Below are 72,089 nucleotides of genomic sequence, written 5' to 3'. Positions count from 1 at the left end.
GCTTAACTGTTAATGTTTTCAACATTAATGTGGAAAATGCTAACAAAAACACTCTCTAACTGCTAGCACACATGCTAATAATGTTAGCATCAGCTTCCTACATCACTTTTGTGAAGTATTTACAAAGTGCTAATTGTAAAAATATCAATGGTGCCGTTCTAGTTTCTAGGTGCTCTTAGTGCTCTGTAATAGTGATTATAGTGATTCTCTTCTCACCTGATGGATAGTTTAAGACTGTTGGAGAGAGACTGTGAGATCCACACAGAGAACTTTGCTCAAAAAGAGAAAACAGAGAAAAACTCATGACCTGCAATGGAAACATTCACATCATCTAAACTCATCCACTTTTCTCTCTTTGGGGAGTTTAGTTAACCACAAACTTCTTTTTAAGAGCTGTGGTTTTTGAGTTCTTGTTCTAGATAAAGAGGAGTTCAGTCCTCCAAACTAGAACACAGTCACAGCCTCACCTGAGGGCTGTGTAAGCTAAGCTGAGTTCATTTCAGCTGAAGGAGCTCTTATGGTTTAAGCTCAGCAGCGTCTCTTAAATCTAAAAGCCTTTAATTAGTAATTAACTCCACCTGCTGCTGGTGATGAGGAAGGAAAGTGCAGAACTGCGCCATCTGCTGGTATTGAGGAGGGACAGTGCAGAACTGCGCCATCTGCTGGTGATGAGGAGGGACAGTGTAGAACTGCACCACCTGCTGGTGATGAGAAGAGACAGTGTAGAACTGTGCCATCTGCTAGTGGCCTTCAAAAACAGTTTAGAATCGTCAGAGAAGATTTCAGGTCACCAGGACATTCAATAACACTTATTAACTTATTCATTTTTTCATTAATTATTTAATTAAAAACTAAAGGATGGAATGACAAAATATTGAGTGTATCTCAGTCAAAATATTATAATCTTTAGAAACTGATTTAGAAACAAAGGTGATCTTTAAATTCTGGCCCTCCTACATTGTTGGTCCACAACAGTCACACCAGAATTGGCCCACAAATATAAACTCAAGGCAAAGCTGCTTTCAACTCCACAGCATCTGGCCCTATTTTGGCCTCAATGCCTAACATCTGCCCAGTGGTCAACCAGCACTCGCATGTGAAAGCCGTTGTGTTTCTGTTGGCTCCTGATGGTTTTGTATTGTGTTTTGTCTTTTTTAATGAGTTGATATCACAATGTAAAGGACCCTAATGGCTTAACGGTTTCCAATAGAGACCACAAGTTTCCTGTAGAACACCTTTACATCCCAATATGATACCATCAAATTAACTTAGAATCAGACATTGGTCACCTGTTAAGCCATTAGGATCCTTTACATTGTGATATTGACCCATTAAAAGAGCCAAAACACGTCACAAAACCATCAGGATCCAACAGAAACACAATGTTTTCCATGGTTTTTTTCAGCAGGGATGGGGCTGATGCCGCATGTTATGCTGTACCATGTGTCATATGCAGCACCTCCAGTTCTGGAAAAATGTTCCAATGCCATTAATGATTCTCAGAGTTTGGAAGTAGCGCTCACCCTTACAAGCACTGTCCGTATCTTAAGTGTGAACTGCTAACTGATTATTCAAATAGAATCTTTCTGACATGTTTTTATATATTTATTATTATGCATAGCTCTTACCCATCAGGAAAAATTAAAAATATGACAGCAGTGAAATTTGAAGATTATCTTGCAAATGTTCTTATTTTATCAGTCTGTGGAGTGAGAAAAGACGAATAGCCGTTCTTCACATTTCAGAAATGAGTTGCAAATTGTGCAAAAACTGATGAAATGTTGTAAATACGTTTGTTTTCTTTCTCTCTACCAGCTCTTATCATGTTAACTCTGTGATGCTATCAGGAAACTGGGTCTGGATTTTGGCCTCTGGATCTTCATTCCATGCTGAAAAGTTTCTGGTTGTTGGTCTGAGTTCAGTCTGAAAGATCAGTCTGAAGCGTCATTCAGCTGGATTTTCTGCAGCACAAATAACCTTCCCAGAATGCAAGACACCAAGAATGTCATGGACTTATTCATCTTGCACACGAGCTTTGCATATATTTGCATATTAATGAGAAATCAGCCAATCAGAGAAGCCAATTAAATAAAAATTAAAATGAGTCTTTATAAGGCTTGTGATGTGAACGGTGTTCTCGATGACGGTGAAGGTGAGAAAACCCCTTAAAAACAGGTATTTCTTATGATTGAGAAGCCTAGTTCCATAGAGTAAATACCAGCATCGCAACAGGGACGTTTTTTTTTCAAAGTGCTTTTCAAAATGTTTCCACAAGTGCCTTTATGTCCTGTTTTGCTGGCTGTGGCCGCCGACCCGGGCCACCACCCCAAGGCTCAGGGCTGGCCATGGCCGCCGACCCGGGCCTTTGCCCCCAGGATCAGGGCTGGCCGTGGCCACCGTGTCCACATTCTCTGTAAGGCCTAAAGCATCTTCTGATTCCCGAAGAATCAGTGAAGTGCTCTGACCCCACCCATGGTAGGCAGAGAATGAGGCAGAGTAAATTTGGGCTGGCACATTGGCTCCACCCCTCCCACTGCTGAAGTGGCGGTCCTTGAGACCAGGCAGTATTTGCCTAGCCTGCCACCTCTATCGCATTGGAAGGGGAGCAAAGCATTTAGCACAACCTAAATGTATAAAAGTAAAAGCAGTTATGGACAGTAACTGCTTCAAGACTAGTTGTCAAATTGATGGTGGGTTCTGAGATCCACATATGGTAATATGCTAATTTCCTGAGTTACCATAAATGAGAAACTTGAGGCTCCAAGTTAAGACTAAACAACAAAGCAGTTTACTCTCCATTTGACACTGTGGTCAGAAATTTGTAATTACTAGACAATTTTCACATTTAGAATAACAATTTTTTATTAGAGGTTTGCACAGCATCTTTTGATACCCTCTTGTTTAGTTCTGGACAAGAGAGACTTCAAGTGTATTTTTTTTTTTCCACTTTACAAAGAACAAGCTTCTTCTTATGAACAGCAGCTTATGAACAGGACTGGCTCTCAAATTGATGGTAACTTCTAGTCATTTCTTGACACGGCAATATGGTAATTATGCAAATCTTTTGAGTTACCATGAATGAGAAGCCTAAGGCACCGAGCTACGTTTGACCAACCAAGCAGCACCCTCTCTTTGACATTATAATTTAAATTCAGAAGTGTAAATCATTTTCTTGTTGGTTTAAAGTCAAACATACAAAACTGTTCTTCTCATGACACAGCCTGTAACACTCACAGATAACAAGCTCTAGACTGTTTTACACAGATGTGTTTTTTTCTATTTTATAGTTTTTAAGTACTTTAGTACCAGTCTTCACGTTGATGGTAAACATTTCTGAGACACGTTATCTGCAAGACCACCACTTTCATACCCCCCAAAAAAGCCTAGAAAAGTCCTAACAGCTTTCTCCAAATGCAGAATAAGAACATGAAGAGTGCAGTTTCAATTTTAAGGCTGTAAGCATTTTTTAACTAGCCTTCAATAATATGGTAAGAGCTAACACAGCTGTGTCCGATTCAGCCTATCAGGCACTTCTGAAGAAGCTAATTAGCTGGAGTGGGTGTGGCTCATTACAGGAATCTCCACCCCTCTGATTACTGACCTGTTTCACCTGCTAACACACAAAGGTCCTGTTCTGAGGCACCAGTGAAGCCTTGAGTGTGAACTTTCTCCAGTGTTGAATCACATGATCCACCCAGTTTCCATAGTCAGGTTTCTGGACCTTTCACAGTCACCAGTGCTGCAGATGCAGTGGGATTCAGGATGGTGTCCAGATGATAATGTGCTTGATTTATCACAGCATTCACTTAATCAGTCAGATCTTGACAAGTTGAAGTAATTCTGATTTAGTTTCATTCAGCGTAAACAATGTAAGATTGGTGTTTGATATATTTTCACACGAGACTTTTCACAAACATTCTTTGAATTTGTAACAGTGTATTAACTTTTTGTCCAAACTTCATGACATTTAGCGGCCATTCTGTCGACAGAACGGAGGTCTCCTCTCATATTTTAATGTTCTTTAATAAAATATTTTGTCCCTGTACGTCTGTAATCAGATTAACTTGGACACTGTTCTCTCACTGTGTGTGAAATGCTGTCACTCTGTGTTGAGCTGCTAGTGAGCAACGAGGGGTGAAAGTGGAGGCATGAGACCCCCCAAAACAATTCACATTTGTTAAGCTTAAACAGGCTGCACTTTCTTCATGTCAAATAATAACACGTATACAACTGCCAAAATCAGCCATAATCCTCACTGGTTAGACTGATATATGTAAATGAGGTCTGTTCTTATTGGCTGACCTGCACTGGCTAAACTGTCATAGGCTGAATGATAGGGGCTAAAATTGTTTCAGAAAAGCAGTGATTTCAAAACAGGGTGTAGTTTACTTTCCATGTATGGATCTCAGAGTGAATGGCACATTTCTAAAATATAATAATGTTTACATATTACATCAAATATATTTATTAAAAAGTGAGGAAAATCAGTTTTCCATGATATAGCATATTGATTTTCAACCTTACAAATATAAATACACCCTTTGCAGTTGAATTATTTGTCAAATTATGCACATTGATTTTAGAAAATGTAGTTACCCATACACAGCTGAATCAGCATTTTGTGATTGAAATTTGAATAGTTTGATTTTTGCTGCACTTCTTCAGACTAAACAACCATTGTTAATACATGGGATTCATGTTTTTTTTTATTTACAAAAGCAGAAAATGAAAAACTGTAACACGGATATAGAATATTTTTATTTAAAGATCCGTAAGGTGGTGTGTTCATTAGTGAGAACCCACTTTTTTAAGAGTTCAGAGTTTTTCCTCTTGCAGCATCCGTCTCCACAGTGACTTCTCAATTTGACTGGTCATCCTGGTGAAACAAGCCAATCACATTCCAAAAACCTGTGAAAAAAAGTTCTAGCATGGCTGTAAAAAACAAAAAACAAATATGTCCTGTATCTAACAATAATCCCTCTCTTCTGTGGGAAGGAATAATTACAGTCCTTTACTGACTAAACTGAGCTGGCAAACTTTTTTTAGATCTTTGTGGCCATTTAACCCTTCGCAAATGTTGTATGGACAAACACCATGACATAACATTAGAGTGAACAACGACACAGCAAGCAATGTAACTAGCGTTAGCTAGGTTGTGGGTTAGCAAGCCGTCATTACACTTGCCTATTTTTAAGCTATCCAGTTACTTTCACAGACAAATGAGACAAAACAATACTGACTTTTTGGTTCTATGAAACTGTAAAATCAAGGTAATGTTAAGCAAATGCAATGAAGAAACAGAGCAGCCCCCTCCTCCTTTTTCATGCCTTTGACTCTCGATGAAGCTCAAGTCAGTTTTTTTTTTCCCCCTTAAATGGTGCGGCAGTTACATTCCAGCACCTCAGCTACTCGTTCAAGTTTTCCCATTCCACCTTAAATTGTGCAGCAGTTGCATCCTGGCACCTCTGTTTCTTGTTTGAATTTTCCTGTTTCACCTTAAATGGTGCAGCAGTTACATTCAGGTGCCTCAAGCAGAATTGAACCGCTGCACAGTTTAAAGCCAAACAGGAAAATCAGAATTGAAAACCCACTTCAGCCTCATCAACTTTTTGATATCTCCCCACTGCTGAAACGCCCCACTGTCAACTTTTGGAGGTCTCCCCACCATTGAAATGCCTCATAGTTCAGTCTTTTCACATGTTTTCAGCTAATATTTTTGAAATGTATGAAGTGTTTAGAAAGATTTTACACAGACTTTAAAGAAGAATCATTGTATTCATCTGGTTTTATAGCATTTTCTAAATGTGTCCCTACTGGTCCATCCTCTATTCCAATTTATCAAGCTAACAGAAAAGAAAAAACATGCGTACTATTCAAGTATCATGGCAATACATTTTTACCATATATATCACTGACTTTTAGATTAATGTATAGCGCTGAACAGCATTCGCTGCAATGTCAACACAAAGCTGTTATTGACAATGAAGGAAAATGAAAAAATATATTAGCACTTGGAGGTGGATATAGTTTACTGCTAAACATTTTTTAAATATAAACATACTCAGTTCAAAATTTTAATGAAGTTACAATAACAGCAGGTATGTATAAAGTCCTGAAAGTGATACCATATTGGATGGATATTGCTTCAGTGCTGCAGTGCACATTGCCTAAGGTTGCCGTCACCTACCCAAAACAAGTTTTTAATTAAAGTGAACGCTTACATCAGTACACATCCTCCATCAGCTTAACAGGCCAAAGGTCATCTGACAACAGAACAACCACAATGGCACCAAGCAGGACAAGAGGAGCTGTTAGAGAAATAAATGAAAAGACAGAGATAAATGATCAGTTGAAAGTATAGAGTCTCTCACATGTTTACATACAGCACGCCTTCTTACTGCAATACATTAACCTGATTATTAGCTGCTGTTAAGCTAAAGACAGTAATTGGGCAATAGTACACAGATATCCTTACACAACACAGCAATAAAGCATTTAAACTCTGTGGAGATGGTTATGGTACGTCAATGAGTGCATTTACATGCACTAAGTAATCTGATCATAATCAGCTTTCTGCAGTTATCTGATTATTCAAATGGCCATGTAAACTGCACACTGTGATTTCTTAGATCAGAGTAAGGTCTAGAAATCTGATTAAAAAATCTGATAAAGAGGCTGGATTTTAGCTCAGTAATCAGATTTCTCAGTGCATGTGAACTCTCACTCTGATTTCTTTCGGAGCTCTCAGTCTGCGCATGTGCGAAACAGACCGCGATACTTACCTTTAGCTGAGGTGGACTGCAGTGCATTGTTGCCTGTAGAAGATGAGCCGCCAGAATTGTTGTTGTTGTTGTTGTTGGTAGTGTTGGTGGTGGTGGTGTTGTTGGTGTTGTTGGTGCTGTTGGTGCTGTTGGTGCTGTTGGTGTTGTTGGTGCTGTTGGTGCTGTTGGTGTTGTTGGTGCTGTTGGTGTTGTTGGTGTTGTTGGTGCTGTTGGTGTTGTTGGTGCTGTTGGTGCTGTTGGTGTTGTTGGTGTTGTTGGTGCTGTTGGTGTTGTTGGTGTTTTTGGTGGTGGTGGTGGTGGTGGTGGTGCTGGTGCCGGTGGTGGTGGTGGTGGTGCCGGTGGTGGTGGTGGTGCCGGTGGTGGTGGTGGTGCCGGTGGTGGTGGTGGTGGTGCTGGTGCCGGTGCTGGTGGTGGTGGTGGTGGTGGTGGTGCTGGTGCCGGTGCTGGTGGTGGTGGTGGTGGTGGTGCTACCTACTGTTTAAGAACGTCTCAGTCAACAGTGACATGAGTGCAAACGTCCATGTCCATTTCATGAAAATGTGTTGTGGGCGATTAGCAGCATGAAAAAGTTGTATTTTGTTGAAAATGCTTACTCTGAAGTACATTAAAGTGTATCTAATCTGGTTCTAATGTTCTCACCTAAAGAGCTGGTTGAAGGTGGTGCAGTGTAGAGTTCTGAGCTGTTGGTGGGAAATTTGATCACCGGAGTCCCCAGTGTTCCTAAAAAAAGGAAAATAAAAGATTTTTACATTGTGTGGTTTCAAACACATGCACAAAAACATTTATAACTTTCTAGAGGAAAGAGAAAGTATATATATCAGCATAGATTTTTTTTCCAGCAGTAAATTTGATTAATTTCCAATGATTGGATAATTTTTAACAATAATCATAAAATGTGCATACATTGTTGCTAAAGAGCTGGCAGTTTACAAAAAAAAAAGAAAATTTACATTTTACTGCTTCGCCAAATTGACATTTTATGTCAGGCATGCACACAGATAGATGCACAGACAGGGGATTTGAGTCACTCTGCATGGCCATGAATTTTCCGTTCCACCTTAAATGGTGCAAAAGTTACATTTCGGCACCTGACTGCTGCACTATTTAAGGTGGAACGACAAATCCATTCAGATGAAAAGTAACCGACTGTATAGCAGTCTCAGTCAGACAGCTCTCCACGTTATTTCACTTTGTGTCTCAAGTCTTTCAGAGTCTTGAGGCAGAAGTCAGAGTCAAAGTCCGAGCCACTGGTGTTAAACTTGAAGACGAGCCACAAGTCTTTCTTGATTTTCTAGAGTCGAGTCTCAAGTCATCAAATTTGTGACTCGAGTCGAAGCCAAAGTCATATGAGTCCACACCTCAGGTCGAAAGCACTTCTACACATCTACTTTAGATTTCTCTTTGTTACTGATTTAATACCATTCATTTTGGACGTAATATCGAATGAGCAGATATAGGGATACTAAGATACTTAAACATAAAGTTTAGATTATGTTAGACGCAGACCTGATAGCTTATTGTAAATTAACTTTGCGCAATTAATATGCTGCTAACGCGAGTAATTTATTTTACTCTGTAACTCATTGCAGTTGCACTCACCATTGGTGAAGTTCCCACTGATGAGGAAAATGTTAGAACTGTTCAGCTGGGAGTTGTTCACAATTGACAAATTCAGACCGCTCACTGTGAACACGCACTGGATGGTAGAACCATTCACAGAACCCCCAACTAATGCTTCAGAGGACTGCAAAAGAAAAAAGCTCACTGTTATAACACTGCTGAAACATGCATGCAAATATTACAGACAACAAAAGAGGCAGAAAAAAAACAAGCTTTCCAAAGTCATAAGAAAAAACAGAAAAAGTCTGTTTCTAGGCCTGGGGATATTAAGGATTGCAGTAAAATGGTTTTAAAAATGATGTAGAATAGTTTTGGAGTATTTACGCCACATGGTATGAAAATACAAATTCTTATTATGCGTTCATATGGTCCTCATTAACTCATGAATTTTCCGTATTTACCACAAAGCCTGAAAAAGTGATAAGAATTAGGCAAGTTTATCTCAAGATAATTTTCTTGGGATCATCTTCTTTTTTGACACATATGTTATTCTCTATACATTTTGTATGCATCCACCAGAAAGCTATAGATGCTCTTGAATAAAAACCAATACCTTGCATATATTTCTGTAACCTTTACCCCGAAACAGTCTGTTAGGTTGTAAAACACATCTCAAATATTACTCTGATATAACAGTATCTGTTAGCGAGTACTGAAACAACGTCTCTTAAGTGCTATATAGCGGTCAGTTTCCATTAGAATAGGTCCAATCATGGATACACAACTTCCAGCACCCCAGAAAAAAGGACATGGGATCAAAATAGTGAGTGGAATGCTGACTGAATGGCGTATTAGTGCCATCTACAGGGCGGAGTGGGTAATGCACTTTCCCTGTATATATCTGGAGAATTATCTCAAGATAGAATAGCAGGTCATTTTGCAGGCAGGAGGTTTTTTTTTACCATGATAGAAAAACCCATGTCATTTTTTCCCCTTGTCCTTTTGGGAACCCCATAACTATGTTATTATTTGAGTGCATAACATGATGCAATTAGTGCTGCAAAGCAAACTAAGCACCCATCTTACACTGGGCACCTAAATAAAGAAGTTGACTCGCATTATTCTTCTTGGTAAATTTACTTTGTTAACTTTTAAACTTTACTTTTATTAAAGAATTTTAAAACTGGTTTCTGAAAAGTCATATAAACGTTTTGTCTTTGAGAGAACCTGAAAGCTCCTACAGTCAAGGTGCAATAATTTTACTTACTGAGTTAACCAGAGTTAGTTTGGAACTGTTGTTTAGAGTTGCGTGGATGAGCTTGAGAACTCCATTGTCACTGGCACAAGCATAGACATCGCTGTTATTACCCTAAAAGCAACAACACATTATAGTAAAATGGTTTTAAAAATGACGCAGAATAGTTTTGTATCTAATTACAAACCATGCTGAATTGGGATGAGTCAAAGACCCAAACACAAATAACAGCACCAGAAACTCAATTAGAAACATGCATGTGTTCTAAAGTCTTCTGATGCTAATATGGGTTTAGTTTACTGACGAATATTGATATGAACAAAGGCAGGAGTTGTGTTTTTTTCCATTCTATAATCTACAAATGAACTAGTTTCTGCAATCATACCATCTGGTTATTAACTGAAAAGGCCACACCGATGTAGCCGCTGGATTGTCCACTAAGCTCAAAGGTGATATTGGTTGAGTTGAGCGGCAACCCTGCCGAGAAAAAAAAGCAGGAACCGGACACTGCAGGATCACATTTGTCTGGTGTGGACAAGCAAGTCTTGTTCTGGTTACATCCCTGGTATGAGATACTTATCTGTCAAACACAAGATGACAACAAAAATTATAGTCATAGATCAAACATCCTGCAGTTTGGAATCGTATCAGCTTAAAGCGGGGTTTCTTCAACTTACTGCCTATAGCGCAGTTACAATTACTCCATGTCCCAACACACCTTATCCAGCTCATTAAGGGCAGAATAATTAGCAGACAAGCTGAATCAGGTGTTTTAGGGCACAGTTGAAACCCTGCATGGCAGAGGGAAATAAAATAATTTAAAAACTACAGTTTATACTTACATTTGAGACAGCAGCAGTGGTCTCAGCTCCCAACAGGATGAAAGCAATTGCAACAGGCATGAAGGGAAATATCCACTTAGCCTCCATTTCTAAAGGAAAATGAGACATTTTTCAAGTTGGCATCTCATTTACAGCATACAGTCTCATATTGCTAATGATCAGAGGTGGCCCTAAAGCCACACTTAGGTAAAATGCATTGTTATTTCTGTAAAATACTTTCCAAAGCTTGAGAAGAAGTAAAAATGTAGCAGGTCAAAAAGCTGTTAAATAGCTCAATTGATCAGATGAACATCTTAGTACATTCAGATAATCTAAGGTAAAATGCTAAAGTTCCAAAGTGAGAGTTGTGAGCAATGACAAAGCAGCGCAGATGTTGGTAAATAACAATGAAACTAAACACAAAAGAGAAACATCTGAACCCCTAAGGTGACAGAGTGATTATTATTTTAATAATAATTCAAATTACTTGAGACCACAAATTACTATCTTGAGGCCACAAATTATTATATGGAGGCTACAAATTGCTCTACCGAAGCCACAGATTACCACATTGAGGCCACGAGGTAGTGTAAACTCAGTATATTAATTTGTGGCCATACCTTAATAAAAAATAATCAGGTCACTTTAGGAGCTCTGTAAGTAAATGAATGTTAACTAAAAAGTACTTTAATTACAAATATACCTAAATGGGTATTCCACTGATTTTTCAGAATGTCTGTATAATTAAACAATTATGCTGTCATCATTTAGAGCAGATTAAAATTATGAGATTTGTTTATCTATTTTGTTTTAAATGTTTTGTTTTTAACTAGCAGCACACAAATAGGAATTAACTACTAGGCAGCACGGAGAACTGACCATTTGTTTTTCAGTCTTCGGTTTTCTTTTAGGTAAAGAAGTGTACCTAAAGAAAGTTTACCTGAATAAGTTGTCATCACTTGCCTTCTGTTCTCTGAACTCGACTCGAAGAGACTTTAAACACCACTTTTTACTCTCTGTTCTAGAGAAACTTTAAGAGTCAGAATTGTCCACAGTGGTGGTGATAGGAACCAGACGTCTGAAGCATTTCTTACTTCAGAAAGATCTCTCAAAAAATCCAAAAATGATTACAAATATGTTGCTTGATGTCTGAGGCATTGTATTATGAACGTTTTGAGATAAGATATTGGCCTAAAAAGTATTTCTTTATATAAATATATTCATGGTAGTGGGGTACATGCAGAGAGTTGTAGGGCAAAAAAGTATTTGTTTGGTGTTAAATTTACCATTATTCTACCATTATCAGCATTGCATATAAAATCTTAGAAGACATGTTGGTCCACTGGTGGTTTGTGGATAGTAAACAAAATGACCATATTTGTGTTGATTCCTATCACCACCACTGTAGTCATGTCAAGTGGTCTACAAATTTATTTATGTGAGAATAAATAAACCAGACGATTAACATACAGAACAATAAATACCCATGACGTGAGGGTCCTATGGCAGCATTCAGAGATTAAGATTTAAAGGACTAAAGTGCAGGCGTGCAGTGATGTTTAAGTGGTGTGTGATCAGTCTACATCGGTGTGTTCAGTAGTGTCTAGTGTAAAGAAATCAGAGTGGGTAAGTTTCCTTAGAACAGACCATTTCACATCGAGAATGAGCTTATTTACACCTCAACAACTGTACTGTGCAGAAAATCTGAGAAATGGGTGGAAGTAGAATCTACATCCTTCAAAATCACTACTAAGTCACTACCCACCTCTGCTAATAAACATCTAATGCTGTTCACTCTAATTAGGAAAATGAAGCAGTAGCAGTTAACCACACTTTATCACAACAGACTTCTATAACACATAAGGTACAAAGAAAAGCTCTCACCGTAGCTGAGATGCACTGCACAGCTCTTTGTCATCAGCTTCCTCTTGAGGATGTGGCACGTTTACCGTCAGTTCAAGAGCATCAGTCCTGAGAGGCGGAGGCAGGCATAACGGAAGTATCCCAAATATTATTCATGCAAAAGTAACCAGAAGAGGAGAAAACTCTGCCTGAACTGAAGCGGACATAAAGAAGTTGTTTTGTGACTTTTATAAGAGCATTCAGAGCCATTCCAGCAACAATAATAATACAGTTGTGAAGATAATCTCTTTACTAAGTTTACTATTTGATCCTACTAAGTAGTCTTATTTAGATAAGCCTACATACTAGGATGCATAACAACACACAATACATGACAATAGCCTCAAACTTCATCCATGGCACTTGATACTAAAGGTTTCATAGAACACAATTCAGGTCCAACAATAGCTTATTCACAGGGGAGCATTAATGACTTTTTCTTCCATGATTCATGTAGCCACTGCAATGGAGCGCTTAACTGGTCGGACAAGTTTCCTACAGTGTACTTCACCTCACATCCACGTTTAGAGTATCAAAAGATCACAACATCCTTGATCCTCTATTTGCGAACACAAACAAATATTAACTGAAAGAGCTTTCAGCTGCACCTTGGTAGAACTAACATGAAGATAATTATCAAGGAAACAAAACAGGCAAATAAAAAAGAAAAGGAACCCCTAAAATAAATATAGACACTTGTCTAGTCCTTTATTTGCTTTGTTCATCCAAGTTGTACTGCCTTTGTGTGCCTTTTGATAAAAGTATTAAAATGTAATACAAGTATGGGAGCATGCCCAATCACCTGGGATACCATACCAATGGCCTAGCAAGACCTTAACAACCAATTGGGATAACAGGAACTGCCCAGCAACACCTTAGCAACTACTTGAGATACCATACCCATGGGCCTAGCAAGATGTTAACAACCAACTGGGATAAAGGCAATTGCCCATCAACACCTTAGCAACCACCTGGAATACCATAATCCATGGCCTAGCAAGACCTTAACAACCAACTGGGATAAGAGCAACTGCCCATCATGGATACTCCACCTGGATACCACAGCAATGGCTTATCATATTTTTGGTTGGTGGTCTATTCTCAGTCCAGCAGTGACACTGAAGCATTCAGCACTGCTTTGTCTGATCCACTCGCACCAGCGCAACACACACTAACACACCACCACCAAATCAGTGTCACTGCACTGCTGAGAATGACCCACCACCCAAATAGCACCTGCTCTGTGGGGGTCCTGACCATTGAAGAACAGGGTAACAAAGTATGCAGAGAATTTTGTTTTCTCCTCCCTGTTTATTCCAATAAGACAACACCTATAAACGTTCTAAACATGTTACAACACCATGGCTGCGTAATCGGAGAATGCAGGTGATAGACTGGCCTGCCCATCTCCTATTGAAAACCTGTGGAACATTACGAAATGCAAAATACAACAATGAAGGCCTCATGGTTGTGCAGCTGAAGACTTGTTTAACAGAAGAATTCTGCTTTCAAAAACAGATGAGTTTGTGTTTTCAGTCCCCAATTAACATAATAAAGTTCATAATGTAAAACACAAATGTCATGTTCTTGTACTGTTTTGAATTTGTGAAAGCCTTTGTAAAAAGCCCACTGAAGTCTATTTCTAACAGCGTTGACTGTGAACCTTATTTCCCTCTTCTCTGGCTCTTTTCTAAACGAAGATATGCCCATGTCCTAACTCACCCTAATTCTTCCCTCTCCTGCTCTTAGAAATACTGAAAGCAAAAGTTTACTCTGAATGTCACTCTTGGACATTTGCCTAAACAGACATACAGCCACTGGTACATTTACCTTGTAGGTGTTCCTGACAGGCACGTAAACCTCATATACAAAAATAATGTAATGTGATCTGATTCTGAGAGCGTCACACCGAGAAGCCAGTTGTCTGACATTTCCAAAGTTGGGAATAGGGCTGGGTACTGTTGAAAATGCTTTGATTGAATTTATCAAAAAAACAGAAAGTTAGGGACATTAATGAAGTTAAATGCAGCACAATTCACCATTTGCAGATCACAGGAAAGTTTCAGGCTTTACCAGATATGTACGCACTATTTAGATGAATTAATTTCAATTTAATTCAATTCATAATTTTCTTGCAATTTACAGACATTGTCACAAAGCGGCTTTACAGAAAAACCAGGACCAAGACTCAAATGAGCGTCGTCAAGGGCGATGGTGGCAAGAAAAATCTCCCTAAGGTTGCAAGAGGTAGAACCATTAGGGGAACCAAGATTCAAAAGGCAAAACCATCCACCTTTGCATAGCAAAATAATAACACAACAAAGGCAGTATGAATAAAGAAAAAAAGATTTGACCGTGAATGTAAAATACTAAATATAGAATAAAGAAAAGAAATGAGTCTGTTATTAGACAAAAGTATTTAGATTAACCAAAGAGTTTCAGTCACTGTGGTTAGAAGCCTGTCATAATGAGAAATTATGAATATGGCAAGATCACAGTATGTGTGACGCAGGTAAACAGTGTCTGTGGTTCAACAATGCAGGCAACGTCACCAGGAGGATGAGATGGGCATGCAGATAAGGTTTTCTGCTAGGACTAGGCAATAAAATGATAACAATAGGTATTGCAATACAACTTTCCTCCATAAAAATATAAGAAATGTTTGATAAATGTTCGATATAACAGACGATTCTCACACTTCCACGTTCTAGCGACAACCCTGGTGGTGTTTTCTACTGCAAGGAAAGCGACACTACTCTGCTGTCGCCACGAGAGGGCACACTTCCGAGTTTTTTTGACATGAATGGGGGGGGTTGCCAAATATACTTCAGCAATGTCTTAAACGTTGAGTTATACATTCTGTTTGTGTGGAGCGATCTGCAATCTGTTGTCCTGTGACAGAGTGTGAGTGACGAGATAAGTGGTGTGACTGTACTGTTCTACAGTGAACTCACCTCTTTCCTAATATCTTTACAAGCTTTAGCAGCGTTAAATCACGCCTGCTCCACACAACTACAGCACTCAAAAAGTCAAAAGTCACTGATGCTAGCTTCAGTGGCAACAAACTGTTTGGTTTAACAATTCCTCTTAAATTTTTGGGTAATGTGGTCTTACACAAATTAATCTGAGATTTCACACATCTCCTTTTCTGTCTTCAGTTTGAGAAATGAGAAACAATTGCCAACAGTCTCTTGGAAAATGGGGCGAGTGTTTAGATTTGCAAATTTGCTACATCATACTGTAATTTTTTTTTCGCAGGAATGCCGGCCATAGTTACAGTTGCTAAGCTATGTGGTACCAACTGGGTGAGCCAGTTTGCTACAGTGCCGTCCAGAGGCAGACTAGTGTTGCACCTATAGTTAGTTAAGAATACCCAAAACAGAGGCTGATGGTGGATGAAGAAGCTAAACAATGGCCTTGCCCTGAATTTGTATCTGGGCATCTGTTTTTCATCTAACAGACAACATAACATTATAATACGTTTATTTTCAGGAACCACAGAGAATTTGGATTTTGAGACATTCAGGTGGTCAAAGACGTTAATTGGGAATCCCAGACCACCCGGGACACCCTGCATTTCGCAAGCAGGACTTGCTATTATGGTCTAACAAAAAGAAAAGGCCGGAAGTTAGAAAAGACATGAGAGCTACCTGAGACCCTAGCACTCCACTGTCAAACCTAGAAAACTAGTCACCAAAGGATTGACTAAACAGGTAGGTTTTTATCCTGCACGCTTAAAAAGATGGTTCTTCAAGAGTTCTTTAGTAATGACAATAAACAATACAGAACTATGAACACTTAAAGGACCATCTGAATGTTTAAAGGGTTCTTTGCATCATGACAGAGTTCTTCAGATTGTTGGAAAGTGTGTTGAATATGATTCTATATAGCACCAAAAAGGGTTCTTCTAATGTTACAAAAAATAGATGTTGTAAAAATAGAAGAACCCTTATCAAAAATAGGCTATATATGCTACACAGAAGCCATTTCAAAAAGGCTGTGCATAAATCCATATGCAATACATTCTCTTTCAATCAGAAAAACTATTTCATCATGCAAAGAGCCCCTTAAGCATGCAGATGATTTTTTGAGTGTTCATGGTTCTTTGCAAAAGAACTCTTGAAGAACTATCTTTTTTAAATGTGTAGACTTAAAAAATGAGGCTGTCTTGAGTCTCGAACACTAACTAGAAGGTTATTCCAGAGCTCTACCCCCTGCTGTAGCTTTACTAATTCTAGGTACTAATAGTAAGCTAGCAACTTTGTGATCTAAGTAGGCGTGATGGTTCATAATCAAAGATTACTCATGTACTGAGGGTCGAGGCCGTCTAGAGTTTTATTTGTTGGTATCGGATTTTTTTTTTAAACAACATGAAATTTGAGTAGCGGCCAATGAATAATTAATAAACCAAACCGAGCCCCTGTGCACAAAGCGAGCGCTATAGAGACATGGTTTGATGAGTTTGGTGTGGAGGAATTCAACCCCACCGAACGCCTTTGGGGTGAACTGAAACATCAACTGTGAGCCAGGTCTTCTCGTCCAACATCAGTGTCTGACCTCACAAATGCTCTTTAGACTGAATGAACACAAATTCCCACAGACACACTCCAAAACCTTGTCGGAAGAAGGCACGATGTCCAACAAGCTCATATAAGTGTCATGATCAGGTTTCTACGTATCTACATACTTTTGTCCATATGGTGCACATGTAATATTAATGGAAAACATTTTCTACATTTGCTTTGTTTTAGTAAGCTACATCGTACTACGACTAGAACTAGCCTTCTGCAGAACTGGAAAATTTTCTGTTTAAAAAAAAAACAAATTACAATCATAAGAATATGCACAACATGCATTATAAGTTAACTGGTACGTAGTTTAACCTGTAAATTGTGAATGCACATCATGCTTTCCACTAAAGCACAGTGATAATGTGAAACTGTATAAAAGAGAAAAATGCACTGTCCTTTCTGAAGGAAAACAACCACGTAGTCACATTTAAGTTCTAAATATATTCCAGACTAATCGTTTCAGAATATCGCTAACCATGGAGAGAGTCACATGTCCAAAGACTGCGTACCAAACCACTTCAGTAGCAAAGGTGCAGAAAAAAGCACATTTGCTGAACATGGCAGTTGTTACTTTCTGGATGTTTTGCTAATGTCACTTAACTGTTCCGGCCATATATTGATTCTTTACTGTACCGCTATTTTTAAAATCTTTCTTTCATATATATGCTAATGAATGTATCAGGAAACAACGGTGGCGAATGCAAATTACTGTGGCTTAAGCTGAGAATATCAAACTGTAGTAGGGAGAAAGAACTCAGAGAACTTGCTCTGCACTGGAAGCACAGACTTTCCTAGCTGAAGAAAAATTTCTGCACAGTCAAATTTACGAAATCTCAACATATTCCAGACCTGTCATTTTTACATCACACGCTCAAGAACAGTGAGTATACCTGTACGTTTCAAAATATCCATCCTATTTTTAACGCATACAGACAATGAGCTTGTTGTTCTTTTTACAAATTATAGACATGAAAGATAGAGATGGCATTGTACAACCATCTCATTAAATCCCTGGAAGAAAGAGGTATCACTGACCTCCCAGAACATCTGGGAAAGGAGGAAAGGAGTCAGTTTAGAAGACAATTCTTGAGAGATAATCCAGAAACCTTGTATAAGGATCAGAGGGCAGCCAGAGTTAGAGGGACGATTAAGACTGATCTGCTCTTTTACTCACAGAGCCATAATGCCTGGCATTCAACTCTGTGTGAAATATTCCTTCATCCCGAAAAAAGAGAAATCCAGGATGCCAAGCAAATTAAAGTCTATGACAGACCAGGTGCGGAAAAAGCAATTTCAACCATCAATGTTTACTACAGTGGCACAATCATGGTGCAGGGGATTGATGAAGATCTACAGGAGTTTGACAGGCATTTCCTCAACATAAAGGCACTCGTGGGGCAACAGAAAAACTAAGGAGAGAATTACTGTCCAGTTATCAACTTCTAAATCACTCCAGCAGAGAAAAGCCATGAAACCGTCTTTCTTCAGCTCATAGTGTGGTGTTAATTAGAGATAAATGAATTATAAGAGATGTGAGATATATAGGAGAAAAAAAAGTTCTTATTTTTAATGCAAGTTAATGTAGAAATTATTTATTCCAAGTAATTTTTGACCATTTCTATCGTATACAATGTCAGTTGCAATGTCAACAGCAGTTGGCAATTTCAAATTATTTCAAAAAATTAAAAATGACAAACATAGTTTTGTCCAGACAGCAAAGGTATATATATTGCATGCAGGTGACCGAGGCTACGTTCATTCATTATACCATTATATGCATTATCTACATATCTACAGGTAACATATGAGTAATGCTTTCTGGTGTGTACTGATAATTTGATTTTGATGTGGTTATAAAAGCTTTTGTTGTTTGTCACAGTACTGTACCTACTCTATAGACCATAATCTCAGTATGATTCTTCAATTTTCTCTCTCTTTCTGTGCCACACATATATACACAAATTATGTTAAAAGCTTTTTTAATCTGGGCAGTAAGCATTCATTTGCTAGTAGAATATATTCAAATAATACCAATACAACAAATCAGTGATTTTATGTTAGTCAAGGTCAATTTTAGCTTAGTATTATTTGTACTTACCATGCAATACCTGATTTGGCTAATCAATACTTTATTAAATTTAGGAGTGCTGTGGTCGAATTTTAAAAAATCCATGCAAATCCTGGGAGCATCAAGTAACTAAACTTTGTTCTTCCAACCAGCTCACGAGAAATCAACGTAAAAAATTGAATAAACAGTTTTAAAAAAACTTTTTACCGCATTAATGATTGTTAGTATTCATTCAAGCAAACATGCTTACTGCCAGATCAATAATTAAGCTAATATGTTATATATGTATAATATACATATATAAACATATAAATACATATACATAGACCTATACATATTTTTATGTTGATGTATTCTTTGTGATCTATGTTGTTGGGAGTGGGCTGTTATATTATGATTAATAATCCCTTTATTAGATAAATAAAAATGGGTTTTGCATAATGCCAAATACTATGGTATTTAATGATCATTACGTGTAATTATTTTGTAATAATGTTGTATAAATTTTAACAAAAAAAGTGTATAATCATTTTATATGTCAATAAAATGCTAAAGATCATTTTCTAAAGTGAAACTAAAAATAGTGAAGGAGTGAGACAGCATTGTTTTGCTATGATGTGAGGCAAAAGAAACTCTGGAGAGTTAAAGCTCTCATGTGCAGAGCTCACATTCTGCAGGCACTGTCCACCTTTATACTCCTACAGTATATCCTGATCATGAATAGAAAAGTGAACTCCTCCCTGATCTGAACACTCACAGTTTCATGATCAGGCTTCCTCAGTGACTGCCTCGGGCTGTAATATCTGACGTGACTTGATCCGTGGGGCTGTTCTTTTCCTGAATAGAGAGTTTCAGATTCCATTATTACACAGAGACAATTGCAGTGTCACAACGTACAACAGACTGCAAAGTTATTATTAATCTACTGGATGTTGTTCATGAAAAAGTATCTGTACAGTCAGCTTCATAATTATTGGGACTATTGATAAAGATGCGTAAATAAAATCTCTGTGGTAACGGCTTCTTGAGGTAAACTTAGTCTAAGAAAACCAAAACCCTGATCAAAATATATTTTTAAACAAAACCATGTGTCACTATTATTTGCATCCCTAGAAATTCTTATAAACAAAATGTAACTAAAGCACACTTTTATTTATATTTTACTTTTTTCTGTTTACTTTCACTGAGTGTTCAGAAACTCTTAAGCAATCCTCCATGATAAATTTAAATATGAAGTGGCACAGAGGCCAAATTCTCTTTGAAGATTACAGAATACATAAAACAAATGTGACAAAAGTGTGCTGAACTTCATAAATCAGGCAGCAGCCATAAAAATACCCACACGCTTAAAAATCGCCCATGTCCACTCTAATTTTAAGCATTTAAAACAACCAGAACTGTAGTTAACCTGCCTGGAAGAGGATGCAAGCGAGGAGAATGGTTAAAGAGGCAAACATTTCTCCAAGGATCATGTTAAGATATAAGATGATAACAAGTCTCCAAAACTTCAATTAGACACCAGCCCCATGCTGAGCCAGAAGAAAGCTTTTTCTTTTATCTAACCACAAACCTAAGGATCAGTGATGGTTTCGGGCTGTTCTTCATACAAAGTCTTTGGGAACCTTGTTTAGATACATGGTATCATGGAAATCTGGCTGCCCATGCTGGAAACAGTAATAGGACAAAAGGGACAACGATCCAAAACATACATCCGAATTCACACAAAACTGCATCCCTGACCCCAGAATCCAGCTTTTGACAGACGTAGGGAGTCCAAAAGAGAAGGCCTAGGACCCTTAGGGATCTGGACTGGACAGATTTTGTGTGGAGGAGCCTACTCTGTGTTCTCCAAATCAGAATTTTGAACCAAGCTCCTCTCTTTGGCTATCATCAAAACAAAGTTTGACTTACAGTGCAGGAAGCACATGACCAGCACGAGAAGTCCAGAACTGCGACAATTTACAAATTACTGTCAAGTTCATATTGTATTGCACACGTTCAAGACGATCACAGCAGTCTGGAGTCCAGTTTACTCAAGTTCATTATGTTACAAACTAGAGATGCAGCGATACTGAATTTCCGGGGCCAAAAAGGATGACTGATAATCTACACCTTACTGTGGCTGATATCGATATCATAAACCAATATTATTATTATTTTCACGTAATGAATTATTTTAATGTTTCACATTATTTAGCACACATTCTTATCTAAAGCCATTCTCAACAGCATGTGAAAAATATCACAATTGCTTAAAAAATAAGGAAACAGGGATATGGAATTAATCGTAGAACAGTGTTCAAGACCATCATACCTAACGATTTCGCTAACCCGAACACCTGCATTTTGAATGAATGTGTCATATCAAACCGTTTTTTTCATTTGTCACTAAACAATATATGTTCATGTATCCCTATCAAAAAGGTATTTTACAGTGGCTGTTCTTTATTTATGAGTCTACTTTGCAGCTGTTGCTACAGAGACATTTCAAAAACGAAATGAAACAGTGGCTAAAATGAAAACTGAATCTCCCTCAGTGACATACTGAAACTTTCTTTCGTTCTTGCAAACATTATTGCAAAATATACTGTTCATCCTGCAGTCTGTATAAACCATAGCTGTGTCCCAATTCAGGGGCTGCATCCTTTCGAAGGACACGCCTTCGTAGGATGCAGCCCCTGAAGTGGGACACAGCTAATGGTTTAAACAGACTGCCCTACGGTGGATTTCCTGTTTGCGTCACAGCGCCGCTGTTCGGCTTACTGTTGCGTCACGAAATGCTGCTTCTGTCAAGTTCTTTAAAGTTCTTTAAAGATGGAGCCAGAAACTATGATTTTAGTTTTCTTATAGTCGCCCGCAGTCTTACAAATCTCTCTGTCTGCTCCCCGCTTCCTAAAACAAAACAAAATGTTAGCGCAAGTTTAGCTTCAGACCACATTGGCTAAATATGTATTGTTAGATATTCGACTCAGTTTAGTCCCAATACTTACATTTAAAGTGTCTCCTCTTCCGGCGCCACCATGTTCTCGAATGCTCGCCGGCACGCAATGAACCTCGGGATATGTTGGTCCACAAAGGATCCACCCGTTGGATCCTTCATCATGGAAAATAAGGACACATTTTCTGGCCACACATGAAGAAGCCTTCAAGCCTAGTCGCACCGCTGTGGCACAGCTTTCAAATGACAACATCTCCGAAGGATGCAGCCCCTAAATTGGGACACAGCTAATATTTTGGAAATTAAGCTGTGAAAATGGCCTGTTTTGAACTAATGCCACAAAAATAAGGCATTTACATGTAGCTACCCATTCACAATGAAGTTATAAGGAGTGTTTCACCCCTAAACTAAACAAAATATACTGCAATGTATTTATATTCAAAACATTTCATCTTGATGAATAGACTGCGGTACCACACTGGTATCAAATTTTAAAAGCACAGTATAAAATACCTTGATGGTTTAGATCAAAAGTGATGGTTTGTGGTGTGGAGTCTTCTGGACTGGGTTGCCTCGCACGCTACACCCTCTACAGACAATATTACGTCACTATTTACACAAGCAGTCTAACAACTGTTTCCACACATGCATGACCAGGTTTCACACGAACACTGATGTACTGAGATGTTAACAGTGATACTCACTGTAATGGGTTATGAACATTGAATGCACTACAGTTTTCTGGCAATTTATTTTATTTTTTGCCCCAAAAAATTCAGAAATAGTGTTAAACACTGCGTATGTGGAGAGCATACAGAGCTTTCTGTTTTATTCAGTGGGAGTATTTTCTAAGTATCTCATTTAAGAGGAAATATAAGACATTCTAATCTGACAACACAAATGAAAACTGTCCATTGATTTTATTGATGGCCGTTAAGGGTGGGCAATATGGCAAAAACAGAACATTGTGATACTTAACAGTATACATACAAATGCATAACAGTATGACGTTAAAAATTTATAAAATAAATGAATGAGTACAATGATTGTTCTTATTCACTGTTTGCAAAAATAAACAGTTTTTTAGATGCTCACTACAATTGATCTTAGACTGTCTTTTAATTATAAGTGAAGAAAATCTAAAAAATAATCTTCAATTCTTCACTGAATATGTCTGGGAGTATTTGGATGGTGAGAAGGACAAAATGCAACCAACTTCTAAGACTGAACCTTGAAGATGTGGAAAATATCTGTTGTATCCCAGAAATAATCATACAATTCTCTGAAAAACTGAAAGCAAGAATGGCAGCTATAATAAAGGAAAAGTGTGGATGTACAAAACATTAAAAAAATCAGAAATTATATTGAAGCTCTCTAGTAGAGCTCTACCTTGTTTCTCTGCCCTCTAGTGGAGCACTGTCTTGTTTCTCTGCCCTCTAGTGGAGCTCTACCTTGTTTCTCTGTCCTCTAGTGAAGCACTGTCTTGTTTCTCTGTCCTCTAGTCGAGCACTGCCTCGTTTCTCTGCCCTCTAGTGATGGATTAAAAAGAAACTGTGTCATGATCATCAGTAGATTAACATAATACCACAATAAGCCGTCACTAACTTTTTCTTAGAATGAAACAACAATTATTCAAGTGCCATATTTCATGAAATCACAGTACAGTGCTGTAACTTCTCAATTATCAACTGTCCTAAACCTGAAAGACAGCAGAAACATGTCACTTCCAAAGTGCTACTAGATGAAATGGAGACCACTGAATTTAATACCTGAACAGTACACTTATGGTATTTCCAGTACAATATTTAAATATGTGCAAACTGCAATATGAAGAGTGTTAAATCGAGAGTAGTGAAATCTACTCAAGTGAGTTTGGAAGCAATGAATGGTATATAGTAAATCATAACAATTCATAAGTACCCTAAAGTGAAAATTAGGGACGCCCTCTTCACCCCCTAAAACCTTTTCTGACCCACCCATCTCTCAGCAGGACACCGGGACACCTCAAAGACCCAAACTCAAAAATCAGGTATGAAATGTTCAAAACATAGAATTAATTACACTTGTGCATTTTAAGCTAAACATAGCAGTGAGAAATAATATGACCATCCAGTTGTGTGACATCATGATGACAGCCAGGTGATGTGAGGTGCTCAACCAAGATAAGCAAGAGAACACATCTAAAGGACACCCAAAAAAAACATGCTAACAAGCAACTGGCCTAACAAGCCGCTGTAAATCTCGCCCTTCAAACTCTTCAAAACACGCATAAGCATGAATCTCCGGTGCTCTTTGCAAATGCCAGCACTTTCGTTGTGGTGCCCAGTCTCACATCCCTGTGCTGATCTTACTTCCCCTAGTTTCTGGTCGCGGTTTTCAGTGTTATTGGATGAATCATACATATCACAGCCGTCAATCAACAATTCTGGGAGGAACCTCAAAAGGCACAGGTACTGACTTTTTCCAAACTTAAATATATTTGCAAACAAACGCAACAAAGCTAGCACACAACTGAATTAAAACCGTGATGTGTTTATCTACACTGGCTTGCATGGTAACGAAAATGTGCTAATTTGCTAACTCTGGCCGAGGGTCCTCGGGAAGTGAAATCAGGTCGGGGATGTGAAATTGGGCTTCACACCATCACTCTGGATTTGGCACTGTTGCTGTTTGATGCGTTGCGAGTGACGCAAAAGACACACTGAAATCTGATTTGAACAGCCAGAGCCGTTTTTTTTTTTTTTGCAAATCGGATTTCATGTATTTTTTACTGTCCAGACTATCAATCTGGATGCAATCTAGATATGCCAAAAATTGGATTTGGGCTGGATGTCAGAACATAGGCTTACAATCCAGAGTACAATTGATAACACAAGCAAAACAAGTTAGCTAGCGAAATGCTATTGTTTGCTTACTGAACTGTTTTCCCCGGCATGAGATTATGTTTATTTTTATTGCATTAAATGTATTTTTTTCACGTGATGCACATCTATATGCTTAACTGTGGGGGCATCATTAGAAGACTAACTTCAACTTTGTAGCCAACGACTCCCAGTTGCCAGTGCCTTCAATGGACTCAACGGTCTTTTGTCTCTTCCTACAAAATAAATACAAACTTTCGCATCTTTAAGTCAGTCAGAAGCCAGAATATGTGCGTCTAGAAGGGATAGAGTCTCCCTCATTAAAATACATCCAATATGTGAAATACATAATATATAATATATATAAATATAATTATATTACAATGAAATACACCTTTGATCCCAAATGTAAGCTCTAAGAATGTAAAGTCTACCCCAGCATCAACTCGGAAGAAATGTGCATTAAAGTTTAGAAGTTATGAATCATGCATACAATTGTTAGCTTAAAGTCTCTATGCACAGTTCATGTCTCCTCACTAAAAACACTAAAAGCATTCCTGCTAGCTGGAACTCCTTGCTAGTCAACCCATTTACCTTCTCTTTTCATCTACAGTCCACTACAGTGTTCAATCATTTGGTTTCTTTGGGTCTACCTCAGACCTTCCTTCCTCTTCTTCTCCTTCTTCTTCCTCCTCAGCATCACCATCTTCTTCCTCCTCCTCCTCCTCTTCCTCAGCATCTTCCATAATTGCCTCCAGCTGTTCTTTGATCTTCCTCAGTTCGAGAAGCCCATCCTGCAGCTCCTTGCACACGTCTCTGATCTTGGCCGCAAACTCTGTCTTGGCCCCCTTGCGCAGCTCCATGGAGTCTTTGGCCAGGAAGAAGACATCCAGGGCCAGGAAGAGGCCAGACATCACCCCGCTGGCCACAGTGATGGCCTGGGCAGCTTTGGCTGCTCCGCCGGCCGCCCCCAGCACCTGCACAGTACTGACCAAACTCTCTGTGTTGATGAGGAGCGCCTTGCCTGCTCTGCCACCCTCCTTCATGACATGCTTCACGTTCCTGTTCATGGCACGCTTTGAGATGCTGTCCATGTACTGCTCGAAGTTCCACTCCTCCAGAGTCTCCATACCAGCCTGAGAGAAAAAGACAAGAAATTTAGTGACATAAAGTTGACAAAAAAAGACAACATTAATGTTTAACACATAGAAATCTAGTTATTACTGCCATTCTGCTACACATGTAATTACAATCACACAACTACATAGTAAGTTACATACTGAATTACATTTACTGCAGTTCTGACTGCAGTGTTTTGATGTCAACAACTTCTGAGAAAAAAAAAATATATTTTCTTTCTCGCAAACAAGACTGTACGTGTAAAAACAACTTTTCGGCAAATTCGACTGTGGTGAGTTATGTTCGTTTATTTGAGCTCGGGCTGTTCCTGTCATCAGTCTAGAACTAATGAGTATCGAAAGGTAGGAAGCGAAACAATTTGGCCACTTTAAGCTTGTTTTTCATGCTTTATACATACAACGAACAAAAAAAGACAATTATTATTACTATTAGATTAGATTAAGTGACCCTTATTAGTCCCACAATGGGGAAATTTCACCTCCGCATTCTAACCCATCCGTGCAGTGAAACACCCACATACAGACTAGTAAACACACACTAGGGGGCAGTGAGCACACTTGCCCGGAGCAGTGGGCAGCCCTATTCACAGCGCCTGGGGAGCAGTTGGGGGTTAGGTGCCTTGCTCAAGGGCACTTCAGTCACGTACTGTTGGCTCAGGGGATCGAACCGGTGACCTTCCGGTTACAAGGCTGCTTCCCTAAGCACATGCCTGTTAATCGCAATGATAAATATTGCATTTAATCATCAGCTTAAACTTCATTATCGTTGGAGGCCTACTTATTTGCAGCTTCAGCTACCTTCATGACCTTTTAACGTAATGACAATGGAAGCTGCACATACAGAGCTAAACTGAAGTCTGTTCATGCTGTGATGTTCCTGCCATACTAAACTAGTAAGCATTAATCTAAAAATTCAATACTTTTTCAATAATTAGTAGCAAAAAGCAGAAAGACACTTTTCTAATAGTATTATTTAAAAAGACAACAAGATAATCATTATCTATTATAATATAACCTGCTATGTACATTTCACAGAATTTTTAAAAACCTAGCCTGTCAAGATATGTCAGTCTTGTCATCTCACCTGCAGGAACTGAAGGCATTCTTTAATGTCATTGATCTCCTCCTGGTAGCCCAGGATGATCTGCTCCACTTTTGCTCGGTCAGTCCTCGAGTGCATCGTATCTGTAATGTTTGCAGAGGCTGATGTAATGCCCCCTGCTGTCGCCACGCCAATTCCCACCGCTGTTACGATCAATGATGTTCCAAACGTAAACGGCGCCAGCGCTAATCCCGTGATGGTAGTGATGCTACCAGCTACACTAGCTACTCCTCCTCCAACACTAGCCGTCACTGTTTTCTTATGGAAGCTGTCCGCTGCGTCAGCCAAGGCCAGCATCTCCAAAACGCGTTGATGCAGCGACGCCTCCCGCTGGTTGAAGAGATGGACGAACAGACGGGCAGCCATGAAAACACGGTCAGCAGCAGCTTCTACAGCTCTGTGAGAAAAAGCAAGGGAACATTCTGCAGATGTAATATACTGTAAATGCATGATACTCAATCTGTACTCTACAATTTAATAGTCTAAACATCTTACTGCTCTGCATCTTCTCCATCAAAGTTTGTAGACTCGTTCCATTCATTCCAACCTTAAGAGGCAAACGACAGTCATTTCTCTGCTCATACAGATAGCAAAACATAACATACATAAAATAGACTTTCACCTCCACCATACCTTCCACAGTCCCCCACCATTCCAATAAGAAGTCTTCATCCTGGGAAAAACACATGATTTTATCTGTCTTTCATTTAAATTTCAAATATCAAAATTTCTCTTTGTAACATTATTATGTTACAAGCTGGCAAACCTACATCATCAGACTGCTGAGGACTGCCTTCACTCGGTACCGACGGTTCTGCCGCAGTGGGAATCTCAACAGAGTCTTTCTGTCAAAAGATAAAGACCCACCAAGTTCAGATGAACTCCTTAAACTCTAAGGGACAGTATGTGGGTCCACACTTCAATACTTCACTCTCAGCTTGCATATTAGCGCCAAAGTATTGACTGAATAACACATAATAGTTAGTGAAGAATAGGCCTTAATATTAATAACTAAAGAGTAAGTCTATAGTTGAAATCAGTGTGTGAAACAATGGCTGTTGGGTCTTTCCATGTCCACTCATTGAAGCTTGACACCACCTCTTACAGTTGCATAAAAAGATATCAAGTGATTTCAAAAGATGCCACTGGAGCCAGAAAAGCAACTCTTTCAGTGAGGATTCCTAATTTCTTAAAGTGAAAAGCAAAGCCTCATGACAATACAATTCATAACACCTTCCCAACTTCAGAAACATCTGCTTGAATAAACATCTATATCAACAGAAGGGGAAAAAACTGTGAAACCTCAGCAAACCAGCAGGAGGCAGTATCTAAATGCAGATCATTTCAGTTTTCAAGAAGAACCAACTCTCTGTCATTGCTAAAGGTAAGTTTTGGTGTAACCTGAACCACTGTTATGAAATGCTGCTAGATAAAGGAAATATGAAAAACTATTTCTCCTGTTGAAGGAGTTTTGGACTTGAACCAAATGAAAACAAGCTCAAAAAGCACCTTTGATGTCACTTTCTGATGTAGCACTGTCCCAATCGCTTAGATGTGGCGTCGAAACCTCTCTCATGCAATATGTTATGAAACAAGCCTAATTTAAGCTGAATCTACCTTGAAATGGTTCCACTCAAAGCCAAGCACCTTGTGAGAACTGGGTTCGGTGTGTGTAGTGGATCCTAATGCACCTCCCTAAACATAAAACAGAAAAAGAAATATAATGAAGTAACAAAGATGAAGCTTTTAACCACCACACTATTCCAGCATCATCACTGATGATGTGACCAAAAGCATTAGTAGATGTACTTATGGAAATACTACTACTACTACAACAACTACTACTAACAGTGCTCTATGTAATTGTTTAAGCATGCAGCACTGGTGCTCTAAAAGTTGCAAGTTTTGTAGCGCAAATAATTGACAATAAGCACAAAGTTTAACAAATTTTCATTTTCACTGTGGAAAAAAAGGTTTGTCCAACCTGCCTTCAAAAAGTTGGGACATTGTAGGAAAAAATTTAAATAAAAATAAAATAATAAAACAAAAATAGATTTCAAAATCACATGGGCATGTTTACCACTGTGTGGCATCACCTCATCTTTTAACAACACTCTTCAAGCATTTGGGAAATGAGGAGACCAATTGCTGTAAAGTGAAAGGTTTTCCCGTTCTAGTTTGATATAGGATTTCAGCTGCTCAACAGTTCTGGATCTCTTTTGTCGTATTTTTCGTTTCATTATGCACTAAATGTTTTCAGTGGTGACAGGTCTGGACCGCAGGCAGGTCAGTTTAGCACCCAGACTCTTTTAATACAGAGCCATGCTGTTGTAATACATGCAGACTGTGGTTTGCCATTGTCTTGTTGGATGGCAGCATATGTTGCTCCACTTACTATATAGGTGCACTTTGTAGTTCTACAACTACAGACTGTAGTCCATCTGTTTCTCTGCATACTTTGTTAGCCCCCTTTTACCCTGTTCTTCAGTGGTCAGGACCCCCATGGACCCTCACAGAGCAGGAACTATTTGGGTGGTGGATCATTCTCAGCACTGCAGTAACACTGACGTGGTGGTGTGTTAGTGTTTGTTGCACTAGTCTGAGTGGATCAGACACAGCAGAGCTGCTGGAGTTTTTAAACATCTCAGTGTCACTGCTGGACTGAGAATAGTCCACCAACCAAAAATTTCCAGCCAACAGCGTCCTGTGGGCAGCGTCCTGTGACCACTGATGAAGGACTAGAGGATGACCAACACAAACTGTGCAACAGCAGATGAGCTATCGTCTCTGACTTTACATCTACAAGGTGGACTGACAAGATAGGAGTGTCTAATAGACTGGACAGTGAATGGACACAGTGTTTAAAAACTCCAGCAGCACTGCTGTGTCTGATCCACTCGTACCAGCACAACACACTCTAACACACCACCACCACCACGTCAGTGTTACTGCAGTGCTGAGAATGATCCACCACCCAAATAGTACCTGCTCTGTGAGGGTCCATGGGGGTCCTGACCACTGAAGAACAGGGTAAAAGGGGGCTAACAAAGTATCAGAGAAACAGATGGACTACAGTCTGTAACTGTAGAACTACAAAGTGCACCTATATAGTAAGTGGAGCTGATAAAATGGACAATGAGCGTAGAAACAAGGAGGTGGTCAGAATGTTATGCCTGATCAGTGTGTATATGGTTTCTTCTTTGAATGGTAGAGTGTTAACTTGGTTTTCGGCCTTGTCCCTTACATACAGAGATTTCTCAGGATTCTCTGAACCTTTTAATGATATTATCTACCGTAAATGATGAAATCCCTAAGTTTGTTGCAAACTTACATTGAGATACATTATTCTTGAACTGTTGCACTATTTGCCCACAGACTCTTTGTGGTGAACCCCTCCCCCTCTTTACTTCTGAAAGACTCAGCCTCTCTGCGGTGCTCTTTTTATACCCCATCATGTTATTGACTTTTGCCAATTAACTACCAGGTCTTTTTTTTTTTTTTAGCATTGACACATTATGAAACAAAAAATACAACAAAGGAGACCCAGAACTCAAGCATCTACAGAAATTGGTCTCTCCAAATGCTTACAGGGTGGTGTTAAAAAAGGAGGGGATGCAAAACAGTGGTGAACACACCCCTGTGCTAACGTTTTTGGAACGTGTTGCTGGCATCAAATTCAAAATGGGCATATATTAAAAAAAAACAAAAAAACAATGAAATTTCTCAGTTTCAATATCTGACATGTTGTCTTTGTACTATTTTTAATTAAAAATAGGATTTATATTATTTGCATATTTTTGCATTTTGTTTTTATTTACATTTTGAACAGCATCACAACTTTTTTGGACATGGGGTTGTATATAAATATTCATTTCATGAAAACATACCATTAATTCAGATTCCCACAAGGAGGAGCTATTAAACACCTGCATGCACAAACACACATACCTCAGTTGTTGCTAAATCCTTGTTTTTCTGGGTTGAAGGTAACATGGCCTCTGATTCAGACTCCTTCAATGCCTCCTTCAATGCCTCCTTCAACGACAAATGACTCTTTAGAATGTTTACTTAACCTCAATTAAGTTCTCTTAGTCGAGAACTAGCAAAAAACACAGTTTCACAAAACCAAAAAAGCAAGGAAGATGCTTCAGAACAGGGCATATTTCTCTTTCATGTCATTCAATAATCCAAATAAATAAATAAATAAATAAATGGGGGGAATAAAACAATAGTACAAACAGGCTTAAACAAGAACCAACAAATGCTGAAGAACACACTCTGAAGAATAAAAAAAAAAACCCTTGTAGAATATATACAGACAAAAGAGACTGCCTGCTTTTTCAGAAACTGGTCTTACCTTCTCGTTCCCATCTGTGTTTTGGGTGGAATCGTCATTGTCTGGGTTCTAGAGATGGAAAGAGCAAGACTGAGACGGAGGGTCAGGTGCTGAAACAGACAAATCTTTACTGCTGAGCACAGGGAACAGATTGACAAGTGAATTGTGCTGATGTCACTGAGAGTGTAAATGTGTGAGTGTGTGTGTTTGTTGTACCTGTGAAGACCTGAATGGGTTTACTTTCTGAATCAGTCCCATAACCAGTCCAGGGTTCTATGAGAAAACAGAGCGATAGAACAGCTCAAATGACAAAGTAAACTAAATGTGTCATACCATTAACAGCTGATTCAAACAACTTGGTTACAACTGGATAGTTTCTTGAGACCTTAAGATTTATGTATACAGTACTATGCAAAAGATATAGACCATTCTTTTTTTATTTAAGATCATTTTTCTGCATCAGGAAAAAAAAAAACAAATTATACAATTAACAGACAATTTCAGAAACCTCAATAACCAAATATTACTAAATTTCTCAGTATTTCCTTTTCTCACTGAGGCTTCTTGACAGCTACATATCCTTTCATATCCTCCCATAGCGCTGAGTCGTCTTCTCACAGTGGAAGGATGGACAGAAACACCTGCGGATGTTTTCAGATCTGAAGCAGCTTGACTTTCTCCTCTCTCTCAAAGATGAATTCTTTAAGGGCTGTTTATCTGATGGGGACAGTTTTGGTGGACTACCAGGTCTCGTCAATCCTATATTTTCACTTTACCCTCATGCATAATCTTCAACGTAATCTTCTCAGAAATATCTCCTTTAGCCATTTTAGATACACATGAGAAACAAATATGTGAGGCAGCTGAGGTGTGTTTAGGTAGTTGCTTGTGTAAATGCTGGTGTCTGTTCGAAAGGAAACAATGTCAAGCAGATCTTTGGGAAGCTTCTATTAGGAGGATGCTGCTAAAACTGGTTGGTTTTAAGTTTGGAAGGAGGGGGAGGAGTTAAAGTAGCAGCAAAGTGCACAAAAGTAAAAAGTGAATCAAGAGTGACAGATTTCATATTATACTTTTTTTGTTAAATGCATCTTTCTTGCTTTTTCCTGACGTTGAAAAACAAATAACTTGTACTTAATGGCCATCTTGACTGGAAATTAAATAAGTGAAAGGGTGGTCTCAGTATACACAGTAACTAAAGCACAGTACTGTGGTTTTAGTTACTGTGTATTATTTAAAAAGGACTGTTTTCTTTTTTTTTTTTACATCAGCTCAGAAACTCACCTGTCCTTCTCCAGTGGCTTTATCCTCACCACTGTTTCCAGTTGCAGAAGTCTGACTGCTTGATTCAGATCTCTGGGATGTGAGACACATAGAGAGAATTAAAGCCACACCCATTACAATACTGTAATATCAAAAGGCTCATTTTATATTTTGCAGTTTGCGGGGTCGGATTATGATGTTTGCGGTATTTTATGAACCAAAAAACAGCCATAAATCACTTTTACATGACCATTTTCCAACCTCTCTTTATCCCTTAGAACTAAACAGGCTGTTTTTGTTACTGTGCCTTAAGACTGATCTGTAAATGAGCTCTGTTCTGAATGGCCCTGTATTGTGCATCATTCAAAAAGCAGTCTGGGCTGAAACACTCTTTATAACCTCAGTGAGAATAGGCGGAGCTAAACTGGTCTAAGCTGAACAGATACATATGAATATGTAAATGCCCTGGTTTTTGTGACATTATTAAAAAAAAAATTGAAGGTCATTTTCCATACACAAACCAAATTGTGTGGAATGTAAACAATATTTTTTTTAAGAGTGCATGAGCTCATTCAGAGCTGAATTCTGATCATGCATGCATTTATTATTAATTTGTTCAACCAGAGTGACGATAAAGAGCGACTGATGTGTGACTTATGTTTCTAATCATGTGTTTTCTTGTTCAAAATGGTAGTTTGTGACACAAACTGAATTAAAAAAAATTTCAATTTCAGCTTTGTTAGATCACATTCTTTGCATATCAAAAATGACAGCCACTTTTTTGCATCAGTCTTAAAGGCTTTAAATTAATGAAGAAAATTCAGGTTTCCATGATAGGGGCCCTTTAACACTAGATGATCATACACAGTCATATGCAAAAGTCTGAACACCTCTGGTCAAATTACACTTTTGTTGATTTTGAAATAGGCTAACACATCCTCTACGGAAAACACACTTAAATATGGCATTTTCCTGCAAATGTTGGTGTACAATTACTGTTTATTGGGTGAGTTTAACGTATTGGAACGTTTAACAGTCTAGAATTAATTTTCACAAAGAAATATGCAGACAGATGCAGCACAGTTACCTCCTCTACAGTGCGCTGTGTGGAAGTCTCTTCTTTCCTTCCCTGTCAAGAGAAACAGAAATGTGACGTTTTACAATACACTAAAATTCTGTAAGTCTAAGTCAAATTGCGTTTCAAAATAAGTTAATGCATCCTCTACAGGGAACAAAATATTTGGCATTTTACAGCTAATTTTACTGCACAGTTTCTTTTTATTTTCTAAGTTAAAAGACAAAATGAATAAATAAATAAATAAATAACATGTAAAGTGTAATGTGCCATAACTTTTATATATGTTATACATGTTATATTTATTTTATTATTTTCTTTCCAAACATATTAAATTCAACAAATAAACAGTAATTTTGCATCAAACCAGGCAAAAGTGTTCTTGGTAGAGAATGAAAACGTATGTCATTTGACCAGGGGCGCCCAAACTTTTGCAAACGACTGTATATTACTGATTATAATGAATTCTATCATTCCAAACCGATGCACTCTAAGCACCAACTTCAGATTCAAATACATTTTTAGACCAGTGCTGTGTTCATCTGTTCAATCTCACTAAATTTAACCGTGTTTCAGTACCTGTGAAGATGACTTGAATGGGTTGACCATCTGAATGAATCCACTTATCATGCCGGTGTTCTGAAATCACACATTTTACAAAAAGGAGTCACTCAAAGATGTGCCTGTGGAGTTTAAATGTTTATGAGTAGAGTTAAAAATTGTTTATTCATAACCTCTTTACTGATAAGCTCATGACACAACATACGACAGTGCAAAACCTGCTAACGTTATGCCCTTTAGCTGAATGGCGGAGTCTGATGCTTCAGTAATCCCTCATCTCCAGCTATGTGGTCAGCTGCAGTCTGAGGTAACGTTAGTCCAGTTTGTTATTGAAGGAGTGAACATTAGCCAGATACACTATATGGACAAAAGTTTTGGGACACACCTCTTAATCACTGAATTCAGGTGTTTCATTCAGTCTCATTTCCAGAGGTGTATAAAATCAAGCATCTAGCCATGAAGTCTGCCTTTACAAACATTTGTTAAAGAATGTTTCACCTTCACAGTTTCTGATAATCCAGAGATGCTAACATGTAATGTGCTAAAGTGACAGTGCTGAAGTGCAACTAGCTTCATCATGTGCAAAAGTCACCGAAACGAAAGCAAATCTCACCTGATTCGCCTCGATGACTTTGGCCTCTTTACTTTCGCCAGAGACTGAAGATCTACTCACTGATAAGGAACTCTGATGGAGGAGAGAGTTCAAACCCGTTCAGTATCACATTCTGCACGGTCAACAGCCTGAGATTAATCTTTACAAAGAAACATGCAGAACGATGCACCACAGATACCTCCTCTACAGTGCGCTGTCTGGAAGTCTCATCTTTCCTTCCCTGTCAAGATAAAAAAGACACTGTAAACTAAAGTTCTGTAAAAATGTTTTACAGAGAATTTGATAATTGGATAACATCGTTTGAAGGCTACCTAAACAGGGACTTAATGACACAAGCATAGGCAATGAATAACATATCATTCATTATAATTATAATTATAATTCATAATAATATACATATTGTCGTATACAAAGGTCCCAATCCAAATGAGTTGTTTTGTTGATTTTATAAGTAAAAAACATCTAAATTGAACTTAAATCTGGCATTTAGTGCACATTGACCACACTTTATCTTATATTTCCTCAACATGTTGAATGCAGTCAACAGTAATTTTACTTTTAATGTAAGTCAATGGAATCAGAATTTTGGGTCATTTCTTTTAGTCCATTCGTCATGAAATTTACATACAATGTAAAGAGAAACAGGTATTTTCAAATTATGTCAAAAACTGAAAAACAACAAAAATGGAGATATAAGGTTTTCTTCTGACAACAATGATATGTCAGTATTTGCATGATGTATATACTGAAGTCCTTAAACCATTTGTTTTATGGATTTGTTCCATTTACATTTATAAATAAAAACCCAAACTTAAAAAAAAAATTAATTAAAAAAAAAGTTTTTTCCGTTTTTTGATTCCGATTTTCAGTCTAGTGGGTCCTGAATTTTAGTTTTGTTTTCAGCCACGAATTTTCATTTCCGTGCATCACCAGCATTTGGAGAGGAAGAAGAACAGGTGTTGTATGTAACGGGAAGCCCAATTCTTAACCCAATCAAGCTGCGTTGGGAGGTGTAACAGAGGCGTCTAGGCAGCTCCAAAACTCCTTTGAGACGTCCTGCTAGTTGCATCTCGGAGGAACGTCAGGAAAGAACTGACTGTTAGCTGGAAGAAAGTATGTGCAGCTTGCAAAGACACAACAGCTTGTTACAATTGCAAAGAGAGTTTTTTGGATAACATGCAGTTTGCATCCCCCTTATGTTTTTCCAGAGGCCCACTCATCACTTTTGTGTGTTTTTGTGTGTTTTCTGTTCTAATTCTATGGTAACCAATTACCTATGTAGAGGTAATTCACGATCATTTTACAACCTCGCTGTCCCTGATATTTGTAAATGAGCTCTGTTCTGATTGTCTGCTCTGTAATGCGCCTCATTCAAAAAAAGTAGTTCAGGCTGAAACACTCCTCATAACTTCACCATAGGCTGAATATGTGAAAATACATGTATATGCACTGGTTTTTGTGACATCACAAAAAAACGTGATACTGTTTACATCAAATTAAATCTATGTTAACTATTATTTCACACCATCATGAAAAGGTTTCGTTATTGCATAGCTAAGAAATAATGGAAGCTTATGTGGACCAGTTAGCATTGTACAAACTGCATGTCTAAATCATCGCACAAAGTGATGGATATAATAAACTGTGGTGAGTTGTTAGGTACATTAATCTACTTACCTATCCAGATCTGCTCTATATCTACAGATAGGCTAAGCTATTTTAATAAAAATAGACAAAAGTATGGACAAAATTCTGTCCCTGCTGATCGTTCAACACAGTTTTAGCAATAAATAGTCTTAAACACTGGAGTTAATGTAGAACTGCTAGTTCACCCTTTAACCCTGAAGATCAGCACAGACTGCTGGTCACCATAGCAACACAGACAACAATCTCGCCTGGCTAGTAGCTAACGAAAAGGCAAAGAGAAAGATTTCAGACGAACATCGATAATTTGGAGACGAATTGACTTATTTGCATTTATAATCACTCCAGCTGGTTTCCTGATATGTTTAATCTGCAATGAGAAACTTTCAAACACTAAAAGGTTACGAAGCTGGAGTTTCCCCATTCCACCTTAAATGGTGCAGCAATTACGTTCTCATTCTTTTAAGAAGGAATTCAAAAAATTCAAACAAGAAGCTGACGAATGAGAAGCAACTTCAGCCTCGTAAAAAGTCAAACACTGAGAGGCATTTTACAAGAAAATGTTCTACAGTTTTGTGGAAAAGTTTCCTGCCGGAGACGTGAGAAAAGCTGCTATAGCTGAGCTAAAGCTTAAAGCAGAGCAAAGTAAGTCTGTTTTGTAAGTAAGTGTGTTTTGGTTTCTATTTTTTATTCTATACTAGCACATTAGCACATACTGAGACGTATTTACAGCCAAAATGGTAAAATGGACATAAAATTTGGCTCCCAAGGTGGTTTGATTTTTGTTGAAACAACGAAATGGCTCTTCTTAACATTTGGGGTGGGAACCCTGAGCTAGACTGAACAGTGTATCAGATGAATCAGTAAAACTTCAGGGTTTAAAAGAAGCTATTTGATATTTCCTGCATCTCTACTGTACTGACCTTATACCACCTGTAATAAAATATGAGAACTCTATGACTGTATTAAGGCTAAAGTATATGTTATCCATGTCCTGAAACTTCAGTGTCTGCTCCAACACACCCATTTTAAAGGTATGGAAGCTGGCATGTTAAAACCTGAATGGCTTGGTTGATGGGGAGCAGTGCAACGCAAGGGTGCTGCAGGAGCAAGATTGAGAAACACCACTGCAGGACATGAGGAACTGGCACTGTATGTGCTATGGGTGTAGGCGAGTACGTTGTAATTACCTGAGGGGAAGATCTGAACGGATTCATCTTTTCCAGCATACCCATCATCCCTGACGTCTGTGGATAATTCAGAAGAACAGTGTAAACAAACATAAACAAAACAAAACAATGTATACAAGACAAACATATCATACATGGCATGCAGCACTGAGCAAATACCAGAGACCACCCTTCATCTACTGAATTTCCACCCAAAACGGTCATAAAGTCCAACATTTTCCACTCCAAAGTTCCAAAGTCTTAGAAGCTGGTTGATCATTTTCTGAAGTAATCAAACACATTCAGTGATGTTGAGGTCTGGACTCTGGGGTGGTCAGTCCATTGTTCAGCTTCTTTGTTTGATGTGTCCGTCTCCTTTTCTCAGTGAGGTTCTTCTTGACAGCTACACATCCTTTCAGACCCATAGCGCTGAGTCGTCTTCTCACAGTGGAAGGATGGACAGAAACACCTGTGGATGTTTTCAGATCTGAAGCAGCTTGATTTTCTCCTCTCTCTCAAAGATGAAAGCTTTGAGTGCTGTTTATCTGATGGGGGCAGTTTTGATGTCTAACAGGTCTTCCAGATGGTTGTTAGGAGGAGGAGGGGGCTCATTTTCTCGCTTATTTTCTTTCCTTTGACTGTCTTCTTCTTTATGCAGGTGGTTAATCTAATATCTAATGTCCTCATAATTACCTTACAAAATGAGTAACTTGTGTTTAAGGGCTGTTTTGCTTGTGGGTTAAACAGAAGGGTGGTCACTGATTTTGTACTGTAGGTCTTATGTACTAGTTCTCATTGACTAAACCAGACGCATATTGTCACGATCATATCAATTGTAGTAATAGCAATTCAACTTTTTTCTGTTTTATTTCTTTACACCATGCTGGCTGCACTTTACACTGTGTGAACGTTTCATAGAGTTGGATCAATAAAAAAGTACAACGTTAATTGAATTATGTATTAAATGTATTAAATTAAAGTGCATTTTCCTATTAAGGTTTCAGTTTGGAGATCCAAGGTTTTGTTAAGGCCAAGAATAATCTGTGGAATTAAAAAGGAAAAGAGAAAAAGACGGACCTGTGCTTTGGGGTCTATTTGTGTCTCTTTGGGTGGGTTGGATCTGATTGATTTATTCAGTTCCTGTTTCCAAAAGAAGAAAGAAATAACCTGTAATACACTAACATCCCTTAAATATATGTAGTATAATAAAAGACACACATTTACCTGCGGGGTGGGCCCCGGTGGGACCACAGGCGCCTTTTCGCTTCGGAACATGTGTGATCTCTCCTACAGAAGTTAATATCTAACAAACAAACACACACAGAAAACCCCAAAGACAGTGTTATGACTATGCTTTGATCAAGTGATGATCATGTGCCCAAATCACACATTTTCTCTGGAAGATTACAGAAAGCTTGCTTACTCCCGAAGGTTCAAAGGAAGCCATTCAAATAAGAACAAACAAAGTATTCCAGGCTTAAAATACGCATTTAACTGAGGAGAAAGATACAACTTCATTACAGCGAAACAGCACATTCTCCACTGTTTCTCTGGTATGAATCTTTAAAGGGGAATTCCACCAATTTTTCAACTTCTCTGTATAATTCAGTAGTAGAGAAGTAAACAGTCGTTCAGAGTGGTTTGGTGTGAAATGGTTCAGATGTCTTTACAGTGGTGGTGATAGGAACCAGGGGTCACCATGACTACAACACAAATATAGCCATGTTATTTACTATACAAAACCACCAGTGAACCTACATGAGGGTTTTTATGTGTAATGTTGATGATGGTAAAATAGTCAGAAATCCGAAAAAAAAAAACTTTCTGTGAGGGAACTTTCTTTTTAGAGGTGGACGTCTGGTTCCTATCACCACCACTATATACAATTCTGAGTCAGTAAGTTTCTCTAGAACGGAGCATTTCACACCAAACCACTCTGAATGACTTTGTTTACATTTCAACCACTTTATTATGTAGAATTTTTGAAAAATCAGTGGAGTTCCCCTTTAAGTTTTCCATTTATTCTCATATATCATTTGCAGTGAAAATGAAAAGCCCATTAATCATGGATTCTGGTTGCAGATGTAGCCTTATAATGCTACACAGTTAGCTTGACTGTGGGCCCATATCACGGTGGGCCCATATCACATACCACATTTTTCTGACTTTTCTTTTTTCCCTGAGGTCCAGCTATTACATTTGTGTGGGTTTATATATCAAAAACAGACGTGATTCATTTTTAACATGACTGCTTTCCAACCTCTCTTTATGCCGTAGAATTAAACAGGCTGGTTTTCTTACTGTGCCTTGAAGACTGATGTGTGTAAATGACCTCTGTTTGGATAAGACGCCCTCTTTTGTGGCTCATTCCAGGTTGAAACACTCTTTATAACTTCAATGTGAATGGGCGGAGCTAAACTGTTGCAGGCTGAATAGGTGGATATATGTCAGTGCATACTTTATGATATCACAAAAATAAGGAATTCAAAACTGTATAAATTGGGCAGTGAATGCTTAATTTTAAAAATCTAACACTACATTAAACTCTTATTTTAATAAAGTGAGGAAAATTTGCTTTTCCATGATACGGGCCCTTCACATTGTGATTTGGGGTCATATACCTAATATGTGTGCCCAATTACTTTTTATATATTTTTTAATTTATTTAACATGTATTGCAATACATTAATGTAGTATGTTAATACAATCCATTAAGTACAGTGCAGCACTGCACTCCTCAGGTGCAGATTTGTCAGAATTCATGATTTTGTATAATTTCTGTGTTTCAGCCTTAGTTTTCAGTCCTCAGACTACAATACCCAGCATGCATTATGTAAATAAGCCATGCAACCACTGGGAATCCCCCCACAGTGATAAAGAAAGGTGACTACTAAAGTAGCTGGCAATATAAAGGCTGGTCAATACAGACATCATAGCTTACTAGGCTTCTTAGCAGTAGCGTCAGCAACTGGTTTCCTTCTGCATTAGCCAGCCAGCCAACCTGCCCTCAAGTATCCGCCCCCAAAGTGTTTGTAGTTTTTCCAAACTACTTCCAAATAAATTCTTATAAAGTAATCCAGGTAAAATAAGATTTACCTCAGACTCGTTTGGCAGGAATCACATAGCCTGCACTAATGAACAAGGTCAGCTGTACGAAGACAGGAATTTGGTGGTTTTTTAATAATTACCTAATGTTAAAGGGAGTTTTCAGCACATATAAACCCACTTAACAGTGGGCTTTCAACCCTAAAACTATCATTTAATATGTTGTGATGTTTTTTCAGGTCTCACTGCATTTCTCAGCCTCAGTGATGTGACGGAATGCACGATTTTGCATCAATTTTTGTCCCTTAATGTTCTCAGACTACAATAACCAGCATCCCTTAGGCTATTTGTGGCATAGTACAATTTTTAAGCTCATTTGAATTAATTTCACATGTAAATATGTAACTTTACAGCAAAAAATATGACACTAAAGGGGGAGGACATTTAGCTCCAAACAGCCCCTTCGTAACAGACTTGTTTGTTAATCCAGGTGAAACAGATTTACCTCAGACTCGTTTGGCGGGAATCACGTAATAACATGCATTAATAATGACTGCAGGGATGAATCTGGTGGTTTAGCAGTTAAATAACGCTGAGGGACGTTTTCGATACATGCAGTCCACTTTAAAGAGATTAATAAAACAATATGACAGGCTAGTCGAAGAACTGGACACTATAAATAACACTAATGTTTCAATTTTTACTTTTATCTCATGTTTTGTGACACGTAAGCGCAAATTACAGCTAAACTTACACAGAAATAGCGTTGAAAACTCTGCAGATAAAGCTGACAGGCTTTTAACTCCTAAAACGAGATTGTTTTTTAAGTCAGTTCTCTAACTTACTTCTGCTCCTTCAGCTGTAAATCAAGTCCCTTTGAGTTTTAGGCGTGCTGTTGTTGCTTTTCCTCAGAACTGTGACCAGAAGTTCGTCCAAAAAACTCTGCAGTTCGTCACGACGTCTAAACACACCCAGTCCTCCTCTCAGAGCTCAGGCCATTTCTGCTGCTGTCCTCTGTGTAATGTGAAGGAGAAAACCGTGACTTTACCCAGTTTCGAGGCAGAAAGCAGCTGAAAGTGAAGTGTTTTGGTCTTCCTCTTTCTTTTCGGCATGTTGGGAAATGTTGTGGGTGTGGAGACCACGTCACTTCTGCTCCTCTGGCATGGACCATAGAGGACTAGTGTGGACAGTAAATAAAAGTCATGCCCACAGTCACATGGAGGAACAGCTGTTTTGTGGCCTTCAGAAAGATGTACACGCATAATGAAACACATCTGAACGGCCTTAAAACATTTCAACAGCTTTATTTTCAGTAACATATAAAAGTATTAAAGCTTTTAAAATGAGAACATCACATAAAAACAGACATAAACACAGAAAACTATCCAGACTAGGAGGATTTCTCAGTTAGCCAGATAACGTAAGCCCAAAGATGAGGACTGTCCAATGGGAATATCCTTCAGCTCTTTTCTCCTTGGACAGGCTTGACTTTGGGAAGTTATCTAGCATTGTGGAAGTGAGAATTCAGAACAAGAACCAAGCGACTAAGAAACCAGATGTCCAACCACAGACAGTGTTCAGATTAAGAGAAAGTGTCGGGTGCTTAACAGCAACGAAGGTGAAGGTTTAATAAACACCACAAGTACTCATAATCAACTCAAGTGCATACAGTGAATGAAGTTCTCTCATTATATAAGTTCTCTCAAATTTAGTAGGAGACAGTAGGGCTGGGCAATATGACAGTATTTATCGTTATCGTGATAAATGTCATAATATGATTTCTGAGTATTTTATAGATATCAGTCAGAACTTAACTACTGATCAAATGCATGTTCTTTAAAAAGAGAGCACAGTTAGTCCTGTTTAATGGGATTTAGTGTAGCATAGAATGTAAAGTGTTGAATATAAATCATTATATTCATTTTTAATTTTTGTTTTTTTACTTTGTTCCAACTGATCAGATGTCAGAAAAAGTCAGCATCATCATATTCTGTACATCGTGAAAACATCTTAAGTATCATGATATTTCATTTCTGTCGTATCACCTCTAGAAGATTCTAGGACATATACCGAACATAGTCTTAGACTAAAATGCACTGCCAATGGGGTTTCCCATGAACCTAGGCTTAATACGGACCCCAGAAACTGGACCAATTAGAACGTTTTCAATAATATAAAATCAATACGGTGGCCGATAAATACATAGAATGATTCTAATATGACAGGCCTGAGCAACCTCACAATTTAATACAATTACAAAAAGCTGTAGAAGTTTTAGATGTGTTTAGGATGATAAACAAAGCTGTAGTTGATTCTAAAATAACTGCATGAAGTTAATATCCCTCACATGTTTAAAAAATAATCACATCTTGAGGCAGATAACTTGACAAAAAAGTAGAGTATAAATTAATAGATAATTACAGTATATTATTTATTCTATTATTTAGCCAAAATATTTGAAATATTACATCTAAATACATCAAAATGTGTATTTAAACCTGCATTTTTTTTGCTATTTTATATTAAAAAAAGCAAACATTAATATAAAAAGTGATTTCAGACTTTTGGACGCTGGTGTATATTAAAATCATATTATTTTTCTATACCGACTGAACCTTGACACCAAGTGAGCATTCGTTTTAGTGTCATCCTTTTAAGATGTTTTGTGGGATGTGGCCTGTCTTGGATAGTCGCATGCAAAACCAGACACTCCGAAGCAACAGCTGATCCGTATTTGGACCAGTTCTACTCCTTTCGGACATCACTGGCATCACCACTGAAACGTCCACATGGTTGTCAACCAAAGCCTGACCCAACAATTCTAAACATGCCCAGTTGCATCCAGTAACTGCTCTCTAATGGAGTTCAGCTGCACCAAGCCATCATGCAGTTGCTTGGCCAGCATCTGCACTCGCATCGTCACTTCCTTCTTGCATCCCTTCTTCAGCTCCCTCGAGTCCTTGGTGAAGTACTTATCCATGCCTTTACACACGCTGTTCAAGGCTGCCATGGCTGTGTCCACTATCTCCTCCGCTCGCTCCACAGGTTCGCTGACCAGGCTAATGGTCTGTAGCGCTCGTCGTACCTCCCAGTCGCCGGCATAGTAGTTGTTCCTCCGGAGCAGAGGGTGGCAGCGTAGTCGACGGATCCCCTCCGCAACGAACCGAAGGCAGCGCTGCATTTCTGTCAAACGAGTCTCATAGTCCTGCACGATGATCTCGATCTTCTTACGGTCCTGGCAGAGAGGGACAAACAGTGGGAAAAAAAGATGAGTAATCATAATTAGTTTTATTGGCAAAGAAAAATATCACTCCTGGCAGGAGGTCATCTTAGCACAGACACCGTTTTTCCACATACTTCTGAATGTACAGATAGTAAACACTACACTTGGACTGTTTTTATTTTATATTATTTTCCTCCTAACTTTATTAACTTATTAATACAGGGAGATTCACTCGAAAGAGGCACCGAATATTCTGGAATAACTCTTGCTAGGACACATCAATCTGAATGAAACATTGTGCAATGTGCTCCTCACAATGTTTTGCAACGTCCGAGTGCATACCCCCGTACCCCTACATGTGTCTGGCAGAGAATGGAGATCACTTCCAGCATCGCATGTAATGCAAACAATTACACATATGTAATACAACATATGTAGCGTATTTTTTTGGTACAGAATGCTTTATCCTAACGGTAGTGACAACAGAATATTTGAGGCCTCTTTCGAGTGAATCTCCCTGTATAAGAGGAGGGAAATACGGCAAACAAAAACGTCAAAATTTTAGAGAATCTACAGTTTTTTGCTGCATGTTTAGAAACACAATAAAATAAACAATATTTATTGTGTTATTTATATTTGCCATGCTGCTTGTAATGTTCAAAGCACTGCGAGTTTTTCAGCGAGCGCATTCAGAACAATTCAGATCACAAAGGGCTTATTATTGATTTCTATCGGAATGACAATAAAAGGTAGCTGAAATGCATCAAAAGGTAAAGTACATTCATATGCAGTTGTTTACTTTCTCAAAATGTTGGTCTGTGACACAAATTAATTTTTTTCTCTTTGTTAGATCATCTTTACCCATCCAATGCATGCAGCTACAGCGTGTTATTAAGGGAGATAAGCAGATTGCAAAAAAAGGCAGAAGCAGCTCCTTCATCAAAAGCTTTAATAGCTTTATTAGATAAAAATGAATGAACAAAGAATTTACGTTCATGTCATGGACGTTGTCTGAGATGGCAGCCGAAGCTGCCGTGATTCCTCCCGCTGTGGCCACCCCTAGGCCAACCACTGATACAATGAGCGAAGCCCCGAATGTAACAGGGGCTAAAGCCAGTCCGGCGATGGCTGCCACGCCACCCACAGCTGTTGTAGTGCCACCTGTGATGTTAGCAATCTTAGCACGGCGGTGGAAGTTGCTGAGGTCATCAGCGAGGGCGTAGAGGAACAGCACGTGCTGGTAGAGAAATTCGGCTTGCTCTGTGAAAACTTTATAGAAGACACGGAGCCCACGGTGGACCTTCCCAGCAATCTCAGTGAAAGATCTGGAAAAGAGGGCGCAAGAGGATTAGACACAAAGAGAGAGACTACTTTATCTGCCACGACAGGTTTTGTGAGATTGCACTTTTTTTTTGTTTCAGTTGGTTTCAAATTGCAACGGCTAAAATGCATCAAATTATACATGTGGGCATTTGGATTCATCAGCAATTTGGGTTCCATGCACTCAGATACTTTGACATTTACACCCATTAGTGCAAAAAAGATATTTTGAAAGATTTCACTAGCTTGAGTTTCTTTTCTCAGTGAGGTTCTTCTTGACAGCTACACATCCTTTCAGACCCACAGCGCTGAGTCGTCTTCTCACAGTGGAAGGATGGACAGAAACACCTGTGGATGTTTTCAGAAGCAGCTTGATTTTCTCCTCTCTCTCAAAGATGAAAGCTTCAAGTGCTGTTTATCTGATGGGGGCAGTTTTGGTGTCGACCAGCTCTTCCAGGTGGCTGTTAGGAGGCACATTTTCTCTGTAGTTAGCTCCAAATTTGAAAATTGTTTTTTCCCCACTCATTTTCTTTTAACTTTCCCTCTTTCGTATGCAAGTGGATTATCTAATCTTAAAAACATCACCTGAAAAATGAATAACTTGTACTTAAAGGCCATTTGGACTGAAAATTAAATGAAGGGTAGTCTCTGATGTTTGCACAGTACTGTACATATCAACATAAACACACTACTAAAGGACACTCTTAGATTAAAATAACCACTTTTTGCATAGGCATTCAGTAGCAGACTCTGCTGATCACACCATTTAAGATGCACAGAACTGCAGGAGGAAAAGTCTTACATAGTTTCATCCTCTTTAAGGGTGATTTCCTCATCTGATGGTAGCTCATCCCACACTGAAAAACAAAAAAACAACAAGGTAGTGTGTATGTTTCCTGTTTACGCGTACAAGTTAAAGCATTTATGGGAGAAAGCTCATCAAGATTCCACAGAGAGCTTACATTCCACTGTGTTCCACCACTCCATCAGACTGTCAGTGTCCTGCAATGAACCAATGAACCAATGAAGAAACACAGCACTCAATGAGTGTGGACATACATACAGTACATACATTTTAATCTGTAAAACACAAACCATGGCCTTTTTTGTGCTACTTTCCATTTTCAATGACAATGCAGGTGTGATATTTACAACTATAGAACTATACAGGGTCAAATCTTTGAATAATCATAATTATACAAATATGTGAACGTGCAACTTAAGTGGACCTCATATAAAGGCCAATAGAAAGTCTAGTTTTGTTAAATGAGATATTGTGTTTGTATGCAATGTGTGGCAGGAAAAGAACTGACCCCTTCTTCTTCCTCCTCCTCCACACCCTCCAATCTCTCTTCTTCTTCTGGTCCTCTTGTGCGCCTCACGTCCATCTGTGAGGACATCCATTCAGCCTGCGAGAGAAAGAACAAAGAAAGAATAGAACCTTTGCACCATACACACATCTGTGGATGAATTACAGAGATCAGAAAGCGCAATTTTCGTGTCCTCTCCAACCACCTTTAGTGAAAGCAATGGGTCATTGGAAGCTGGGGAGTTCACACTGTGACGATTAAAAACAGTAAGGATGTAAATGTTTAACTAGTTAACCAACAAATAAAAATAAATAAAAAATAAATAAACCAAAAACAAAAAAATAAAAATAAAAATATTTGTTTGCTGCTAATGCTATTGCTTAAAAAGTTCGTTTAATTTTATTTCATTTCCAGTTTCTATTTGAATACTGCAATCATTCAAGGTCACCAAATTTTTATATTGTAAATATGTGGGCGCAATAGCCAATTGCTCCTGCTAGACAGGCCTACAAAATATAATGCGTGCAGCTATGATCATAAACATATTAGTTGCGAGTCCCTCAGTTTAAACAGAGCCAGGTTCTTACATAGAGTATGTTTCACTTCCATCAGCTACACATACACGCTGATGCGATCCATACAAGATCACTTTGCAATCCATACAAGAAACACTTCGCTTTAATACAGAATCAAGTTGACGGATGTGCTCATGTTCGTGTGCATATCATGCATTTCACAAAGGCTTTGAGTATGGCTCAGTCAGTCAGATTTCAGAGCTGCAAATATCTGTTTTATAATGGATATTCGGATAGGTTCCATCTTTGATTTTATGCCTGCCGGTTAAGGCTTGTTGATGGTTGGTTATAAGTCAAAAGATTTGCCAAATTTCCAATTTACTTTCATCTGACTGATATTTCACATTAGGCTACAGTGCTAAAATGTCTGCATTTTATTTATGTGTTCAATGTTATACTTTTCCGTAATTCTAATCCAGGCAGATGCAGTCCCAATTTCTCCATTTTCTAAATGTTTACCTATCGTCATCAATAGATGTGTGCATAAAACAGATCAGATATCGGCATCAGCCCACAGCTACCATACTGGTGCATCCAGAAGCCCCTGTAGTCGTTACAGAAGCAGATGCATTAAATCTGTAAAAAAAATGACTGACAGGACGGATTCAAACGGGATTAAAATCAGAGATTCTCCGCTAATAACTACATCACCACACCTCCCCATGTTAGACTAATCCTGTCTGAACAGTACTTAAGTCAACAAATCACACCGACATATTCATCTTGAACTGTGAAAGAAAAACAGAAAGCAGAGTCAACACTGCCTCTGAATCAGAAATCACTGGGGTGGGGATCTGCTTCTCTCACATGGTGAAACTTGGCTCGGCTCTAAACATGCGGAACTGGTTTGAGCGCATGTTAGTGAGTCAAAAGGCATCTCATAGTTGGCTAACTCACATGCCCTTGCAAGCAACCGTGCAGGTTCTCTAGATAAGCAAAAGCAAATGTAGACATTTGACAGCTGCAATAATGACAGTTCCTGTAATCTAAGCCTACTGTACTAACGGGCAGCACTGGTGTCGGCAAATGACGAGCCACATTCCTCACCACCAGATCTGTGATAATCGAGAATGCTGTTGTGGGTGACTGACCTATGTGTAGCTAAAGGTTGTGTGGATACCTTAGCTGCCTCTGAAAGGTAGAAGTCACTGGAGGTAGCACCTGGGGGATCAAAGTCTTCAGGAAAGTATGCTTCACCTTTAGCCTTAAGGGGAAAAAGTACAAAGTGATTTGAACAGTCAAGAGTGACATTTTAAGCACTGAAACATGACTTACAAAAATGAGGACACAAGCAAAATGCAGGCAGATACACTACACATCCAAAAGTATCCAGACACCCCTTCTAATTAGTGAATTAATTAACTTTAGGGTACACACTGCTGACACAGATGTTCAATGGACACACAGAGCTTGCACAACCTTCAAAGAAAAGCTCTGCCAGTAGAATGGGACGCTTTGGAGCAGATACACATTAACCTAAGGCAGGAGTCGGCAACATGCGGCTCTTTTACTGCCCTGTCGCAGCTCCATAGCAGAGATAGGTTTTAAGGTAAAAGTAAAATAATCCTCCTCCTTTGTTTTTTTACAAGGCTGAAGCTTCTCATTTACCAGCTTCTTGTTCAGCACGATTTAAGGTGGAATGGGAAAATTTGATGAGAAGCTGACATCAGTTTTGTGACTTTTTAGTGTTTTTCAGTTGCTCACTGCAGAGTAAACGTATCAGGAAACCAGCTGGAGTGATTTATAAACACAGTCCATTTGTCTACAAATGATCAACGTTCGTCTTAAATCTCTCTCTTTGCCTTTTTGTTAGCTGCTAGCTGGGCTAGACTGCTGTCTGCGTTGCTATGGTGACCCACAGTCTGCGCACCAACCTTTTAGGGTTTAAGGGTGAATTAGCAGTTCTACGTTAACTCCAGCATTTAAGACCATTTATTGTTAAACTGTGTTGAATGATCAGCTTCAGCCTTGTAAAAAACAAAGTTGAGAGATATTTTACAAGAAACTATTCCACTTTTGGAAACTTTTCCTGCTGGAGATGTGAGAAAAGCTGAGCTAAAGCTTAAAGCAGAGCAAAGTAAGTCTGTATTTTCATTTATATTTGTTAGCCTGTACTAGTACATTAGCCAAGATGGTAAAATGGACATAAAATGTTGTGGCTCACAAGGTGGCGTGATTTTTGCTGAAAGGATAAAATGGCTATTCTTAACATTTGGGTTGCTGACCCCTGGCCTAAGGTCACCATGTCAAACGCCAAACATCAGCTAGAGGGGTATAAAGCCATCCAGCACTCAATCAAATTCCAACATCTATTGTAAAGCCTTCCCAGAAGAGTAGAGGCTGTTACTGCAGCAAAGAGGGCCAAACTTCCTGTTAATAACCTTCACTTCAGCAGGTGTCTTCATACTTCGGACGTATAGCGTATGCACACCTACGCAAACACCATTACCTTTGTTTCTCTGCTTGCCGTATGTGAATTATTATGAGGCTTGGCGTCCTAAAAACAATAGAAAAAGACTTTCATTACATAATCGAATGACTGAGGGATGAGTAACAGTTAAGGGTGGGCAATGTGACAAACTATATCAGTATTGTGATTTGTCACATCGCCTACCCTTATGCAACAGACTGATCAATATGGGGAACGGAAATGGAAGTGGAGAAATACCGGACTGTACTCCTCCATCCAGTTCTCAGCATCTTCATCGTCTCCTGCTTTGAACAGATCTTCTCCTTTTTCTGGGGTTTCTGAATCCTGTAGACCCTAAACATCACAAATATGTTCACCAGCAGAACCACATTTCAGATTCTGAATTTCTGATCTTCCAAAAACAAAGGAGTACAAAAAATAAATTAATACTATACATATATAATAAAATATAATAAAAAAATACAACAGCACCTAACCTTTGAATCTCTGCGAGGTAGTGGTGGAACCCTCAGAATAGGTGGCTTTTTCAGCTACGAGAAAGTGAATACATGGAAATCAAGTAAAAATGTGGAAATCTAATCAAATCAGGAATTAAACATAAAAGGAATAATTGAGTAAAAATACCTCATTATAATCCTCATGTCCATTCAGTTCAGAGCCGTTAACGTCACTGGCTTTAAACAGATCTGCACCCTTCTGTGGGACGTCATCTGGTGCGCTCTAAAGGTAAATCACATTTATATGAGTGTGCCTGACTTACAATGACTTTGCGCATTACTAACAGAAACAGTGTTAATGTTTACCTTCGATTCTTTCCGAGGCAGCCGGGGAATTCTTAATTTAACAGGTTTCTTCTGTAAAAACAAGCACAAATGCATCTGTAATTCACAGTGGGCACGTACAATACATAGACAAAAAAATGGCACGAGCAACTTACAGGTCGACAGTCCTGCATTTCTGGTTGTTTTCCAGTGTTGTCTAAAGGTGTGAACTGCTCGGCACCACTCGGAGAGAAAGGCTCATCTTGGTAACCTGCCTGAACATCAAAACAAAACACCTATAATCAGTAAACTGGCAGCTAAATTAAGATTTTATGACTAAACACATTTGTCAAGGGGGCGCTCTAACGAAGCACAATTAACTTAAGACATGGTTCCTGACTTTTTTTTTTTGTAAGTACCAAAAAGACCAGAATATCCACTTTTTCTGGCTTGAGCCTTGACCCCTTAATGTAGAGTGCCACAAAGCCAGTTACGGTTGTGATGTCACAACACATGGAGGTTTGATCGTCTCTGATTGGTCTAACTCTACAGGCAGTATACAACTCTGTGTTACTAGGTTAAATTTCCCCAATTAAAAAAAAATGCAGTTCTTGTGATTTGAAAACTGCATTTTCTTAAATCACGATTTTGATATAAAAATGATTAATCTTTCAGTCCTACTGCGTAAGGATGTTTTTTAAGTGACTGATGACACAAAAGCGAAAAAAAAAAAAAGTGAACCAAAATGGGCCGGAGGTCACTGATTGGTCACAATTATATATATTTTTTGAAGTCCAAAACTGAACCTGCTCTGGACCAGGCTAGGCAAGCAACATAAATTGTCATGATCATAAAGTGATCCACCATCATGAGATGGAAAATCCAGCGTTAGACTGAATTAAGCAAGTTAGCTTTAATAAGCAAGAAATTCTTTGTGAGACAGACCTCAGGTGGTTGAAGAAGAAAAAGAAGAAGAACAAGAACAAGAAGAAGAAGAAGAAGAAGAAGAAGAAAAAGAAGAAGAAGAAGAACAAGAAGAAGAAGAAGAAGAAGAACAACAACAACAACAACAACACCTTTGACTCCCATGAAGGGGTGTACCCAGTTGCCCCCTCCTCCTCATTTAGAGTCCTAAATGAATCCTGGAGAAAACAAGTTGCAAAGCTAAATGCAAATTACAGTAATTTTGTATAGAGCAAAATTCAAAACATAAACAGAAGAATACTTAAGCATACAGCTGGGCGTGGAAGTTCAATACCTTTTTGATACCGGCTGAATTACTTCACTACTACAGAGATTAAAAGATTCTGTGTAGTAGTCCTAAGGCCAATTAGCTTGCCAGTTCCAAAGTCCAGACTGTTAAATTACATTCTGTTTACCTGTTATTAACATCATCTCTTTTTTTAGTTTATAACCTCCTGCAGTCAGTAAATATACCCATTTCCAGCACCTCACACTCATTTCTGCTCTAAGCTGCTCATTTTTGGTTTGGTATTTTTTCCAATATTGACGGTACTGAATAAAATAAAAGTACTGTTTGAAAATTGTTATTAAAGTTCAAGGTATCAGTATTAGCACTGAAAACCTTTTAACGATATCCAGCCCTACTTAAGCAACATCAAGTCTGTTACTCTATGACAGTTAAGTACCAAGAAGTCTGCAGAGGAGTGACTCTTTTCAGCATCGGTTCTCACAAATTGGTCTTCCTACAAAAACAAAACAAAACCCACAAACAATTAGCTTTTCCTTTCAGCTTTTCTTGAACATCAGATGCTACATTGTTGATAGATGAACACAGATGAATACATCACAAGAATAACAACAAATTAATTCAAGCATCTGTATAACTGAGTTGAACTTGATTTTTCAGATGGAGAAAATGTGACATTATTTTATTCCATCTTCGTTCAATTTTTTTTTTTTAACTTTCGCCACCGACATGAACTCATCAACCAATCATGGATGCATCTTATGCCGTATGACAACAACCAAGCCAACAAAACTTTTTGAGCAATGTCAAGAAGTTTACCCTCTGCTTTGTTATGATTAGTCTCAAAAACTAGCTCAAATAAGGTTATAGACATCCAAACTATATGTGGCAGCACTCAAAGTTTCAGCTCCTGAATGAAGCGATAAAGCGCTCACGGTACACTAACTTTTCCAAAAATGGAAAGTAAACCGACATTTTTGTAACCTACACAAAAATGGAAAGTAGCCAGGCACAATGTTACCACTTCATGTACGTTTTTTGCCAAAGATCCAAGGATATTGTTTTGCACTTGAAGACATTCCGCCTGTTTGGCCATTTTTGCTGCGGCGCAAACAATAAATTCCATGGGGAATTCAGTGTAGGGCTGGGCAGCATGATGATATATTATCACTATTGTGAGAAATTATGTCACAATACACAGTATATATGGGTAATGTGCTGTGTATCATAGGTATTTTTAGCAATTCTAGAACACTGAACACTTGCGCATGTCAAAATAGACCAAATAAAGAGAGACCATAAACAACAACAAATACCAACAACTTAAATCGTTATCATTTGAACAATAAATACAAATACCTAAGACAAAAATACATCCAAGAATCCAAGATAGCAAGTTAGATAGACAATACCATTGATTCCTCTATAAATGGGAGGTCATTCATCTTTTTTAGGTCATCTTCAAACATGCCCTACAGAAAGGATGAGTATATTAGCTCTTAAATCTTATAAACTCTATAATGACATAATGACACAAAACATTGCAGAACTATTTTTATATTACAGTAAGACAATTAAAATCTTCTTAGTTTATATTAAACAGTAAATATAGTAAATAGTAAAATAGTGAAATACAAGGAAGCCTGGTGAACCCTTACTTTAACACTGCACGGTTCACAGAATCATTAAATCTGTCCACTCCACATGGTACAAACCTTGGAAGCTTGCAGGATGGTGGAATGGCCTAATCCATTATCAGGAACGTCACTAGTGGACTTGATCTGGTCAAATAAGAAACAAAACAATGCAAACATGTGTGTGGGTTCATCGTTTCGACATTCATTCCAATAATGCACACATAATATAAATGTATAATGAACTTTTACCTTGGATGATGTTCGGTAACGTAACTGAGGAACGACTACTTTTATTCTTTTCTTCTGCTGTGAACAAAGAAGAGAATACTTTCGTTAATCCATGCAAAATAAAATGTGCATCAAAGTGTTAAGTGGACTGATTGTGAACGAGCCAAACCTTCACAGGTTTGTTGGCCACTGCTGCACCGTGTTCATCTTGATCAGATGAGAAAACTTCATCTGACGCACCATCAGGGAACTAAGAGCCAAAATGAACAAAAACACTTACCAACAACAACGACAGACAGACAGACATCTGGTTTTTTTTTGTTTGTTTTTTTTATTATTTTTTTTTTCACACTGCAAAAAAATTATATCTTGGCAAGTGAAATTGTTTAAAATCTAGTCAAAATATCTAGTTTTTCTCATTTTAAGACTGTTGTAAGTTTATTACAAGATTAACTAATTTCTAGAGTTTTTTAACTTACTTTGAGTCAAATTATCATACTATATTGGTATATTAAGTAAAAACAAGTTAAATCTTATATTAAGCATAAAACATTCTAAAAATGAGAAATATTAGATGTACTGACAAGATATAAGATAATTTTGCTTGCAGTGTACAAATGAGTTTGTTCTATCACCTTTGTTCCCCAAGGCAGGGTCCCTCCATAGCCACCATTCATGCCATCAGAGGTTTTCTCCTAGTCAACAAAGCACAAAGAAATGCATGATTGATTATGGTAGATTGTTGACAATGCTGAGACAGACAGTGGTGAACAAACAGCAATCAATCAAACAAAAATTGCCGCAAATACCTTTGACTCTCGGCCGAGCGTTGCTGTCTGTGCCGCTTTCAGGTCGTCTCCAAACTTATCCTGAAACCCAACATCATCATACTGTTTCATATTCAGCTGTTTCAAATACCTTTTTAAAAACTTAAAATCAAAAAAGTGTGTCTGACGCATTTACCTTCGAGCCTCTTCTAGATAAGAATGAGGACCTCAACTTCTTGCTCAGTTTCTAAAATGATACCGAATAGCAAATGAAAACTGAATCACAGAAATATTAAGTATATTACAAGATATATCATAGAATAGACATACCCCTTTGCCGTGTTTCTTCCCAAGAGTCTCTAAAGTCAGGGCTGCCTCAGATTCTGCAGCAATCTAAGGAGAACAGTACACATTAAAAGCGTGATATGCTTTCCTTAATAAAGACACAAGGAACAAACACTGCCTAGAAACCCAAAAGAATATCAAATTATTTATTTATAAAATAAACGTCCTGAATGTTATTTATCAGTGGCTCACCCTCAAAGAGTCCCTCCTCAGTCTTAACCTTCCAGCCTGATGAACAAATACAGCATAAACATGAAATAAAAACTAAGAAATGCGCAACACAAATGTAGAACTGGAAATGATTACAATATACACCTAGTGGACACTGTATTAGACTGATAGGCCTATTTGTGTTACTTTGAAGGTCCATTTTTTGTTTCCTGAATGCTGAATTCTTCACAGCAAAGCATCATGAAGGTGTTGAAAACATGTGTTATTGATTTTGGAAGCATTATGCAGTTCTGTCAGCCATTCATTCATACTGTAAGTATACATTCCACCTCGTCCCAAAGGCACACTACTAGATTTAGACTTGCACAACGTGTAGGCCACTCATTCATGTTTGTAAAATCAGCTTAAAGTATAATGGTGATGGTGTATTTTCAAGGTGGAAGTATCTATTTTAATAAGGCGTAGACGTGGGCATACACCCTGGACAGGTCGCCAGTCCATCGCAGGGCAGACAGACAGACATATACATTCACACACTCGCTCACACCTAGGGGCAATTTAGCATGTCCAATTGGCCCGGCTGCATGTCTTTGGACTGTGGGAGGAAACCGGAGCAAGGTCAGCAAAAGTTCTGCAAAGATGTTAAAGTGATTCGATATGAAATACTTCTGTCTGGAGAATTGCATCCCTAAATTTTAACTGAATTCATTTTAATATACATGCAGGGTGCTGCAAGGAAAATAGCACATTTTTTTATATTCTTTGTATGTGAGATTTGACATCACGCCCTCTTGGTTCCCATCATCACCACTGTAAAGAAATCAGGTTGGGAAGTATCACTACAAGGCACCATTTCACATCAGATCACTCTAATTGATTTTCTTCATTAAATCTTGACTGAATTAGGCAGAAATTGTGAAAAAAGCAAAACGTGTCCCAACCTGACCCAAGAAAACACCCAACCATTATCGGATTCGTGCTCTTTCTGTTTTATAAACTGAGATTCACCAAATCAGGTGGAGTTTTGTTTTGGTGATCACAAAAGCCACTCATTGTGATCAAGTCTTCCCGTTTTTAACTGACTAGAGTGGAAAGCTGTATGTGGTAATAGTTATTTGATTAATCTATGAAGTATTACTCCAATCACAGCACTGCTGCAAACCATCTCTTCTTTTATGTTGCACTTAAGACAACAGAAGCCTCCTACTCTTCCCGTAGTGCACTGCAACATGTAGGGAATAAGTGTGTATTTTATGCTCCATAATGTTCATATTTTTGTTCGTGTGTTTTTGTTCAGTGAACAACATATCGCTTTTTTTCACCACAATCAATATTACTGATGACTAATTATTTTTCATTTTTCCAGCCTTACTTGTTGATCTCTCTCATCGACAGGCTTTTTGCTTATTGCAACATTCTGTGTAAACTCTATGGACAGTAATGCATGAAAATCATGTCTGAAATAATAGAAGCACCTTCAAAATCACAGCTCACATCTTTCCCATTCTAAAGTCTGGTCAAACAAGAAGTCTACTGAATATGTTTACATATTCTGTGGCAGCCATAGGATTTGCTGCTTATGTTAACAAGAAAAGTGGTCACTCAGTGTATAGTCAGTTACATACCGGCTTCCAGTCGGGAGAAAGCTGGGGGCTGTCCTCTGGCCAGTCCTCTACACATCTCTCCTGTAAAATACACACACACACACACCCCCGTCAAGCCTCAGCAAATGTATCTGTGCATATACAATGAAGTACAATTTAACCTTTTCCCTATGCAAACCAACTAACACACCTGACCAATGAGAAGAATGTCCTCGTAGACTTGATTGTCATTTTCCTCTTCAGCCTGTGTTTTGTTCTGTCACACCGAAGCATAACAAAAAATACAGGTTAAGAGTGTCTAAACAGTCATTCTAAGAAGAAAGAGAGACTCAATAAAGGCAAATCACCTGAATGCTGGTTCTGGCCTGTAAGACAGGAGGATGAGGAGCAGGAGTGAACATGGGAGGAGCCTGGGTGGATATTAGGGGAATCTGAGGAGTATCAAAATGAGCTAGTGTGGATGTGGGAGGGACAACAGCAGGCTTGGAAGAAGAATGATCGTCCACATCCTGAAAGGAAATGAAGAGGAAGACTGTTAGTATTGAGTAAACATACAATTATAAAAAGCATCAACAGCATCTTTTGCTTACCTGATTAGAATTCTTATGAACCCTGCGGGGTGTTGGTTTGGGAGGACGTCTTTTGAACATCTACAACATGCAAACATCTTACAATTAATGCTCTATTCTTCAGAACAACGGTTCCACCACAAATCAAAAAGAAAGAATTTCCCCATCAGCCATAATATTTATGAGCTGGAGTTATGAAACTAAAAGTTAATAAGCAAGGGTGAACAGATATAAAAATGTGCACTGGCCACACAGCGACCAAGACAATAAATCCTGTGGCCAGTATTATAGAAACATGCCTATCATACATCCTCGCTGTCGGGACATCTCCATTTTTGTTGTTTTTCATTTTTTACATAATATGAAAAAGTCAGTTGCTCTTTATGTTGTGTCAAACTTTTGTGATGACTGGACCAAAAATAACTTCTCCATTAACTTACATTAAAAGTCAAGAACATTTTTTCCTTCTGCTGTAAAGTTACCTTTTTGGAGATACAATGTTTTGTTCTGACAGCAGTGATATGCACTGTATTCAACAAGCATGTTTCAGTACCAGTGCCACTTGTCCCTCATGTCCAATCAATTTTTTTTCATTTTATCAAACCAGGCAATGACGTGAAAGGATCTATGTTTTCACGATACTGTAAACCAGACTGAAGAATTTTATCATTCGATCTCTCTAAGCCACCTCCACATTCAGCAGGCTTTGTAAGTTTGTTATTGGGATCGTGTTGAAAGCTGCAGCCTTGCTTTTAACTACTGAAAATTGTTATTAAAGCTGGCTATTTGTGAATATGTGAAACTTCAACTGGCCTGGTAGTTTGTTACAGGGGTAAAATAAAGTGGGCGAGTTGGGCCACAGACTCTCCATTTTTAGTGGCCCGAATGTGTATTCTGGCTAGGGTCAACAGACAATGTCAACCCCTGCTAACAAGTAATGGATACTTATAGCTCATGCAAACATGTCTAAACCATCACACACTTGACTCAAGCCACGTTGAGCTGATAAAAAAATCTGAAGCACACTTGTTTATGTTGTTTTTGACACTGTATGACACACCTATGACTATTATCTCTAAAAAAATGGAATCCGAATTTTGTCCGGTTTTACAGAACACTATGAAATACTGTGTAACAAACCAAATAAGCAAGTCTCTCTGAGATTACCTACCATCTCAAACCAGCTTGAAGCAAGTGTGTGATGATTTAGGAATGTAGTTTCCATGATGCAAATCAGGTATAAACTTCTATTATTTATATTAGCAAGATTTGCTTAGCTACAGTGAAAACTAAAGTAAACAACGGCTGTTCTTGGCTGATCAACCACAGATAAAATTTTAAGTTTGATTTTTGGGAAAAACAACGCTGTATGGGACAGAGTGAAACTGGTAATGAAGAAGCTCATAAAGATGTTCTTACCAGCCCATTTACTGGTGATATAACTGGGGACGTGTCCTCGAATGTTCCAGTTTTGAGCTCTGTAAAAGTGCCATCAATGCCATCACTAGTGCCAACAGGGGTGGCAAACAGCTTGTCAAACTGGCTTTCCTGGGGCTTGAATGGATCATCATTCGCAACGTAATCATTAGATAATGGGTCAAACGCATTAATATCAGCCTTGATGGATGTTGGGGTTGTATAAAATGGAGTACTCTGGAATACTCTGTTGTCTAGACTGGACAAAGGGGATTGAAAGTTTGATGCCGATGTAGGAGTGCCTGAGAAAATGTCTGGGGTTTGGAATAAGTCTTCATTTGCGACAGGAGGAGGGAAAAACCTAAATGTGTTCTGGAAAGCATCTGGCCCATCAGTCGCTATGGTAGGAGAAGGAGAAGGTTGGATATCCTCATTTTTTTGATTGGCCAGTATGTATTCCAAGAGATAATCCCTCCTGTTGGACGGCTCAGTGAGGTCTTTGCTCTCACTGGTCCCCATGCTCCAGGAGACAGGGTTTTCCTCTTCGCTTCCAAAAGGTTGAAAAATATCTGCTTTCTGATTGGACGGTCTAGTCTGAGGGAGGTCTGAAAGCCAGGAAGGAGGTGCGGCTTGGAATATATCAGATGCATGATTGGTGGACGTGGCTTGCACATCTTTAGTTTCCTGGCTTGAAGCAGAGGGCGGGAAGACAGCCCAGTCATTTTGAAGAAAATCCCCCTTTGACGGCTCAAGTGTTTCTGCAGAAGATGATGGAGGCCAAGCCCATCCATTCCTTTGTCTACTGCTTGAGAATAGATCCTTCACATTTGGCTGTGTGTTTTCTTTACCAACAGCACTTACGGTGGAGTCCTACAAGACAAAATCATGATTAGCCACACTTTAACTTCTCATTTTTGAACTTTTATCAACAGAACACACAGAAAAGCACAGCTTACTTTGTTTTGAGTGGAAAAGGGGTTCGGAATGGTTGAGCTGCCACCGACTCCATTAACTTTGCTCTGAAAGTCAGAGAGACAGAGCCAGTTTAAAACTATGCCATACCCATGTATGACCTAAATCACACCCATAAGTACTCACTGTCATAATTCTGGAATGAAGTCTGACTAAATTGAACAAACACAATGTTACCTCAGCAGAAGAGAAAGGATTCCATGGTTTGCTTGCAGTTCCATTCTAGCAAGGAAAAAGAAAACGTGTAAATACAAGTAGACGATTCACGAAATTCAGAATTTAATCCAATACGAGAGTGAAGTTTTATAATATTAAATGCTCTAATAAAGTGAAAATGGACCCTTTAACATATTAAATTTAGGCACACGTTCTGCCACATTACTTACACACCAGTCACAAACTTACAAGCTAGTCACAATTCAACGATACAACATAATGCAGTGTGATACAATATGCTGTACTGTTACATCCTTACTAAGAGAGTTTAACCTGAACACACACACACTTCCACATCTAAAGTATTCCTATAATTCCATTAATGCTTTAAGGAAGTGTGTTGACATCCACACTAATTTGATCATTATTCGATTTCAGCAGCTGCCAGACTATTTAACTGGTATTATAAACAGCAAATTGTGATCTTGAACATGGATTTCCAGAAAACAGATCTGGATTTTAGTCCAATAATTAGGTTGCATATGTGCCCAATAAATACCATAAATTCGTCACTACATCTAAAATCACGTAATACACCAATCAGGCATAACATTATGACTTTCCTTGTTTCTACACTCATTGTCCATTTTATCAGCTCCACTTACTATATAGGTGCACTTTGTAGTTCTACAGTTACAGACTGTAGTCCATCTGTTTCTCTGATACTTTGTTAGCCCACTTTTACCCTGTTCTTCAGTGGTCAGGACCCCCATGGACCCTCACAGAGCAGGTACTATTTGGGTGGTGGATCATTCTCAGCACTGCAGTAACACTGACGTGGTGGTGGTGTGTTAGAATGTGTTGCGCTGGTCTGAGTGGATGAGACACAGCAGAGCTGCTGGAGTTTTTAAACACTTCAGTGTCACTGCTGGACTGAGAATAGTCCACCAACCAAAAACATCCAGCCAACAGCGTCCTGTGGGCAGCGTCCTGTGACCACTGATGAAGGACTAGAGGATGACCAACACAAACTGTGCAGCAGCAGATGAGCCATCGTCCCTGACTTTACATCTACAAGGTGGACTGACAAGGTAGGAGTGTCTAATAGAGTGGACAGTGAGTGGACACAGCGTTTAAAACTCCAGCAGCACTGCTGTGTCTGATCCACTCGTACCAGCGCAACACACACTAACACACCACCACCACATCAGTGTTACTGCAGTGCTGAGAATGATCCACCACCCAAATAGTACCTGCTCTGTGAGGGTCCATGGGGGTCCTGACCACTGAAGAACAGGGTAAAAGGGGGCTAACAAAGTATCAGAGAAACAGATGGACTACAGTCTGTAACTGTAGAACTACAAAGTGCACCTATATAGTAAGTGGAGCTGATAAAATGGACAATGAGCGCAGAAACAAGGAGGTGGTCATAATGATATGCCTGATTGATGTATATGGAACTAAAAATAAATGATTTAAAAACAAAAATAACAATTTTTAATATCAACATGTCACATCCTTTTTCTATGGTGGGGTTCTATCATGTCTTAAACAAAGAAATTACTGACTGGCACATGAAGACCCAAAGCTTTCCCATCATCAGATTATTCCTGTGCATAAAAATGCATCACCCGAATTATTGCCTTCATCAAATTATCCTGTACATGTAAACACATTAACAGCTCTCATACCCCGTCTAGAAGAATCTCTCTTAAGACAAGTGGAGCTTTACCTGAGTCGGAAGATGAAACGGGTTGACTGGACTCAGACTTCCATTCTGCACATAAAAGAGAAATAACTGAAGTTATAAATCAGGTATATAGCTGTGGGGGGACTGAGGGGGGCTAGGCATACCCACTTGATTGTACCTGGATTTAAAAAAAAAGAAAAAGGCTCTCATGTGCCAATCAAAATATTACTAAATCTTATGTCGTCATGGGCAAAGGTGTTGTTCTGCATTCCTATGATTTTTTCCATCTTAAATAAATTAAACAGACTGACAAAGCTCTCCTTTGATGGTGCCAAATTTTTGGCGGATGTTATCACCATGGTAACGTTTACACTGCTGCGTGCCACCGTTGGTAACAATAGTTTTTTCAAAAAACCAACATGTAAACACAGCACTCGCTTCCTGCACTGTTCCTCCTGACAGAAGAAATATAGCTAAGCTGTGCTAGTTCCTATAGTCTAGGTCAGGGGTCACAACCCAAATGTTAAGAAGAGCCATTTTGTCTTCTCAACAAAAATCAAACCATTGGGAGCCACAACATTTTATATCCATTTTACCATCTTAGCTGCAAATGTGTCTCAGTATGTGCTGATATGCTAGAATAGGCTAACAAATATAAATGAGAACATGAAAGTTTAGCTCAGCTATAGCCACTTTTCTCGCATCTCTGGCAGGAAACATTTCTGCAAAAGTAGAACAGTTTCTTGAAAAATGTCTCTCAATGTTAAAAAAAAACAAACACAAATGTAAAATATTAAACGTAAAATCTTACCTGTGCAGGCTGGTCAGCGGAAGCTTCTGTTCCACTGGACAGATCAATGAGAAATCCACTCTCCTAACAAGATAAGGAATTGGACAAAACACAGCTGAAGGCTTTTCAAGCTATGAGCAAGATTCCATCTACTGTACACATCACGTGCCTTCAACATTCCTCAGGAACAGGAAATGTTCTCTAGTGTAGAAGTCAAAAAACTAACCTGTTTAGACTGTGAACCAGCCGTTGAAGAATAACTCGATTCCGAGGGGGATAAAACAAGCGTCTGATAAGGATGTAAATTGAGAAAAACAACGTGTGAGGCAGAAGAAAATGGCATGAGACTGATGGAGCTGTTGTTTATGAGCATTCCTGAAATATGTACTTCAGCTGTGTTCAGGCCCGCTTTGGAAGTTTGTGCATACCGAAGGTCAACTAGAAAATATAATTTCATTCCATTTGAGTGCTTGTTGCAAGATGTCGCCACCACACAGAAGGGGACACATGGGGGTCATCATACTTTGTCTTTGCTACATTAATAAAAACACAAAGATGCTTGCAGAACGAGAGATGAAATGCATCAGGTATATTTTTTTCACATTCGTTTTGATTGGCCATGTTTCTGTGCGCTTTTCACTGGAGGTAAAGGTGAAAAATCCTGTTATATATCTTGTAAACTTGCGTCACCCAGAATAAGCTGCCTTCTTGTAAATATGACTTCAGTCCAATTTCCAGTCAGAAAATTGGTACTCTCCAATTTCCGATGTCACTCAAACACAGCGTAAGATACTAGATTTGCGGACAGATTAGCATTAACAAGGACATGTTAGGGTTCATGCTTAATATAAGCTTAAAAGAACAGTTCACAAAAAAACGAGATGTGCACAATTTTTAAACAATTTTTAAACCTTAACATAGTTGATCAGCAAAGACATGTCTGGTGTCTTTAGGTAGCTTCTTTTGTTTTTCAGTGGAGCTACAAGTCAAAGTAGCTAACAAGTCACCCAAAATCAGTGAGTACTCAATAAATCCAATAACTGCAGAATATCAGATTTTGTCAGTAATCTGCGTAATCAGACAATGGGAACACTCCGGGTCTACATGAGTCAGACAGTAATCAGATTTCTGCTTTTCAACCAGCCAGTAAACTCACAGATGAAGACGCGATGCAAACGTAACGTATAACTCGAACTTAATGCCGCAGCTTTAATGAAAACGTCGCACCACTTCACCTGAAAATGTGAACATACATCATCTATTCATATCTAAGAAATCAGACTGTGCTGTTATATGACCATTTGAAAAATCAGAAATCTGCAGAAATCCGATTATGATTGGAGTATTGGGGGCATGTAAACACAATCAATGTCTGTGACATAAGTACAACTTGTATGGGGTTCGTTTTATACAGCGAGAGATAATAAATAATAAATAAATAGTGTGTTCCACGTATAATATTACAAGATTAGTGGAGTGGTGTGGAGTTCAGCAGGGTGAAAGTGGAGGGAAAGAAGCTAATAAAAGAAACAGTCCATATCATATCTTGTGAAAAAGGAGTTTTCATGGTTTTTTCTACATACAGAGGCAATCAAAGAAGTGGTTACTTGCGATGTCTGTGATCCAAATTAAGCCAATATGTACAGCCCTGCTTCAAGTGTATGACTCTGAACATTAAACAAAAGGTTTGATTTTATGCAGCAGTGTTGACTGTCAAATTATCATATGACAATCCAATAACAATGCAAATGACACTGCATACACTCAAAACAGCTAGGCAGATTAGAACTACTTGAACATGTTTTCTTCTTGTAAGCAGCCATACATATTGCATAATGCGTAAACTGAGTAGCCACTTGACTCTGTAATTTAATGATTTCTCATCCCGTGTGATAAACATAACCCCACCTCCCTGGATAAAACGAATTCAAACAGTGCTATAGACTTCTATTACATAAACCTAATCAAACATGTCTTAGTTGATGGTCTATGTTTGGGGAATTTGATTTTTCAAGTGAAATCTAGAGTTTTTAAGCTCAGCTCAACTCAGTGAAACTCGACTGACCCTAAAATCAAACTTAAGAGTCAGAGTATACCCAGACTGGGCGTGGTTACCTTGTATTTGCTGTGAAAGGGACTCAGAGACACTCTCCTCAGCACATCCTGCAGCTGTGTAATGCTCTAAAGAGAAATAAATACATATTATACAATATCTACTCAATGTACAAACACACATTGAGACATATAACATTTACTACATTGTGCAAGACAAACCTGCCTTCTCTTACCCTTATCTGATCAGGCCTAGGCTGTCAAGGGTCACCTAGGGCCTAGGGCATGTCATCATGTTTTCTCATGAGCATGGCTTCATGTTCTTGGTGATAACTCACTATCACTGACCTCATTACTCCTCACTAACCCACTAATGTCCAAATCTGAACATTTAATTTAATGCATATGTTCTCTGAGCTTATCTCAGCACAGACCTCAGTAAATTTGTTAAACTGATCAAACCATATGGCTAAAAAGGGAGATGTTTTAAACAAGTTTAAGTCATTTGATTTTTACATCTTGTAAACAGTTTGGGAGCAGTTTCCACATTAAAAAATGGGTATTTTCCACTTTCACACACCACTCAAACACAAAATAAGACACTAGTTTTTTTGGTGGTTTAGCATTAGCAAGGACATGTTAGGGTTCATGATTAACATAAACTTAAAAGAAATTATTTAAAAAAACACCTCACAAAAATGTTACGGACACAATTTTCACCCCAAACGCTGTTGATCAGCAAAGACATGTTGGTGTCAGAAGTGGGCTTCTTCCTCTTTAAACTGAAGCTATGAGTATGCATGCTCAAAGAAATTTGAAAAAGTTTTGTCTTTTGTTCAACAGTCACATATGTATTTCACAAGTGATGAGTGCAAAACCACGTTTTTCACATGTTAAATTCATAATTTTTTTGTAAGAGAGATTAAAATTACCACTTTTGACCTATCAGAACCAATTCTGTGGGAAAAATAATACTAAACTGACCTCACCTTACCAAATTTAGTTGGCCATGGATGGGTTACAAGGCATACAACTCAAAATTCATGCCAGGAGAAAAACAAACACACAAAAACTGTGGTGATACTTCACTGACTTGTATCAGAAGTATTGAAAATGTGAAATAACATGGAAAAAGACGTGAAATAAGCTGAAAAAAGCAATCTTTGCCTGAGCCACTGCCAGTAATCCATGACTGAGGCTAAAATCTGTGGGTTGTTGTCCATGTTGATGTTGACACTCACCGGTCTGCGCTCTCCTGAGGCTCCTGAGGCAACAACTCCATTCTGCTCTCCAGCTTCTGCCTCTCCCACCTCCTAAAACATGAGAGTTCTTGATTTAAATCGTTTTTTCAGACTTCAGACTTAAACCAACCACACTTTTAGCAGCTCTTACCATGTATCCTCCTCACAGGCTGCTGTAAAAAAAACTGTGACAACAGCAGTTTGCTAGGTTTGCTCGGTGTCCATCCACTCACCGAACTCGTATTTCCACCAACCAATCACGTCAAGCCTTTTCCACGCAAAGGTGCCTGATGTGTTTTTTCCCCACCCGTATTGCGGATGATCCCGCCCCTCTGCGTCACGATTGGCTGTGCTATCCTGCCTCCTTCGTGATGATTAGCTGGTAGTTCACACTCTCAAGCTGGCTGTGGTGAAACCGCCTATCACAGTGCAGGAAGCGAGACTAGCCTGAAAACAGGTGGGAATAAAAATAAATAGCACAGGCCTAACAGGGCCAGCATATCTTTGCCTGAATGAAAGTATGTGGACTCGTCTGGCCAGTTGTGCTTCTGTGGAGCGTTTAGATAACGTGTCAGCATGACATCGAGAACTGCTTTAATCCCTCTGAGTGGGTGACTGCAGTATTCATGACAGCATGTACTGTGTGTAACTCATTAGGCCTAAAGCATTAAAGTAGCCTAAGGGGTCAATTGTAAGGCTTCTGACTTATTTCCTTTCTGAAATCAGGAGATAATGTCTTCATATTTAAAAACTGTACATAATTAACATCTAACAGCACCCAGTTTTGAAAAAATCAGTTGGTTGCTGTTAGATGATGAGGTATAACTCACTGTAGACCAATCAGAACAAGTTCTGTGGCTAAATGCAGTCACTGGACATGATCTGGTTAAGAGAGAAGGAGAGAAGTAAATCGACAATCACAACAGTGGACACTTCACAATCAAACAGACCAACTTTATGCAGCTTCATATAACTTACATAACTTTGTTTATTTTAACACATGGTGCAAATATACTGTATATTACTTAATATTTTTGTGTGTGTGTACATAGAGAGGCATATTGCTGCTCTCAGAACAAAACCTTGTATCTCCATTTTTGTCATTTTTCAGTTTTTGATATAATTTGAAAATGCCTGTTATCCTTTACACTTTACATGATGACTGGACCAAAAGAAACGGCCAAAAATTACTTGGAAAAAGCCTGGTTCCACTGACTTACATTAAAAGTAGAGTATGTTTTTTCCGTCTCCTGTAAAGATACCATTTTGGAGATATAAGGTTTTGTTCTGACAGCAGCAATATAAAGTGTAAAAAACAAACTTATAATAATGTCTCGAAATCATGACAATTTATAGAATTTGCCAAAAAAACAACAAAAAAAAAACCTGATAGCTGATTACACGGACATTGATTTACCATGCACAGTAATATCTGGACAAAAATACATATTTAATACAATTTTCAATAAATTTAATTTCATGCTCTAGGTCCTAATTCGGTAAGCCTACTTTCAGTTTTACTGACAATGCAAATTGTTTAGCATCAAATTAGGACGGACGGACGGACAGACGGATAGATCTTCATTAATTCTGAAGCGAAACTGCAGTGTTATAGTAGCAAGACATATAATTCCGCATAAACTAGGCAGAAATAAAAAAAATACATAAGTATGAGAGAGTAGGAATAAAAGTATATCTATAGCATATTTACATAGCATGTAAGACACATTCGATGTATTCCCATGAGAGCAGGTGTTGCGCTAAGTGGTATGAGGTAGTTACAACACAATGAATATAAACATAACTAGGATTAGCAGCAGTATTACAGTGTAAAGTGCACAGTGAGTGTCATTACAGCAGCAGGTTATGATATATTTCACAGCATGTATTTACAGGAGAGGTGATTTAGTGATGCTCAGCTCAGTTCAGACAGCAGGAGATCAGTACCGTCTCTGCAGTAAGGAGACTTGTTGTAGAGCCGTATAGCAGTGGGTAAGAAAGATCTCACATGGCTCTTTAACACAGCGCAGCTGTAACAGTCACTGAATGTGCTTCTCTGTTTATCCAATGTAGCACGCAGGAGGTGTGAGGTATTGTCCAGGATGGCTAACAGCTCATATGGATTTACTTTTACTGCGTTTTTTTATAAAAGATGAAACTGCCTCAAGATGAGCCCTGCATCTTGCCTCATCCAAAAGCAGTGTGGGGTGAAACACTAACTTCAGTGTGAATGGGTGGAGCTAAACTGTTTAAATCACTAGAACATTTTTAATTCACATGTTTAGCTCCATTTTGTTGAGTATTCACTCTTGCACGTGCGCCCTCTAGTGTACTGCAACGTTTTTGGTATAATGGAAGTGGACAGACTCCCCTTAAAGGGAAATTCCACCAATTTTTCAAAATTTCTGCATAATTAAACGGTTAAGATGTAAACAATCATTCAGAGTGGTTTGGTGGAGTAACAGTCAGAATTGATCACAGTGGTGGTGATAGGAACCAGACGTCCACCTCTAAAAGCTCCCTCACAGAACGTTATTACATGAAATTGATGTCTGGGACATTGTTTTATGATAGTTTTGAGCGAGGGTTTTGGCTTATAACATTAGAATTTTTAAAATTAATTTTTGGTGGAGGGATACATGCAGGCTATTGTGAGGCAAAATAGTCCCCAATGATTTTTTTTTTCTCAATTTTATACTATTTTACCATTTTTAACATTCCATATAAAGCTCTGAAGACTTGTTTAGTTCACTGGTGGTTTTAAACGGCAAATAAAACGGCTATATTTGTGTTGTAGTCATGGTGACCCCTTGTTTCTATCACCACCACTGTAAAGACATCTGAACCATTTCACACCAAACCACTCAATCACTTTGTTTACATCTCAACCATGGAATTATGCAGAAATTTTGAAAAATCTGTGGAATTCCCCCTCGAACTGGCTTTGGTCTCAACCCTTACATTCCCTATGTGCTGTCGGTGCCCCCTGGTGGTTCCTATGATCCAAAACTAACATCCTAACACAGATTCATAAATTAACAAACACCATATACCTGCTGAAACACACCAAATGAGCCTGGACATTAACTAACAAGTTGAATCAGGTGTGTTTGAGCTAAGGACATTACATTTTCAATGGCAAATTACTGAATGGGCAGGCCATTGACTGAGCTTTGGAATGTTCTTCACCTGACTTACATTATGTGGATCAATTGAAAAAGTGCCCAAATTTGTGCACATGCCATATGCTTTATTTTCTCAGTACAATTCTAGCAACATCAGCAATATTATGTATGTACATTTATCCTAACATACCCTTGTCAGTTGGTGTCACAATAATGGTAACAGGCAGAAAATGTTTTTGTTTAGTATGGTGTTTGATGGCTTACTGTAACTGCAGTTTCTTGGATATTTCATGCATTTCAACGTACAATGTCTTGATTTTGTTAGATTCCACACCTATTGTCCACTTTATCAGCTCCACTGACCATACAGTTTCACTTTGTAGTTCTATAATTACAGACTGTAGTCCATCTGTTTCTCTGCATACTTTGTTACCCTGTTCTTCAGTGGTCAGGACCCCCACAGGACCAACACAGAGCAGGTATTATTTGGGTGGTGGATCATTCTCAGCACTGCAGCATTCTTAAAATGGCCTTATCAAAAGAGAACAGAGACGAGAATGGCATACATCTTTCTCTCTTTTGGAAGAGGCCTTTCCATCACTCTATGATTAAAAAGATTTAAATTACTCACTTCATTACAAATAACCTTTGAGCCCCTGAATGTCTCAAAATCAAAATTCTGGAGGGTCCCCGGAAACAAACTTCTGACGTAATGCTGTCTGTTAGAGAAAAATAGAAGCTCAAATACAAATTCAGTGAAGCTCCTTGTTTAGCTGTGTCAACCACAGTCAGCTTCTGTGTTTGGTATTCTTACCTAAATAATGATGCAGCACTGCTTTGCCTCAGGGTGGCGCTGTAGCAAACTAGTTCACCAAAATGACTCTTTCTTTGCAAAATGGTCCCACAGAATCCACTCAAACCACTGAACACTTGCCACAAAAGCAAACTACACTATCAGACACTACAACTTAACAATCAGATGAGTAAATTCCTTCAAATCACTCACTAAACAACAAACAAAAAAGAGTTGTCTTTATATAGTACCAGATTCACCTGCCCCAACAACAATGCCCTTTGGAAACACTTCACTCACTATCTTCGTCAAAGTCTGGGCACGCCACTGCCTTTGCCTTTTTTTTGCCTTAAATAATCAATCATCATCATCATCATCATTTTCCACTGAGTACAGACCACTTTCCACCAGTCTAATCAGTCCCACCTGATGATCCCTAAACTTTATGGAGTGTAGTCTGTGTTCCAGTATACACAAACCTAGACAGCAGGAAACACTGCTGCAAACCAGGAGTCAGACTACAACTACAACAGTAATGAAAACATTTACAAAATGTACATGTGATCAGCTGAGAGAAACATTTCTGTGACTAATTATTTTAAATGCCTGTAGTACAAACTTGGGTTGAGTGATATGGCAGAAATACAACATCAAGATGCAAGAAGAAGAGGGTATCATTGGGTATAAAAGAAGCATCTACCAAAGACTCATCTACCAAAATTAGTCTTTGTAAGCAAAAATGTTTTGTGGCTCACCACTTTGTGCCAGACTTTATGATAAGTAACATTTCTCAACATTTGATTGCAAAGAATTTAAGTTCATCTCTGATGGTCCGAAAGACAGTGCAAATGTGTGCTGTGGCCACATTTCAGCTTATTTTTGGGAAAAATGGATGTCACGTTCTCCGTGCCAAAGATGAAAGTGACCATCCAAATCTTTATCAGCCCAAGATGCAAAAGCCAACATCCGTCATAGTGTGGAGTGCATCAGTGCCCACAGAATGGGTGACTTGCATATGTCTGAAGGTACCAAGGACACCAAGGCTTATACTTGGATTTTAGAGAGACATTTGCTGCCATTAAGATGAAATCTTTTCCCGGGCAGTCCACGGTTGTTTCAGCAAGGCAATTCCAGGCATCATTCTGCATGTGCTACAACAGCATGGCTCCGCAGACACAGACTGTGTGTGCTTGACCAGCCTGCCTGCAGTCTAGATCTGACTCCTGATGAAAACGTATGGCACATCATGAAGAGAATCAGACAATGATGACTGCAGACTGTTGAGCAGCTGAAGTCTTGTGTCAAGCATTTACAAAATACAATAAGTTGGTCAGTGAAAACATTGGAAATCTCTTCTTTGTACTTCTGTCAGATAAATAAAGGTTGATCAAAATTAGGACATCACAGAGTCTTGTTTTTATTGCATTTTACACATGTCCCAAACGAGCTGTAAAAAGTATTCTTAATTTTGATTTTTCATTCAAAATATTAGCATAAATGTAACCTTTATTTAAGGTATAATAATTGACATAAAAACAAAATTGTCATTAAAAAAAGATATTTTTTTAAAAATCTGTGTGTGATACAATTACCGTCACCCCTAGAAATGCTTAAGAGTGAAATCTAATTAACGTATATATTCCCAGTATATATTATTCAGTTTTTGTTTTATAAGTTCACCTGAGTGGTTAGGAGCACTACACTGGGCAGCTATGACTTCTTGATTCCCTGGGGAAGCTATATGAAATGAAACACAGGCCAACTTCCCTCAGTCATCCATCACTATGAGAAAGACCAGAGAAAACAGCAATGATATGTGACAAAAGATTACTGAGCTGCACAAATCAGGAAACGGCTACGAGAAAATAACAGTTGAAAATATCCATTTCCAGGAGCAGGACAACAATTACAAAGCTTAAAACAACAGGAGATGTTAAGAATCTGCCGGGAAGAGAACATATGTCTATACTGACCCCATGCACAGTGAGGAGGATGGTTCGAGTGGACAAAGAATCTCCAAGGATCACAGATAGGGAATTGCAGACATTAGTTAGGTCTTGGGATCAGAACATCTCCCAAACTACAGCCAAACACCACCTTTATAACCACAAGTTGTTTGGATGCCAGGAAAAAAGTCTCTGGTGTCAAAGACCAACAAACTCAAGCACCTACAATTTGCCAGACGTTGCTGGAACTTTCAGTGGGTCCGTGTTCGATGGGCAAACAATACCAAAACAGAGGTTTTTGGCAATAAACATCAGAGGCGAGTTTGGCATGGACACAAAAACAGTCATGCAGAAAAGTACCTCATCCCCACTGTGAAACATTGTGGTGGATTTGTGATGTTCTGGGGCTGTTTTTCTTTTAAAGGCCCTGGACCATTTATTCGGATAAATGGGATTACAGACTCCATCAACTACCAAAACAAAGCAAAAATAAAATTGAAACCTGACTCAGCCAGGAAGCTAAAACTGGGCCATAGTTTGGATCTTCCAGCAAGACGATGATCCAAAGCACACCTCACAATGAACAGAAAAATGGCTGACCACAAGATTAATGTTCTGCCATGGCCACCTCAGTCCCCTGACCTAAACCCCACAGAAAAGCTGATGACAAGATGAAAAAGAGAGTCCACAGTCTGAAGGTTCTGTATGGAGGAATGGGCTCAGATCCTTTGCCGTGTGTTCTCCAGTCTCATTAAGCGTTATAGAAGATTCAGAGCTGTTATCTTTGCAAAGGCAAGTTGCACAGAGTATTAAATGAAGGATTTTCTGATAAGATTTAAGATTTTTTCCAATTATTGTACTTCAGAAAAATATAGAAAAAGGTTGGAAAAGAATAAGCAATTAAAAATATTTTTTTTATAGCTCATGATGCTCATGATTACCAAGTGTGCCATTATTTGTGGAAGACACTATATATATATATATATACATACACACACACACACACACACACACACATACACAAGCACACAAGCACAGTTGAAAGTCTAAGCGTG

General features: G+C 38.6%; 2 protein-coding genes and 1 long non-coding RNA gene across 7 annotated transcripts; all 3 read right to left on the bottom strand.

Moving 5' to 3' along the window:
• Nucleotides 1-6,002: 6,002 nt before the first annotated feature.
• LOC118816913 lies at nt 6,003-6,937 on the bottom strand. Its single transcript, XR_005007912.1, has 2 exons — nt 6,783-6,937; nt 6,003-6,308 (listed from the first exon to the last, which is right to left on the bottom strand). It is a non-coding gene; the product is annotated as an uncharacterized LOC118816913 (long non-coding RNA).
• A 17,964-nt stretch (nt 6,938-24,901) lies between these two features.
• On the bottom strand, nt 24,902-41,858 carry si:cabz01007802.1. Of its 4 annotated transcripts, none has more exons than XM_036583329.1 (18): nt 41,548-41,858; nt 38,882-38,960; nt 38,735-38,797; nt 37,679-37,735; nt 35,023-35,064; nt 34,845-34,916; nt 34,250-34,309; nt 33,683-33,724; nt 32,617-32,688; nt 31,552-31,608; nt 31,357-31,404; nt 30,948-31,034; nt 28,617-28,694; nt 27,770-27,844; nt 27,633-27,672; nt 27,495-27,546; nt 26,982-27,396; nt 24,902-25,894 (listed from the first exon to the last, which is right to left on the bottom strand). In XM_036583329.1, exons 2-18 carry the CDS (start codon nt 38,930-38,932, stop codon nt 25,385-25,387), a joined length of 1,821 nt encoding a protein of 606 aa, XP_036439222.1. In that variant the 5' UTR covers nt 38,933-38,960; nt 41,548-41,858; the 3' UTR covers nt 24,902-25,384. The 4 variants fall into 4 exon arrangements, with proteins under 4 accessions (XP_036439222.1, XP_036439223.1, XP_036439224.1 ...); XM_036583330.1 differs by having other exon boundaries at nt 30,948-31,022; XM_036583331.1 differs by lacking the exon at nt 33,683-33,724.
• A 1,351-nt stretch (nt 41,859-43,209) lies between these two features.
• si:cabz01007807.1 lies at nt 43,210-58,608 on the bottom strand. Of its 2 annotated transcripts, none has more exons than XM_036583327.1 (28): nt 58,273-58,608; nt 56,875-56,934; nt 56,632-56,793; nt 56,475-56,540; nt 56,306-56,365; nt 54,702-54,737; nt 54,495-54,557; nt 54,361-54,411; nt 54,207-54,266; nt 54,033-54,092; nt 53,567-53,647; nt 53,419-53,475; nt 53,248-53,313; nt 52,945-53,004; nt 51,972-52,028; nt 51,399-51,464; nt 50,499-50,597; nt 50,365-50,415; nt 50,186-50,281; nt 50,038-50,091; nt 49,799-49,894; nt 49,580-49,627; nt 48,251-48,334; nt 46,559-46,654; nt 46,208-46,247; nt 46,048-46,102; nt 44,917-45,250; nt 43,210-43,937 (listed from the first exon to the last, which is right to left on the bottom strand). In XM_036583327.1, exons 2-28 carry the CDS (start codon nt 56,932-56,934, stop codon nt 43,524-43,526), a joined length of 2,472 nt encoding a protein of 823 aa, XP_036439220.1. In that variant the 5' UTR covers nt 58,273-58,608; the 3' UTR covers nt 43,210-43,523. The 2 variants fall into 2 exon arrangements, with proteins under 2 accessions (XP_036439220.1, XP_036439221.1); XM_036583328.1 differs by having other exon boundaries at nt 53,419-53,472.
• Nucleotides 58,609-72,089: the final 13,481 nt, after the last annotated feature.

Source organism: Colossoma macropomum, unplaced genomic scaffold (genome assembly GCF_904425465.1).
Source record: "Colossoma macropomum unplaced genomic scaffold, Colossoma_macropomum, whole genome shotgun sequence".
Taxonomy (NCBI): domain Eukaryota; kingdom Metazoa; phylum Chordata; class Actinopteri; order Characiformes; family Serrasalmidae; genus Colossoma; species Colossoma macropomum.
The sequence above is the reverse complement of the archived record's forward strand: the minus strand, read 5'-3'. Positions and strand labels throughout refer to the sequence as shown.

Coding starts and splice junctions, on each gene's coding strand:
- si:cabz01007802.1 (XM_036583329.1), bottom strand. CDS start 38,932: ATGTTCCGAAGCGAAAAGGCGCCTGTGGTCCCACCGGGGCCCACCCCG. Junction 27,397..27,494: donor GATGGAGAAGATGCAGAGCA/GTAAGATGTTTA, acceptor TTTTTCTCACAG/AGCTGTAGAAGCTGCTGCTG. Junction 25,895..26,981: donor AATGCCTTCAGTTCCTGCAG/GTGAGATGACAA, acceptor TTTTTCTCTCAG/GCTGGTATGGAGACTCTGGA.
- si:cabz01007807.1 (XM_036583327.1), bottom strand. CDS start 56,934: ATGTTCAAAAGACGTCCTCCCAAACCAACACCCCGCAGGGTTCATAAG. Junction 54,558..54,701: donor TGAGGAGGGACTCTTTGAGG/GTGAGCCACTGA, acceptor TGTTCTCCTTAG/ATTGCTGCAGAATCTGAGGC. Junction 54,267..54,360: donor TATCTAGAAGAGGCTCGAAG/GTAAATGCGTCA, acceptor GTTGGGTTTCAG/GATAAGTTTGGAGACGACCT.